Source organism: Leucopleurus acutus, assembly GCF_964270905.1.
Source record: "Leucopleurus acutus genome assembly, chromosome: 3".
Taxonomy (NCBI): domain Eukaryota; kingdom Metazoa; phylum Chordata; class Mammalia; order Artiodactyla; family Delphinidae; genus Leucopleurus; species Leucopleurus acutus.
The window spans coordinates 5824717-5885760 of NC_139145.1; the positions used below are offsets into that span (position 1 = coordinate 5824717).

A 61044-nucleotide genomic window follows, 5' to 3' on the forward strand; every position below is an offset into this window, starting at 1 on the left:
TCCTTGTCAGCTGATCCTTGGTTTCTGGCACTATGCATTTCTTTTTCTTATTTGGCTTCACCGCGCGGCTTGCGGGATCTTAGTTCCCGACCGGGGATCGAACACATGCCCTCTGCAGTGGAAGCATGGAGTCCTAATTACTGGACCGCCAGGGAAGTTCCATGCATGCCCTTTTCAATCTTATTTTCCCATTGAAATTCATTTTCATTGCATTTTAGGGATTGGGGAAAAAAAATTGGTCTGCACTGGCAAGAATTTGAGAAGCACTCCAAAACCTTCCAGCATCTTCCTCTAATGTCCTTCACTCACACCCAGCTACAGTGACCCATCCCGAGCACCAAGCTTCTGCCTGCCCCAGAGCCTTTGCCCTGGCAGCTCTCTCTGCCTGGAACGCTCTCCCTCCAACTGTTCCAGGTCATCATTCCTGTCTCTGCCCATCTCCCTCTCCTCAAAGAAGCCTCCCTATTCCAAACTAAAGCAGCCGCACCCTGGTTATCTCCAGTACACTCGCTTTGTTTTGTTACGATCCCAATAGTTTGTCCCTTTCTGAAATGATGTCTTTGATGTGTTTGTTTATTGCCTCTAAATGGGAGTGTCATGAGGACAGGCACAGCCCTGGGCATGCACAATAGTGTTTTGGTTTTAAAAACATTATTTTGAAATATTTTAGAAATGTTTCCCTGAGGTCCCTGGGGGTCTGATAATAATCTCCCTCTACTCTGGCCAACCTTCAGAGGGGCCACCATGCGGTACTGTCACGGTGAGGAGGACAGAAACAGTGGCCATACCTGAATCCCATCACCACAGCTTGCTTTGGGCTAGAGGCACAGAGAGGGGACCCCAACCCTCCTCCTCTGCTCTGAGATCCCCACAACTACAGGCCTCACCCAACCGCATTTGAAGGTCATAGATATTTAGAGAAGGTGGGCCAGCCTCGGGATGGAAGTTTCAGCAGGTGGAACTTGGATCCAGGTGACTTGGGCTCAAAGCTTCCTTCCATTCTCCTTGCCATGGGACTTCCGGGCTCTTGGCCTCAGTTCTTCTGTCTATAAGATGGGTATAATACTCACTATGCTGGGGTGGCGGTGAGGATTAGATGAGATTGTGCTGGGCATATAATACTCTCGAAAATTGTTACCTGTTAGCATGATCCCCGAAGTGCACACACGTGCAGAATTTTGCAGATGACTTTTTTTGGGTTCATACAGTTCCCTAAACCTAGTCCTGAACCCTTGACCTATACAGCCTCTAAGTCGTCCCCACCCCCAGCTTAATAAAACCAGGGCCCATCGAATGCCTTAGGAGGCTTGAGAGCCAGGCCCCGGGTGAGCGAGGATGCTGGAAGCAAAGATGCCGGGAGGACAGAAGGGGACGGCGGGGAGGGGGCCACCTGGTGCACACAGGGGAGCCAGTGTGTCCGGAGCTGCCTGGGCCCCAGGAACAGGCCCCGGGGAGAGGTAGGGCGTCGATTCCAGCAGGCGTAGGTGGGGCGGTCCAGCCCAGCAAGGCATTCCAGTCCGGCCGGTGTGGGGCTGGGCTCCAGGAGGCCCCCGGCTCCTGCTCTGACGCCGCCGGAAGCCCCCTGGCTCTCGCCTCCAAGGACGCCTGAGGGCCTGCGGGGCGCCTCCCAAGGCGGGAAAACCTTTGCCTGCGTGCTCACAGCGCATCCCCCGGCAGAGTGTACCAGCAAGCGGCAGGCACCGTCTTCACCCATGTTTACCCTTGGGGTCCACAAAGGTCACGAGAATCTCCCCAGGGAAAGCAAACACACGTGTGCGCCGGCAGGACACGCCACGCTCCCAGGAGGGGATGGGCACGAAGGCATGCGCTTCCCCGCCAGGTCGCCTCCCCATGCCCTGAGCCCCAGATCCCCCGACAGAGCCGCAGATGGGGACACAGAAGCCCAGTGCGAAAAGGACTTGTCCAGGTCTTTCGCGGGGGGGGGGCGCTGGGACACGGGCCAGGAGGGCACACGCACCACGCACATCCCACACGTGCGCTCAAACACATCTACACTGGCCCCGTGGTGCGTGCGCCCACACCTGCTACTGCACGGGCACAACCAGACAGGAGGGCCCATGCCCCAGCTCCCCTCCTTCAGGCACACCCACCCACTGCCCCATGACACCCACACCTCAAACACGCCTGTGCAATGCATGTTAAGGGGATGGGGAATTTCTACAAAGGCTGGGGCTCAGGGACCACCATGGGTGGGGGGGGGAGGGGTGGTTCTCAGGAGCCTGACTTGCTGTAGTGATTTCTCATCTCATAAAAAAAATTTTTTTCATTTACTTTCTTTTTAAAATTATTTATTTATTTATTTTTGGCTGCGTTGGGTCTTTGTTGCTGTGCGTGGGCTTTCTCTAGTTGCGGTGCGCAGGCTTCTCATTGCGGTGGCTTCTCTTGTTGCAGAGCACGGGCTCTAGGCGCGTGGGATTCAGTAGTTGTGGCACGCGGGCTTCAGTAGTTGTGGCTCGCAGGCTTGGTTACTTCATGGCATGTGGGATCTTCCCGGACGAGGGCTTGAACCCGTGTCCCCTGCATTGGCAAGCGGATTCTTAACTACTGTGCCACCAGGGAAGCCCTCATCTCATAGAATTTTATACAGTCAAGAAAACACTGTTCTGTGCGTGTGTGTGTATAGATTGAAACCCCCGCCGTAATTGTAAAAATTCACCCACCTGGTCTCACTTATATGTGACAAACAAGTGCATCTAGGTGCACACAAATACCCTTACACACCCACAAAACCATTCAAAACACAACTCCTTACACATGTACACCTACTCACACACTACAGCCATATGTTCACAACCAGGCACCCATAAATGCACTTACACATAAAGAGATACATTCAGATACTCAGTTTACATTCAGAAACCAGATACACACACTCATACATGTGCACCTTGTCAAACTCACACTCACAGATCCGTGCAAATATCCACAAATCCACACAGATGTAAACGCCAGCTTCACACACACAAATACACAAAATACACTCAGCGATACATGTCAACAAATAAACAGATAACATATAAACCCAAACACATACGTACACTTATTATACACATGAAACTACACCCAGGTATACACATCGGGACATACACAAAGACCTCACACTCACAAGTACAAACACTTGTGCATTCACAATTACACACAGTTAAGAGGCACACAGTAGATATCTTGACCAAAAAACACATGGGACACACAAGCAAATATTGACTATCCACAAATAGAGGCTCAGACATTTACAAGTACACCAGGCAACCTCCACACAGTTGCATCATGTATACAAATATCTGCGTTCACACACGCACAAATATATTCTCTCTCACACACACACCCCTTCATACTGCCGTACACAGTCAAGCTCATACCACACATAGATTTGCTCACACAAATATGCAGTTCCTAGATAAATAGGCACACTTGCAGTCTCATAGATGCATCCAGAAATGGACATTCTTCTACAGTTATACCCACTTCCACTGTTTACGCACCCTGTCTCACCACCTTATCTCACACCATATACCCAAACACAGTCACCCACAAATACACGCACATGTAAATACACATATATGAGCAAAACACATTCCACAATCGCTACCCCCATACACACACCCGTGTGCACACAATCATACTCATAGACTCATATACAAACGCACTTAGATACAAATACATCATCCTCATTTACACACAATTGGAGCCCAGCCCCCAACAAATTCTGTTGATACCACAAATGCACACACAGACATTTGCAAATATACCCAGTAACAGCCATTCAACCACACTCACAGATACAAGCTGTCACACTCCTGCATAATTACACACACTCTCAATTTGTCGCACATACTCCTTCATTGACATTCATCACACCCTGACACAAAAGAGATGTACATTTAGATGCTCACAAATAGGAAAACTCACAAATGCACTGACAAAACACAAATACACACACACTCCTGAATCCTCAGGACACCAACACCTACACAACACAGATCCTTGTACACACAACACACATGAAAAACAAGGGCGCGCGCGTTGTCACATTCGCACAGATACGGACACGCAGACACCCTCAAACACATTCCACACCCTCCTTTCACCACCCAAACACGTCCAGAGATGCACACACTGATGCGAATACAGACACACCTTCTTGGACGCTCACAAGACACAATGAGAAACAGGTGCACACACGCGCGCGCTGCCTCCAGGCCGGGAATGACAAGCTCACACTCACATCTAAGGAAACACAGTTGGGCAGGCACACACACCCGCAAGCAGAGAGGGTCCCTCACCCTCCCCAGCGCGCGCGCACACACAGGCGCGCGCGCGCACACACACTCCTCCGCAGCCTCCCCCGCCACCACCGCAGTCTGGGCCCGCCCCACCCTGCGGCGGCGAGGGGCCGGGAGAGGCGAGGGGACAGGGTCGGGGGCCAGGCCCGGGGGCGGGGCACACCTGGGCTCCGCCCCGGGGCGGGGCCGACGCAGCGTCGTGAGCGCGATCGGCCGCACCTGGCTCGCCTGCGGCCGCGGCGGTGACGGTGGTGGTGACGGCGGGCCCGGCCAGGGTGCTAGCGCGGCGCAGCCCAGCCCAGCTCAGCCGGAGCGAGCGCGGAGCCGGTGCCCGCAGCCCCGGCGCCGCCATGGTGGAGGCGGCGCCCCCCGGGCCCGGGCCGCTGCGGAGGACCTTCCTTGTGCCCGAGATCAAATCGCTGGACCAGTACGATTTCTCGCGGGCCAAGGCGGCGGCCAGCCTGGCGTGGGTGCTGCGGGCCGCGTTCGGGGGCGCAGGTACCAGGCCGGGGGAGAGGGGGCGGCAGGTGCGGGGGGCGGGGCGCCGCGCCGGGGAGGCCGGGGCCGTGGGAACAATAGCGCCGGTCGCCGGGGGTCCCCGGGCCCGGGCCCCTGCGCGCCGGGCCTCTGGGCTTCCTGCTCGGCTCAGGCGGTGGACTTTGCCCGGCCGGCTGCGGGAGCGCGGTGGGGGTGGGGCCGGCGGCCCAGCTCCGCGCCGGGACCCGGGCGTCCCGGACCCCAGGTGACCCGGGCAGGGTCTGCGGGCCGAGTGTTGTCTCCCACTGCGGGCCTCGCCTGGCTGCCCTCCCCCCCTTTACACACACATCGTGCGCCCGCGAGGACCCCCGCCCCCGTCCAGCCCGGACGCACACCCCGCGTCGGCCCTGCCTGCTCTAGGGGCGGTGAGGGGAGCGGGAAGCCCCTGTTTCGCCTCCACTGCCCCGGCCGGCGGCTGGCAGCTGTGACTTATTGCCCCATTTTGCTTAGGAGGCGGGCGAGCCCAGCAGAAGGGAAATGGCTTTTCCAAGATCGCCGGGGGTGGGGGCCCAGGTGCAGGGCCTTCTCCCACTTCCTCCCCCCGGTTCACGTGTGTGAAGAACTCAGGCCACCCCACCGGGGAGGATGCGAATGGGTCCCTAGGATTTGCGGCCCAGGGAAGGCTCAGTAATGGCCCCATGCCAGAGCTGAGAGACAGGGCCCGGCCATGGGGAAGACGAGTTAATTAAGGTCTGGGCCTTCTGGGGGGACGCCCTGCCCTCCCACTGGTCCTGCCCACTGGTCTTGGCACCAGCTGAGCACAGCCCATCATACCTTCAGTGGCCTTCCCAGAACAACCAGTTCTGGGTGTGGGTCTTGGTGACAGCTGTCCGGCTCCTGGTTCCGCCTGAGCCTGTCTTTCTCCCAGTCTCTTTCCCTGCACCCTCCCAAGCAGGGCCCACTCTGGGGCTCACCGCCCACAGGGATCTGCTTGAGAAAGGGGGTGGGGGGTGGGGGGATGGTTGGCGGGGAGAGACCCAGGTCTGCCCCAGCCCCTCGCATCCCAGGTTATGAGGCCACAGAGGACTCAACTTTGGGAATCAGAATTGGCTTTGAGTCCCACGCTCCACCAGAATGTGGACGAATTAACCCAATTCTCTAAGCTTCTGTTTAGTCCTCTATAAAAGAAGGCATTTGTGCACTTTGTTATCCATTTCACAAATGTCTGCGGGGCACCCACTAAGTACCAGGGCAGTGCTGGGGTGATTGGGGTCCCAGTTCCTCCTCTCACAAGGTGAGAGAGACTGACCACAGGATTATTCTGTTTCTGGCGCACAAGTACACACTAAGTGGATGTTGCTATTCCTGCTGCCGTGACCAGTGGTATTTTTATTAACGATAATATTATTCATCATCTGGTCAGGGGACAGAAGAGAAATTACTGTACCATTTCCCAGAAAGAAAAGTCAGGTCCCTGGGGGACGCCCTGACTCACCCGGTTCTGTTCTCACTGACCCAGCTCCCCTGCGTTGTGTGACATCCTTCCCGAAGGTCACGTTGAATCTGCCCCCCCACCCACATTCTCTAAACAGAGGGGGACTGAGGAACGTGGGACCCCAGGCTCTGAGCGGGAAGTGGGGAGCAGAGCCCTGCTTGGTTCATGGACTCTGGGACTCTTTACTGATGCCTGTTGGGTGCCAGTCCAGTGCTGGGTGCTCAGGATGGAGCGAGGGGGATGAGACTTGAAACCAGATCATTGCTGCTTCGAGTGATAAAGTCGGTGATGTCCAGTTAATGTCAAGGCGTGCTGAGGGCCTTCCAGCGAGCAGGCTGGGGGAGGAAAATCCCTGAAATCTTCCAGGGAGGGGAGGAGAAAGGAAGGCTCCCAAGAGGAGGGAGCATTTGAACCTTGAAGGGTGTGTAGGAGTTTGCCAGGGGGAGGAGACCAACAGCGAGTTCTCCAATCAGAGTGTACAGGTCCCAGTGGTGGCCAGGAGTGGCCAGGGAGATGAGGGAGTCTGGTGCAAGTGATGAGGGCCTCTCAGGCCATGGATGGGGAATCTGAGGGCCCTGGGGAGACATGGAAGGTGTTTGGGGACTGACCAGATGAGATCAGATATGCAGTTGCCCCGGGGGAATAACGGCTGGGGGAAGGGGTAGTTCTGATGGCCCCAGGGTACAGGCCTGAAGAGGCTGGGCAGGAATGCAGGCTAGTGGGCTCCACAGAACTCAAGCTCAGAGATAAGGAAGGATGGCATCTTTATGCAAGTCTGGGAAACACCACATGCAGTCCCTTAGGCCGCCAGAACCTCCAGGTGATGCTTAGGGAACTAGGGTCCCATCGGCTTTGCCCTTTACTATCTCTGTGATCTTGGCCAAGTCATCTTAGCTCTCTGGGCCTCGGTTTTCTTATCTGTACAACAGATAAGAATAAGTCTCGGAATAATTCAACGAGCAAATGCACACAAGGCGGCAGCGGCAGTGGTGGTCCAAGGGCTAGCTGCGCTTTAGCTGTGCTGTCCAGTGTGGTGGCCACAAGCAGCATCTGGCCAGTCTGAATTGTGAGGTGCTATACATGTAAAATACACAGTGGCTTTGGAAGCCTTTGTACCAAAAAAAAAAAAGTGAAATATCTCGTTAATAACGTTTTTATGTTGATGACATGTTGAAACGATAATATTTTGGGTATATATAGGGTGAAATATATTACTAAGTTAGTTACTTGTTGCTACTTTTTTAATGTAGTGACTATAAAATTTTAAACTTCCTGTGTGGCTCACATTCTATTCCTATCGGACAGGACTGCTCTACAGTAAATGGTCAATAGAACACTTTATAGTATAGAGCGGTGGATCTCAACCAAAGATGAGTTTGTCACTTAAGGGACATTTGGCAGTGTCTGGAAACATTTCTGGTTGTTGCTACTTGAAAGGACAGTGCTCTTGCCATCTAGTGAGGAGAGACCAGGGATTCTGCTAAATATCTTAACAATGCACAGGACAGCACCCGCCTGCCCCAATTCCCCACACCTCAGCCCCACTAAACACAAAATTATCCAGCCCCCAATGCCAAGTGTGCCGAGGTGGAGACAGACTGGTGTAAAGTAAGGACTTGATAAACATTAGCTATCGGTAGCTCTAGCTCAAGTTGTCATCTTCAAGGCCCTGACAAGCCCTGCAGGAAAGAAACTTTAATTTTGCTGATGGGACCAGGAAGCAACCGGGCGCTGGAGAGAGGGGGAGGAGGGGAGGAGGGTTTGGCTTCAGGGGATGCCAGGAGCTGAAACCAGATGACTGATTGGATGTTGGAGCCGGGAGAGAGAAGGAGAGATGGTGATCTGTCTCTTGCTGTGATGGGGACAGAGAGAAGGAGCACGTTTGGAGTAAGACGCTGAGCATGATGGGCGATGCCTGGGCTGTGGCAGGTGGCAGTGTTCAGATGGCCATGGAAGCCATCATAGTAGCGGGGGCAAGTCCATTGACAGGGCTGCTCAGACAGAGCTGTTGGGAGCCCAGCATCAAAGAGGCATGTCAGGAGGTGGCCTGGCTTGAGTGGTGGGAGAGAGAGAAAAAGATGCCAGGGGGAGGAAGTTTTCTGGAAGAAGGAGGTACTCGGCAGAGAGCCCAGGCAAGATAGTGGGCATTGGAAGGCCACTGCTGGCCTTGGGGAGGCCGGGAGCTAGGAGGGCAAGGGCAGATCAGGGAGGTTGGGACAGGGGAAGGGTGGAAGGAAAGAAAACCTGGAGAACTCTTTTTTTTTTTTAATTGAAGTGTAGTTAATTTACAATGTGTTAGTTTCAAGGGTACAGCAAAGTGATTCAGTTATACACACACATATATATATACTTTTTCAGATTCTTTTCCAGTATAGGTTATTACAAGATAATGAGTATAGTTCCCTGTGCTATACAGTAGGTCCTTGTTGCTTACCTGTTTTATACATGGTAGTGTATATATGTTAATCCCAAACTCCTAATTTATCTCCCCTGCCCATCATTTTTGTTTACCCTAAGTTTGTTTTCTATGTCTGTGGGTCTATTTCTGTTTTGTAAATAAGTTCATTTGTATCATCTCTTTTAGATTCCACATATAAGTGATATCATATGATATTTGTCCTTGACTGACTTCACATAATATGATAATCTCTAGGTCTGGAGAACTGTTCTTTCAAGGGGCAGAGAGATGGCCCAACTCTACATGGGGTTTGGGTATTAAGTAGGAAGGTCAAGTGTGAGTTTGGGGGTGGGGAAGGAGTGGGGGGGTGGGGCAGGGAGGGGCTGAAAGCCAGGGTGCCTGGGTCCTTGTAGGTGAGGGTAGGGGCCTCTGGAGAGCATCGCTGTGAATTCAGGCACCTGAGGAAGGCCTGGTACGACACATTCAAATGTTTTTAAGCAGTAGAATCCTGCCCCTTTCCATCCTTTCAAACACGCAGAAGCCCAGTATACAAAGCAGCAGCTCTGACTGGGATGAGTTGGGGCCTCCCTGGAAGACCCATGAGGGCACATCCAACCGCCTTGGCCTCGGCTGCCTCCTGTCTACCTCCCAGATCTTCCTGGCGGCTTATTCTGATCTTTCTCCTCCCCACCCTTGGGTCCCACTTGGTTGGGGCTCTGCCACCCCTCCTCCCTCCACATGCGGCTTCCTCAAGCCTCTTCCTACCCTGCCCCTCTCTTTCAGGGTTTTTGTGGCTGCCTCTAAGCTCCAGCCCCTCCTGTACCCCCATCTCAGCCACCACCCTCTTTCTCTTGCCTTCCGCCTCCCTCTGTCTCTCTTCCCCCTCACTCCCAATGGGGCCCTGGGTGCCACTCCCCCTTCCCCTTCAGTCACCAAGTTCAGGCCATTCACCCGCCCCCCACAAAGTATTTGCAGTCTGTCCCCCTCCCCCATTGCATGTCCTGTCATCCCACCCCCTGCTTAAGGCCTGGGTTTGAATCCCAGTCCAGAGCTGTGTGGCCTTCTTGGTGCCTAGGTTTCCTCATCTGTAAAGCGGAGTTACCACGTGTGCCCTGGCTGCTTCTTCCTAGGGTTGCCTTAAGGCAAAGCGAGTCCGCTGGGGTGGTGTAGGGCACCCAGGGAGATCGATTAAGTCACACTGCCGTGCAGTCCTTAGGTGAGGGCGAGAGGGGAGGCTACAAGACCCCGCCCATCTGGCCTCCGCCCCCTCTCCTCAGGGTCCAAGAGCCCGCCATCTCCCGAGGCACGTGCTCTCTCCCACCTCCTCGCCTTTGTATGCAGACCCCCTGCCTGGAACACCGTCACCCCTTCCTCTGGCAAACTCCCCCACACCTGCACCTCGTGTCTCAGGCCAGGTGCCCTATTTTCCCGTCCCGGTGCCATCCTCCCTGGTCCAGACCCGCAACGACCCCCCCCATAATTGGGTCCATGTAATTGTATGTATGCGGAGGGGTTATGTCCGGTGGCCCTGACCCGCCATGATCCACCCCCCCCTCGCCCCGGCAGAGCATGTGCCCTCGGAGCTGTGGGAGCCCTTCTACACCGACCAGTATGCACAGGAGCACGTGAAGCCCCCGGTGACGCGGCTGCTGCTCTCGGCTGAGCTCTACTGCCGGGCCTGGCGCCAGGCGCTGCCGCAGCTCGAGACGCCCCCCAGCCCCTCTGCGCTACTGGCCCTGCTGGCGCGGAGGGGCATGGTGCCCGCGCTGCCCGAGCGCCCGGTGCAGGAGGCCGACCTGAGGCACCAGCCTATCCTCATGGTAGGCCACGCCCCTACCTCGTTAGGTCCCGCCCACCAGGCCTGGCTCCTCCCCTCATGGCTGCTCCCACCAGGCCAGGCTCCGCCTGCCAAGCCAGGCGCCTCCTGCCAAGCCTGGCGCCTCCCAAAAGGCGCTAACTCTGGCTCCTGAGGACTTGCCTACCCGGCCCACCAGATCCCTAAGGCCTAGTTTGTGACCTCAAAGCTTGGACTGCCTCCCAAGCCCCTCCCACTTCGAGCCCCTCCCACCTCCAGGTTCTTCCTCTTTCTTCTCCCTGGGAGGCGCTCTGGTCTCACCCTGCAGCTCTTGCCTCCACAGGGAGCCCACCTAGCTGTCATTGATGCCCTCATGGTTGCCTTCGCCTTCGAGTGGACAAAGACACTGCCTGGTCCCTTGGCCCTGGCCAGCTTGGAGCACAAGCTCCTTTTCTGGGTGGACACGGTAGGTGGGGCTTGGGCCAAGGTGGGCTGGTGGGGGCCAGGATCACCCAGTGACTGGAGCACTGACCTCTCCCTGCTCCCCAGACCATCCGGCGGCTGCAGGAGAAGACAGAGCAGGAAGCTGCCCAGAGGGCATCTCCCGCGGCCCCTGCCGATGGCGTGGCCCCAGCGCAGGCTTCGGTGAGCCTGGGGCGATGGATGGAAGGAAGGGCGGCCCCTCGAGGGCTGGGTGGGCAGGTTGGAGCTGTGCCTCGAGGCCGTTCCTGCACTGGGGGGGCTGGAGGTGACTCTCTCTCTCTGCCCTCTCCCCTCTGCCGCCCCTGCCACTCTCCTCTCTGCCTCTCTGGCATCAGTGTCCCACACGCTGGTACTGGAAGCTGGTTCCTGTAAGTGGGGCTCTCTCTCTGCCCCGTCTGCCTGCCCTGCTTGTCGCTGTCTGTGTGTCTGTTTCTGCCTGCCTGTCCTGCTCCCTCTCCTGTCTCTCCCCAGATATGAGCAAAGGAAGTAGGACCCCAGCCCTGGGGGCACAGAGGGAAACCCTTTGGGAACCAAGGGAAGGGGGGAATCTCTGCTGTTCCTGAAAGGACAGACTTCTCCCCGGTACATGACTCACCTCCCAGTAATCAAGAGGCTTGTCCACTTGAGCCAAGGTGGGGAGAGGGAGGACCCCAGCCCATCAGACACATGGATCCTGACCCCAACAGGAAGGGCACATGGAGAAGACCCCTCTAGCCAAGAGAAAGATCCTCAAACCCAAAAGAGGGTAGAAGAACCTTCCCGAGACTCCAGCTTCCCTAAGGACAGCTCCCTGCTCTCAGTTTTGGGGGCAGTGGGGTGTCCATCCCTGAAGTACAAGGGGAAAGTGACCACTGCAGGTGTCGGGGGGAGGTTTTGGGCTGAAGTCCCTGCCTTTGCTCACTTCAGGGTCTCCTTCCCCCCACACTAGGGCCTGGGTTGGGGGTTCCTCTCCTGCCTTCCTGCTTCCTCTGCATCCCCTCCCCCAGCTGGGACCTGGGTCTTGTGTTAGGGGGAGAGGATTCCCTGCATGAGTGGCTGCTCTGTGGGGTCCCTCCTGGCTGGGAGGAGCTGGGGTCCCCAAAGCCGGCCAGGGCGCAGTCAGGGAGCTGGATGGCCAGGGCTCAGGACAGGGGTCAGGGCTGTCTCCTCCCCCGCCGGAGGTGTGCTTGGGGGCCCAGCAAGTCAGCACCCCTCCCGCCCCGCTGACAGCTGCTCCTCTCCCCCCAGCACGCAATTGCCTTCTGTTTGAAGGAGTCGGGGAGCAAACCCCCCATGGTAACGTATCCCCCACCCCAGGGTCCCAGGAGTCCCTGTCCCCAGCCCCCGCTGCTGGCCTGGCTGCTCGCAGACACCTCCTCTGCCTCTTGCTGCTGCCCTTCCCCTGCTCCAGGCTGGCCCCCCCCACTCTGGCTCTGGGACCCCCGGCTTCACGCCCCCTCGTGGCGGAAACCCCAGGCCTCCCCGCCCAGCCTGCATGACTGCTGACCTCGGAGGGGGCCAGCTTGACCTCTGACCTGACCCGGCTCCCACCCACAGATCCGATATCGCAAGGACCGCGCTGTGGCCCGACGCGCCCCCTGCTTTCCGACCGTGACCAGCCTCCAGGACCTGGCAAGTGGGGCTGCGCTGGCCGCCACGATCCACTGCTACTGTCCCCAGCTCTTGCGACTCGAGGGTGAGTGAATGTGCCTGAGCCAGACCCCGTCCTTGCAAGCCTGGCACCCAGGCATTGGCGTCTGTCCCCAGAGTAGTGCAGCGATTGTAAGTGCAGCTCCCAGAATTGGCAGACCTGGGTTTGAAGCCCTCTCTTCCCGTAATGAGCTGTGTGACCTTGCACAAGTGTCTAAACCTCTCTGTGCTTTCTATAATTCACTCCTGCAGCAGATACCGATAGAGTACAAACTGCCAGGTCCTGTTTTAGGTGCCAGAGCTCCAGCCAGAACGATACAGACCCGTTCCTGACCTCAGGCGGCTCACATCCTAGTTGGGAGAGAAAGACAATAAGTTCATCGAGAGGAATATTCCGGATGTTAGGTGCTCTGAAGGGCACTGGGTAGTCAGGATAAGCTTTCTGAGTTGAGTTCTTGGGGAACTAGCACTCCAGGTGGTGGGAACAGCAGATGCAAAGGCCTGAGGAACAGCTTGTCACGGTACACACCTTGTGAAGGGGGCCTAGCCTGGCTCGTCAGAGGTCCTCTGTGCATGTTGGCTGCTGGGTCCCCGCTTCCCCGGGGCCCCATCCTCCTTCCCTCAGAGCTGGGGACGCAGGCATCCTGTCCTTACAGAGGTGTGCCTCAAGGACCCCATGTCTGTGGCGGACAGCCTGTACAACCTCCAGCTGGTGCAGGATTTCTGCGCCTCCCGCCTTCCTCGGGGCTGCCCGCTCTCTCTCGAGGACCTGCTTTATGTCCCACCGCCCCTCAAGGTAAGGCCATCTCGGGGCCTTGTGGGCAGAGGGGGTGTGTCGGGGGCCGTGCGCCTGGTTGGCTGACCCTGCTTTCCACCTCCAGATCAACCTGATGGTGCTGCTAGCGGAGTTGTTCATGTGCTTCGAGGTGCTGAAACCCGACTTCGTGCAGGTCAAGGATCTGCCTGATGGTCACGGTGAGGCCCGACCCTGGGTCCGGGGGGCATGGGGGCAGGGGAGGCCAAGCCCTGCCTGACCCTCCGCTCTGTGCTGCAGCTGCCTCCCACAGGGCCACGGAGGCCTCCCCACCTCAGAACAACAGCGGCAGCAGGTACCACTCCCCTGCTGGGTTGAGACTACACAGCCACAATGGGCTCCTCCCCCTGCGGGGACGGGGAAGGGAGATGATCTGGTCTCCACTCCTAGGAGGGGCGAGGGAGGGGGAGAGGGGGCCCCTCGGCTGACGCGCATCTCTTGGCAGTTCTCCTGTCTTCAACTTCCGCCATCCACTCCTGTCATCTGGCGGCCCCCAGTCCCCACTCCGAGGATCCACAGGTGAGGGCAGGGAGATGGCTTGTCACTGGAGACCCCCATCCAAAGACCACCCCAGCTGACCTCATGTTGTCCCTCTAGACCCCTCCATTGGGTCTCTCTGGCACCCGAATGACTCCTTGGTGACACTCATTGTCCCCCCAGTGACCTCCCCAGTGGCTCAACAGGACCCCGTAGTGACACCACCCACAGTTATCCATCCGCATAATGACCCATCAGTGACTCACCCATTGACAACCCGTGGCTGACGCCACCCAGGGTCCCCATTGACCCCCCGAGTGAGCACTGAGTGACCACTCACTGCCCCTCCCCAGGCTCGCTGAAGTCCTCCCCGTCCATGTCCCACGTGGAGGCCCTCGGCAAAGCGTGGAACCGTCAGCTCAGGTGAGCGCATCGCAAGGGCCCGGGCAGTGGAGCGGGTGGGGCCCAGGCTTGTCCCAGGGGCTGACCCCTCCCTCCGGCCGCCCAGCCGTCCCCTTTCCCAGGCCGTGTCGTTCAGCACTCCCTTTGGCCTGGACAGCGACGTGGATGTTGTCATGGGAGACCCCGTCCTACTCCGCTCCGTCAGCTCAGACAGCCTGGGTCCCCCGCGCTCTGTGCCAGCCCGGACCCCCACCCAACCAGCCCCGGAGACTGGCGACCTGCCTACCATCGAGGAGGCCCTGCAGATCATCCACAGTGCCGAGCCCCGGCTGCTCCCAGATGGGGCTGCCGACGGCAGCTTCTACCTCCACTCTCCCGAGGGGTCCTCCAAACTGCCACTGGCTTCCCCCTACCCACCCGACGGGCCCACCAAAGCACCCACCTACTCGCCCCACCCCGAGGGCCTCTCGAAACCGTCTCCCTGCCCAGTGGGGGAGGTATCGAAACCGCCAGCCCTGTCTGAGGGCTCCCCGAAGGCGGCGGCTTCATCCCCAGTGGCCAGCAACTCTGAAGTGAAGATGACCAGCTTTGCTGAACGCAAGAAGCAGCTGGTGAAGGCCGAGGCTGAGGCAGGGTCCCCGGCAGCCACCCCAGTGGCACCAGAGGCCCTGAGCTCAGAGATGAGTGAGCTTGGAGCCCGGCTAGAGGAGAAACGCCGGGCCATAGAGGCTCAGAAGCGACGGATCGAGGCCATCTTTGCCAAGCACCGCCAGCGACTGGGCAAGAGCGCATTCCTGCAGGTGCAGCCGCGGGAGGCCGGCGGGGAAGCAGAGGTGGAGCCGGGCCTGGCCCCTGGTGGGGAGCGGCCGGCAGGCGAGGGCCAGGGTGAGCCGTCGCCACGGCCAAAGGCAGTGACCTTCTCGCCGGAACTGGGCCCGGTGCCCCCCGAAGGGCTGGGGGACTATAACCGGGCGGTCAGCAAGCTGAGTGCAGCGCTGAGCTCGCTGCAACGGGACATGCAGAGGCTCACGGACCAGCAGCAGCGCCTCCTGGCCCCGCCAGAGCCCTCTGGGCCTGCCCCGCCTCCCGCAGCATGGGTCATCCCTGGTCCCACGACGGGCCCCAAAGCCGCGTCCCCCAGCCCCGCCCGGCGTGCTCCAGCTGCCCGGCGCAGCCCCGGGCCTGGCCCCAGCCCCACCCCCCGGAGCCCGAAGCACGCGCGGCCGGCGGAGCTGCGGCTAGCACCCCTGACGAGGGTGCTCACGCCTCCCCACGATGTGGACAGCCTCCCCCACCTGCGCAAGTTCTCGCCGAGCCAGGTGCCCATGCAGACACGCTCCTCTATCCTTCTGGCGGAGGGGCCGCCTCCCGAGGAGCCTGCGGCCCGGCCTGCCCTCGTCGAGATCCCGCTGAGCAGCCTGGAAGAGCCCACGGCTGAGGATGACGGAGATGGGAGCCCCCCTGGTGCTGAGGATTCCTTAGAAGAAGAGGCATCTTCAGAGGGAGAGCCCCGGACCGGGCTGGGATTCTTCTATAAGGTGAGTCACCTGAGCAGGTGGGGGAGGGGCCAGGTGGGTAGATGGGTGGATGGTCAGGGATGGGTGGGCGGGTGGGTAGACAGGCAGTCGCATGGATAGGGCTTTCCCAATGGATGGACAAACAGATGGAACTGGGGGGGATGGGGAACAGAGGTGGACGGGTGGTTAGCCAGGTGGCAGCGGCAGACAGACAAGGTGTGTATGTCCAGATGGACACATAGATGGGGTGGGTGGACAGACAGAGGGAGAACAGGTAGTAGACAGTTGGACAGGGCTGGGCGGATGGATGGATGGGTGGGTGACGGACAGATGGACAGGAGTGGGTTTAGACAGATGGGGCTAGGGTCCTCTATGGTATCCCCTCCCTCCTGCTCCCTCCTTCATCCCCTACCGGCTCCCCTTCCTGACTCTTCCATATCCAATCACTCTTCTTCCTGTTGGCCTCCCCAGCCTGGGCCACCACCTCTTACCTGGACACCAGCAGTCATGTCCTGATTGGTCTCCACTGCCCACCCCTCACCACACACCAATCCCTGGCCATTTTCAACTGAGCGGTCAGCAAAATTTATTTAAAATGTAAATTGGACCTTGTCACCCCCTTATTTCAAACCCTTCTGTAGGTCCTCTTTGCTCTTAGAATAGGTCTTTCCCATGGCTGTAGGCTCTGCTTGCCCCTGACCTCATCCTATGGCATCCTCCCCAGCTCTGCATCCCAGCCACACTGGCCTCCCTGCTGTTCCACACCTGCTAGGCTTGTTCTGGCCTCAGGGCCTTTGCACTTGCTATTCCCGCTGCCCGGAATGCTCTCCTCACCGCTCACCCCCACCCACTTCAGTCCTCATCATCATTCTCCGAGGTTGCTTCCTCTGGGAGGCCCCTCTCGGTGTCCCCAGGCCAGGATAGGTCCCTCCCCACAGTGTAGACTGACAGCAGCCTCTGCTGGTGTTCACCAATGTTGGTGTGACACCTGATTGCCTTCCTCGCTGGGTTAAGCGCTTGGTGTGCCCAGAACCCAGCATGGGGCTGTGCTACAGCAGGTGCCCACCAAGTGCCTTCAGACCAATTACACACACTCAAGGACAGGCGAGCGGCTGGCAGGCTGGGTCGACACAAAGTCAGACTCCAGCCGAACCAGGGGAGGGACAGCCAGCTACACTTGGTGCCTGCCCCCAGGATGAAGACAAGCCCGAGGACGAGATGGCCCAGAAGAGGGCCAGCCTGCTGGAGCGTCAGCAGCGGCGGGTGGAGGACGCACGGCGGCGGAAACAGTGGCAGGAGGCCGAGAAGGAGCAGCGGAGGGAGGAGGCTGCGAGGTGAGGCTGGACCCAGCCTGGGGAGTCTCCCGCCACTGGCGTCCCCACAACCTGACTGCTTCGATCCCCTCAATCTGCAGGCTGGCCCAGGAGGAAGCAGCCCCCGGGCCCCCGGCCCCCGCAGCTCCTGCGGCTCCTGCCTCAACTGCAGCCCCTGCCACCCGGGCCCCAGCCGAGGAGGAGGTGGGCCCCCGGCGGGGGGAGTTCACGCGGCTCGAGTATGAACGCCGGGCCCAGCTGAAGCTGATGGATGACCTCGACAAGGTGCTGCGGCCCCGGGCGATGGGGAGCGGGGGGCCGGGCCGGGGCGGTCGGAGGGCCCCCCGGCCACGCTCCGGTTGCTGTGATGACTCGGCCCTGGCGCGAAGCACAGCCCGTGGCCTGCTGGGTGAGGCCCCCGTGGGTGTGTGGGGCGGGCGGTGCAGGGCACATCCGCAGGGCCGAAGCATGGGCTCCCAGGGGTCAAGGCTTCCACAAGGATGTGGGGCTGCAGCGGGGTAAGGGCCGTGGGCAGAGCTGGCCTGGGGTTCTCTCCACGGCTCAACAGGTGAAGGGCCGCTTCCCACAGCCTGGCATGGTGGGGTGAGGTGGGGAGGTCATTCTCCAGCGAGGCTGCGCAGGGCGAGGGTCTTGGACAGGGCTGACCGCACATTCCCTCACCAGCCGGCCAACTAAGGTCCCCTGGGCATATGTGGAGGTAAGGGGACTTCAGGTGGGGCCTGACCTGACACCCTCTGCTGCCAGGCTCTCGGCTCAGCAAAGTCTACTCCCAGTCCACCCTGTCTCTGTCCACTGTGGCCAACGAGGCGCCCAATAACCTCGGCGTGAAGAGGCCCACGTCTCGGTGAGTTTAGCCTGGGCGGGCAGGTGTTTGTGTTCCAGGTGGCCTCTCAGAGAGAAAGGAGAGGAGAGGAGAGAGGGAGGGAGGAGAGAGGGAGAGGGAGGGGGAGGGAGAGCGAGAGCGAGAGCGAGAGCGAGAGCGAGAGCGAGAGCGAGAGCGAGAGCGAGAGAGAGAGAGAGAGAGAGAGAGAGAGAGAGAGAGAGAGAGAGAGAGAGAGAGAGAGAGGACAGGGAGAGGGAGCCTTAGGAGGGTGATATGGCACGAGGGTGTGCATCTGCCACCAAAGATGCAAGGCTGCACACCTGAGACGGGTGGTTCAATGTGCCCGGGGCCGGAAGAGGGCCCTGTGTGGACTTGGGAGCCCAGATGATGTCAGTGGATGCGTCCTGCCTGCTGGGCTGTGTCCTGGGCTCGCCCTTCCCGGGTCCCACCGCACACTGATTGGGAGGCTCCGTCCACCGCTGACCCGACCCCACCCCTCCCCCGCAGGGCTCCATCTCCATCCAGCCTCATGTCCCCAAGCCGCCTGCCTGGCAGCCGAGAACGTGAGTGGGAGAACGGCAGCAACGCCTCCTCCCCGGCCTCAGTGCCTGAGTACACGGGTAGGTGGGACTTCCGGGGGTGAGCACCGGGCCCCACCGGCGCCCCCGGTCGTCCCTGCTGACCGCCCCGCCCCCTAGGTCCGCGGCTGTACAAGGAGCCGAGCGCCAAGTCCAACAAGTTCATCATCCACAACGCCCTGTCGCACTGCTGCCTGGCGGGCAAGGTGAACGAGCCGCAGAAGAACCGCATTCTTGAGGTGGGCCTGGGCCGGGGCTGGCGGACTGGCGGCGGGCGGGTCGCAGGGGCCCTGCTGGCCTGGCTAACTGCTTCCGCCCCCCACCCAGGAGATCGAGAAGAGCAAGGCCAACCACTTCCTGATCCTCTTCCGCGACTCAAGCTGCCAGTTCCGGGCCCTGTACACGCTGTCCGGGGAGACGGAGGAGCTGTCGCGGCTGACAGGCTACGGCCCCCGGACGGTCACGCCCGCCATGGTGGAGGGCATCTACAAGTACAACTCGGACCGAAAGCGCTTCACCCAGATCCCCGCCAAGACCATGTCCATGAGTGTGGATGCCTTCACCATCCAGGGGCATCTCTGGCAGAGCAAGAAGCCCACCACTCCCAAGAAGGGCAGCAGCACCCCCAAATAGCCCCGTCCCGGGTGGTCCGCAGGCCGGGCCCCATGTGCTCTGGCCACCGCCCTCCTGGGGGACAGCCCAGAGGACAGTCCATTGGTATGCCCGGGTCCTGTCTGTCCCCCCGTGACCTCGCCTGGGTGGGGCTGGAGTCCCCACCCCCTTACTTTGGTCCCATCCTGCTGTGGGGGCTGAGCTGGGAGGTTCAGGGACTCAGGGCTCAGCTCAGTCCCCCGTCTGTCCTCCCCACCTTCTCGAATAAAGTAATTTAAAGAGAGCTCGACTGAGGCTGGCTGGGGTGCCTGGGGACATCTCTGCCCGAGACGGTTTCCCATACTCGCCGGCTGTTCCCTGCCTCCCGTTCCCTCTTGAACTTGCTCCAGCCTCTCCTCTGCCCCCTTGACACGACCCGGCCCCCAGGGCCCCGTGGCCGCTTCCCAGCTGCCTCTTAACTGACTTCCTGGGCACCTGAGGCCTCTGGCCAGCCCTCCCCGCCCCCGCTCGCTTCAGTTTTCTCCTCAGTGTGGCTGTTATTATCGGCCCGTCCTGGCATTTGGTCCTTGGCCAACTGCTGAACGTGATCTCTCCTCCAGCTGCCTGCCTGCGTTTCTAGGCTCCGTGGCCGCCTCTGGGCCGGGGGTTCCTGTTTCTCTCCTCTGAGCTACACGTCCAGGGGTCTGGTTGCCGCCTTGGCACGGCCGCTGGACGTCTCAGGTGGACGAGCTACATCACAAGCTCGAGCGGGTGGAGCTCGGGTCTCCCTGCAGCTCAGCCCCTCCACCGCCACTGGATCCCACACATTCACCTCCCGAGGGCCTCTCTGGCTCGCTCGCCTCTCTCTGTCCCCGTGACTGCGCCCCCAGTCACCTCCTGCCACAAGCCGGTCCCCACAGCAGCCTGCCTGGCCCGTTCAGGGCACAAATCCGGTTAAGTCCCCGAATGCTTAAAATCCTTTACTAGCTTAGAGCCCGCTAATGGCTTCCGGGAGCTTAGGACTAAGGACCGCACCTAGGCCATGGCCCACGGCTGAGGTCTGGCTCCTGGCAGCTGTCCAGGGAGAGAAGCGCCTTGCTAAGATCACAGAGCTGGTTGGGGCCCGCCTGCCTCCAGAGCTCTCAGCCCAGTCTCTTCCCAAGGGGAGGGGGATGCCCTCATCCAAGGAAGAAGGGTTCGTGGTGGGGAGGCTGAGTATCTCTATCTGCTGAGAGGGAGGGGCACAGGGGCCCCCTCCAGGCTCAGGGCCTCAGGCGGCAGAGACTGGCCTCTCGGAGCCCAGAACTGGCTCTGCGGGGTTAGGGTGGAGCGTGTGCCCTGGCCTGGAGCCCAGCTGCCCCACCTCCCCACACCGGCCAATCTGGGGGGTGGGGTGGGGGGCAGGGCGGCACTGAGCTGGCAGTCCCCAGGGGCACCGAGGCAGTAGGAGAGGTCGGGGAGGAAGGAGGCTCAGACCAGAACGTACAAACACAAGCTTCACTGGGGGAGCGGTGGAGGGGGTAGGGGATGGGAGTCAGTCTTCCTTCAGGCTCCCGAACACGGCGGCCGGCACGCTCTGCTGCTCCAGGCGCACCTCTGGGGGTGAGGCGAGGAGGACTCAGTCACCTTCCAGGAGGGGGTCCCGCCCCCGCCTCCGCCCACCAGCCCGCCTGGCCAGCCGGCCTCTTACCGTTGGGCTCCAGGTCCATCTCGTCCTCGTCCTCGCCCAGCTCGATCTCCTCCGGGTTGGCCTGCTGGGCCAGCTGGGCCAGCTCCTCCCGGGAGGCGTCACTCCTGGGGAAGGCAGGCGGCCGGGGGAGGGGGCCACACTGCTCAGCTGGGCCCGGCAGCCCCCCAACCTCCCGGCCCCTCCCCCCCTGCAGAGCTGGCCCGCTCCCAGCTCAGCTCCACCGCCCCGCCCTCACCTCACAAACAGGATCTTGCTCTGGGCCCGCGAGGGCTGGTCCTGCTCGGCCTCAGCCGCCAGCTGCTCGGCCCGCTGTTCCAGCAGCTTCATGTCGTCCATGCCGCTCTGCCCGGGGGCCAGGTCGGACACTGCGGGGGGAAGCGGGGGGGTCAGACGCCGTGGGCAAGCTGTCCTCAACCACGGCCTTAGGTGCCTGCCTCGGTCTGAGTGCTGCTGGGCGCCCCCCGACCTGGGCCTGAGGCCCTGGCCCTCGAGGAGCTCCCAGCCTGAGGCAGGGGAGGCAGAGGAGACCCTGATGCTCCCAGACCCGGGAGACCACCACTGGGCCACAGCTGCTCACCAGTGCCTGTGGCGCTGCCCGTCACCTTGAGCATCTGGGAGGCCATGAAGTTGACCTGAGTGTTGTACGTGGCCTGCACGCTGCGGCGGATCCGCAGCATCTCCCGGATGGTGTCCTCGTTGCCGTGCCGGACCTCGAAGTCCTTCCACGTCTGCCAGAAGGCCCCGGTCGTCTGCAGAGGGGTGGGGCCGGGGGACGTGAACCGGCTGGCTCAGCCGCAGACTCCCACACCCACGGGCCCGGGACCCGTCCCTACCCGGGGGTCACAGATCTGCGAGCAGAAGCTGTAGATGGCCCGGGCGCGGTCGATCTCCCCGAGCTTGCACTCCATGTCCGCGAACCGCAGGCACATCTCCCGGGCGTGCTCGTCTGACAGCACCTGGGCGGGGTCAGGAGGGATCAGGGAGGGTGGGATGTGAGGCGGAGGGGGCCGCCCCTCTTGGGGAGCCCCGGTGGTTCCCAGCACACCAGGCCGGCCCCTGGGAGGGCAGGCCTCCCCACAGACGCCGCACACCGGCTCGCTCGGATATCCTGCCTACAGGACCCCTTGTTCCCCCTCTCTAGCCCCAGCTCCCCACCCCACCCCCTGCGGCGGGCACCTCGATGGCCTTCTGATAGATGCTGCGGGTGTGGGTGACCCCGTAGATCTCGGCCGCACGCTTGATGTAGATGTTGAACATGTCGTATTGCTGGGCGGGCTCCACGGCCCTGGTGGCGCGTTCATACACGGCCATGGCGTGCCGGGCCAAGCCCCACTCCTCCTCCAGCTGTGCGTACAGCAGGTACAGGGCTGTGACAGGATGCAGCGGGGGGGGGGGTCAGAGGTCAGTGGCTGGGCCCGTGATGCCCCCTCCAACCCCCCCCCACCGAGCCCACCTGGCCCTCCTCACTCTTTGCGTATTTGGGAGGGCAGCCATCCAGCGCCTGCTCAAACAGGTCCCGTGCCCGCTCCAGCTTCTGGCCCCCGTAGCGGGCGATGAACTTGGTCAGGTAGGTACTCCAGATGTCGGACACGTTGGGCCACTTGAACAGCGAGATGCCACGCTCGTATGCCTGCCCCGAGGGAGAGTCGTGTGAGTCCGCAGGGGGAGACTCCTTAGGGCTCAGCAAGTAGGCCCCTTGTCTGCCCACCTCTCCCCTCCCACTTCTCCCTGTGATCACGCAATCAAAGCCCAGCCGAGAGTGTCTGTGCACTGCCTGTCTCCCTGGACAGGCTGCAAGGACCCCAAAGACAGAGCTGGACTAGGGCTTACTAGGATCAGTCAGTGACTTTATGGCTGAAGAGGAGGGTGGAACCTCAGCTTGCAAAGACTGGAGCCCGGTGTCCCGGAAGAAGGTTCACCACCCAGGCAGAGGGGCGGGGCCTGCCACTCAGGCAGAGGGGGCACTCGCGCACATGTATGACTTCCCCGTCCATGTATGTGCACAGTCTCCACTTGTACACGACAAAACCTCAGACAATGGGGCAAAGCCCCGCCACACGTACACATGCACATGGAAAACACCCCACGTGCCTACAACCCATCGCCTGAGCAGCAAGGCAGGGGCACCCCCGCACACACAGGCAGAACTCCGTGCCTGTGACAGGCTGACCTGTGTCTCCCCCAAATTCAAGTTGAAATCCTAACTCCCCGTACCTCAGAATGAGACTGTGTTCTGAGATAAGATCTTTAAAGAAGCAACTAAGTTAAACAGAAAGGACTTCCCTGGTGGCACAGTGGTTAAGAATCCGCCTGCCAATGCAGGGGACACGGGTTTGAGCCCTGGTCCAGGAAGATCCCACGTGCCGCAGATCAGCTAAGCCCGTGTGCCATGACTACTGAGCCCACGAGCCACAGCTACTGAAGCCCGTGCACCTAGAGTCCGTGCTCCGCAACGAGAAGCCACCTCAATGAGAAGCCCGCGCACCACAACAAAGAGCAGCCCCTGCTCACCGCAACTACAGAAAGCCTGCATGCAGCAACGAAGACCCAATGCAGCCAAAAATAAGTAAATTAAAAAAAAAAAAAGAGATTAGGCTAAATTTCATTCCAATACAACTGACAGCCTCACAAAAGCAGAGCTGGGCACAGGAGGAACACCAAAAACACACAAAAAGGTGTCCACGTGAAGACACAGTGAGAAAACAGCCTCTACAAGCCAAGGAGAGGGGCCTCAGAGGAAACCAGCCCTGCCAACGCCTTGATCTCAGGCTTCCGACCTTCAGGACTGAGAAAACACATCTCTGTTGTTTAAGCCTCCCAGTCGGCGGTGATGGCAGCCCGGGTAGGGGACAATGCCGTCCGGGGCCCCCTCACCTTGAAGCTCTCTTCAAAGTACTTGTGCTCCTCCAGGAACATGGCGTAGTTGATGACGATTTGGGGCGTGGCGATGCGCAGGTCCAGGATGCGGTCATAGACGGCTTTGGTGGACTGTGGGGCAGGGGGCTGGTCAGAGCGTGTCCCGGGGGTGGAGTCAGCTGCCCTCCGCGGGGCGTGCCCCATCCCACGCCCCCATCCCATCCTGGCGGCTCACCTGGAAGGTGCCGAGGCTCTCCTCCAGGTCGGCCAGCATTGACCACACCTTCAGAGACTTGTATACGCGGTTCTGCACGGGCTCGGAGCCATCGAAGTACTCAGCGCGGCGGGCGGGCAGCGCCGTCGCCTTCTGAACGGGCAGCGCCAGCAGGGGGAAAGCCGCGGGGGTGTCCAGGACCAGATCACACACCCTGAGGCTCCCCCACCCCCTCCCAACCCGGGCTTGTGTTTACTCGCAGCAGCCGCAAGGCCTGGTCGTAGTTCTCGTGCCGGAGCTCCAGCTCGCCACACTCGCACCACACGCTGGCCAGGTCGTCCACCTGCTTGAAGCTCACCTTGGTGGCTTTCTCCAGGATGATGCGGGCCTGTGGGGCGGGCAGAGGCCAAGCTGAGACCCCACCCGCCCGCCCGGCTGTGGGCGCTGGGCGGCGGACCTGTAAGTACTCGTACATGCAACGCGAACTGGCAACACGGCACTCACATCATCCAGCTGCCCGTTGTCCTCGTAAAACTTGGCGAACGCAACCCACAGGGTGTGGGGCTTGCCGGTGGCCTTGAAGGGGTCCACAGTCTGCACGGCCTCCGTGTACGTGTTGATGATCTGGGCAGGAGGGGTTGGGTCAGGCTGGGCAGGGCCCTGGTTGGGGAGGGCGGGGCCTGGGGACGGGGGGCAGGGCCGCCACGTACCTCCCTCGGGCGGCCCTCGTGCAGGGCCACGCGCTTGTGCCACTCGTGCACGTGGTGCGGGTTCTGGCGCAGCAGGACGCTGTTGAGGAGCAGGGGCCGCCGGCTGATGAGCTGCTCAAAGCGAGCCAGGCGCAGCTCCAGGTCCACGTCGTCTGGGACCCGTGGGAAAAGCCAGGAGCAGGGGGGGAGGCCTCAGCACGCGGCCCCCGGCCACCTCCATCTCTCAGGTCTCTCTCCCTTCAGCCCCCAGCTCCTCCCCACTGTCCATCCAGGCACTCCCTCCCTGAGCTGCCCCAGGGCCACCCTGACCTCACACTTGCCCTGGGGCCAGGCTACTCTGGAACCCCCTCCAATCCCCACCATTCCCCCCAGCCCTTCTTCCCTGCCAAGCTCTGGCCCAGGCCCCCCCACCATGCCTGCTGTCCAGCCAGCTCTCCCTTCCCACCAGTGGCCGGCCCAAGCCCCACTGAGATGTGTTCCCAGTCCTGGCTACCCGCCGAGATCCCACCCGCAGTGCCCATTCAGACTCCCTCCCTGCTGGCCTCTGACCCCAAGCCCCACACCTCCCCTGACCCAGCCACTCGGGACCCCTCCGAGCCCTGTGGCCCACCCCTGCTGCTCACCCTCCTCCTCCCGCCCCAGCTCCGAGGCCGTCTCCATCTTCGCCGCGATCATGCTCTCCTCGAACTGGGCATAGCTGTCGAACACCTGGGTGAAGTCCCGCACGGTCATCACGGTCCGGATGGCCTCCTCATACACGTCCCGAGCCTGTGGGGATGGGGAAAGTGCTGGCAGAGGAGAGGCACGTGTGCCCACCGCATGCACACAGGGCATCCGGCAGCACCGCCCTTGGCACCAGTCCCAAATCGGAACCCCCGGAGGGCCTTTCCCGGGCCTGCCCAGCTCCGTCAGCGCACGGCCGTGGTCGGAGCTCCCCTCCCGTCCTCTGCCAGAGTGAGCTGGAGGCTTCAGCTCCTCAGCAGTAAACTGACAGTGACAGCCCCTCACGCAGAGTCACTGCGGGGCTTGAGTGAGACGCATAAAGGGTCTGGCCCCAGTGAGACCCAATAGGTGACCAGCCACCCTGCAGGGACCCTAACCTCAGCCTGCCACGGAGTGCTCAATCGTTGCTACAAAGTACCCCTCACGCCTGCCCGATCCCCCTTCTGCAGCTCACATTCTCCCCGTCACCTCCCACACCAACCCCCGAGGGCAGCATGAAAGGAAAGTGCTGGCGTGGGCGAGGCACATCCCCACCAAGGGCGGGCCCGTTGCTCTACCCCTGGCCCTGGCTGATCCTGCCCCTCTGCCTCTGCCTGGCCGCTGGCTCCAGCAGCCGCCTGGCCGGTCTCCTGCTGCCGGCCTCGGCCTGTGCGCTCCACTCAAAGTGTCAGCCTGAAGGGTCTTTGTAAGACACACACCTGGTCAGGCCTATGTCCTGCTCACGGCTGGCTGGCTGGCTGGCGGCTCCCCGCAGCAGGACACAGCCGGCCCCCCCTCAGCCTGCAGGGCCCCCCTTCCCTAGTCCTTCACCACCCCCTCTGAGCCCCCTCCAGCTCCTCCTTCCCACTCTGCTCCCCCCGGCACCCCCCTCCCCAGCCAGTCCCAAGCCAGCCCCTCTGGGGACCTCTCAGAGCTCCACACCCCGCCCCCCACCCCGGCCCCAAGCTCGCCACTCCATGGCCCGATGAGGAGAACAGCTGACGTGGACACTGACAGAAACACCAACACCTCGGGAGGGACCCTCACACCGGACACCCACTCGGTGCCTGAGTCCCAGTAGGCAAGGAAGTGACTGTCACTCTCATTTGCAAATGAGGACACCCAAGCTGAAGCAGGTCCAAGGCCAGAGCAGAGAGATCCAGGTCTGGCTGGCCTGAGGTGGGTGCACTCGCCGGCAGGGCCATGATGCCTGCCTCTCCCCACCTTCAGAAAGGCAAAAGCGGTCCACGTGCACGTCTTCTGCTCACACGCGTGTCCTCAGGCATCCCCCAATACTATGTGCTGGAGGGAGACCCCACCCCACTCCCGGAGCCCCACGTGCTCAAGCACCTTCTCGAAGTGACCGCTGCGGATGTAGTAGTCGGCCAGCGAGCACCAGAGCTTGCCCAGTTGGTCGGTGAAGCGGGTGAGGCCCCCGCGGATGATGGCGTCCACACTGAGAGACTGCACCTTGTCTGGGTTCTGGGAGATGAGGTCGCAGAGCTCGTGCCACAGCTGCAAGGCATGGGAAGGAGCGTCAGCCTTGTCCCTGAGAGGGCGAGCCCTCCCGCCCAGCCGTCACCCCGGGGCCCACCTGGTAGTTGGACTTGCCGGCCTTGGACACGAAGCGCTCGTCGTTCACCACGGTGGCCAGGCGCTGTGCGGCCTCGTCCAGCCGGTCGCTCGACTTGAGGTACTCGATGTACTCCTCGGCACTCTCGGGGCTCAGCTGGGCACCCATCCACCCGCCAGCTGTCAGTGGGGCCACAGGGCCATGCCACCGTGCCCCCTCCCACTCTGGGCTTTCTGTCAGCCACCCACCACTGTCCCAGACAAGAGCTCGCCCCACACACCCAGTCATAGCCACACCTGTCCAGCCTGGGCCTCACTGGTCCAGCTCCAGCCCTGACTGGGCCCTGACTGGTCCAGCCTCAGCCCTCACTAGTCCAGCCTGGGCTGTGACTGTTCCAGCCTGAGCCTCACTGTTCCAGCCTGGGCCTCACTGGTCCACCCCAGCCCTGACTGGTCCAGCCTGGGCCCTGACTGGTCCAGTCTCAGTCCTGACTGGTCCAGCCTGTGCCCCAGTGGTCCAGTCTCAGTCCTGACTGGTCCAGCCTGCGCCCCAGTGGTCCAGTCTCAGTCCTGAGTGGTCCAGCCTGGGCCCCAGTGGTCCAGTCTCAGTCCTGACTGGTCCAGCCTGGGCCCCAGTGGTCCAGTCTCAGTCCTGAGTGGTCCAGCCTGGGCCCCAGTGGTCCAGTCTCAGTCCTGACTGGTCCAGCCTGGGCCTCAGTGGTCCAGTCTCAGTCCTGAGTGGTCCAGCCTGGGCCCCAGTGGTCCAGTCTCAGTCCTGAGTGGTCCAGCCTGGGCCCCAGTGGTCCAGTCTCAGTCCTGACTGGTCCAGCCTGGGCCCCAGTGGTCCAGTCTCAGTCCTGACTGAGCTTAGGCATCAGTGGTCCAGCCTGCACAGCCCCTAAACAGCACCATGCTAAGCATTTCAGGACGCGTAAGAGACATTATAAGTTCAGGGAAACTACACAGTGCCTCCCCACTATTTGCACCTCGACTGTCAGCCCTGCCTGTTATTTGTTTCCCTAGTCGTTTATTTCCTATTCCCTGCTCTCCCGCGGCTGCAGTTTTACTCTGATTTATGGGGTCAGGTAATATGTATCTGTCTGCAAAGTCAGACTGAAAGCTCCATGGAGGCAGCAACTGTCTTAACCACACTGTCCCCGGCACCTGTCTTAATACCTGACATGGTTACTAGCAAACTGTCTGGAGATTAAACACAGAACTCACAAACAAAACCCTGTCTTAAGAAGCCTTGTTCCCATATTCTGTCTGTTAGGGCAGGCAGTGTCCCAACGAGCCGGTTTCCGGAAAGTCTTGACCTGGGGGAACCGGCCCACCTGCCTGAGCCTGGCCCCATCTCACCCTCTGAGGGGCTTACCTTGAGGAAGCGCCGGTAGCCCCGCACAGCGGTCTCAGGCAGGGGGTGTGAGCGCAGGAAGCGCAGGTACAAGGGCCAAATACGAGAGTGCTGTGTGATGGGCAACGCTCGGAGGGCACGGTCGAAAGTGCGGCGCGTGTGTGTGACGCGTCCCTGGTCCATCAGGAACTGGCAGTAATCTAGCCACAGCCGGGGCATCTGGAGGTGCGGGGAGAGGCAGGGTCTGAGCTGCCAGCACCACCACCAGGCCATAAAGACACCAGATGCCCATTGCAGCAGGACCCGGAAGTCCCGTTCCCCTGGAACCAAGTCTCGCTCAACCCTGAGTGCACAGAGGCCACGGGACTCCAACCCCCTGCTCTGTCCACCTCCGTGGACTCTGAGCCCCACCTCCCCACTCATCCCCTGGCCCAGCCAGGCCCCCTCCCCACCTTGTGCATGAACACAAAGGCCCTCTCGTGGCAGTTGTTGACATCTTCGTAGGCAGGGTCGGTCACACAGCGATGCTTCACCTGTGCCCGGCGCGCCTTCAGGTAGCGGTACCAGAGTTTGTAGCTGGGGGGGTGGGGGGAGAGGGGAGGGGCAGACAGTGGTTGGTCAGCTTTATGGACCTCGGGACCCTTCACTCTGCCCCACGAGACAAGTGCTGGGAGAAGGGGCCCAGGGAGGGGTGACAAGTCTCTGCGACAGGGGAATGGCCGGGACGTCAGGGAAGGTGTGCTCACAGATCAGGGGATGTATATTCGGCGACACAACACATAGCAGTCACGTGGGATGTACTAGCAAGTTCTGGGGTGATTGGATAAGGTGGGGTGGGTGTGGGGCTGGGGCAGGCAGGGCAGCTGCAACCAATCTCACCTGCAGGGCAGCAGCTTCAGTGCCCGCTCATAGAGCTGATTGAGTCTGGGCTTCGGGGCACCCTGCTTAAACTCAATGTAGCGGAGCCAGCATTTGACGGAGAACTGGTTCCGCATGATTTCCTCCTCATAGGGGAGGTCCTCCTCCTCCTGCCAGGGCCGGGGTACAGGGAGAAGACAGACCTGTTCTCAGAGCCTGCGCGCAGCACCACTCCACTCCAAACTCCAGACCCCTCCCCAGGTCCCAGATCCCACACTCCTCACCATCGGGAGCCCGGTCACCAGACACCCAGATACCAGGAATCTGGTCCAGACCCTTCAGAATACCACTGCCTACAATCTGACCCAGACCATCAGACTCCTTGGTCACAGCGTTCTAGGCCAGATATGAGACCGTCACCCAGACATCACTCTTTTGGCCTTCCTAATCAAGCTATCCACTCTGGCCCAGATCACCAGACTCTTTTGTCACCAAGACCCTGGTCCGACGCCAGGCCTCTGCCCTAGACGTCAAGTGTCACCTCCTCACAACATGGCTCTTCCCAGACACGAGACGTTTGGCACCTCAGGACCCCACTAGCCAGAGTCTAGCTCAACTCTGCCCCAGAACTTGGAAGCTAGACCCTTATCTCAGAAAAAAAGGTATGTACAAGATGCCTAGCCTTTAACTCGAGACACCAAGAATCTAGTGAAGATGCCAGGCTTCTACTTCAAACACCAAGCCTTTGACTCTTCAGGAGTCCACGGGCCATCGCCTGATCAGCTCCACATCACCCGGTCTTTACTTCTGATTCCAGGGTTCTCCCGGTCCAGACACCATGCCCTTATCCCAGAAACTATAACGCTCAGGACCAAACGTAGACCGTTACCCAAGACACCAAGATTTTACCACTGAAACCAGAGACCTGGACTGGTCGTCCTGCCTTTACTTCAAACACCAGGCCTCTCAAGATTGAGCTACGCGAGTCTCCCTTCTCGCCCACTCCCATTTCCGCCCCAGGCCCGGGACGCCAGGCCCTTAACTTCAACCACCTGCTTTTTGCTCAGGTCACCTGGGCTCTAGCACCAGACCTCTGCTCCTGACCAGCCTGGTCCGTACATCATGATCCGGTCTCTGGCCCGTAAGGGTCCTCCTGCCCTCAGACCGGCATAACTTTGGCCTAGATCCCCCGGGCTGCCATGCCCGAATCTCCTGAGGCATCTAAGCCCCAGTGCCCCCAGGCAGGCCATCCCCGGGCCCGCCGCGGACTCACGAAGACAAGGTCCGGCCGCTCGGGCCTCGAGAGGCGCGCCATCACCACCATTTTTCTGGCACTCCAGGTACGCGCAGGAGTCGCGTTATAATGACGTCTCCGGCTGAAGGCCCGCCCCCTCGAACCAGGCCCATTTCCTATTGGTTGAACCCTTCCCGATTGCGCGCCCTGCGTTGTTGACTTTTACGTAGACGTCCAGCTACCGGAAGCAGAGAAGAAGCGCCCGAATATGACGTCATCACGAAGCACATCGGACCAATCAGGTTCAGCAGTGGAACCCTCGGACTCCCAATGGGCTGCTGTCTTGCTGGATGGTTGGCTTTGGGCGGAAGCGGCTTTGAAGCCTGAGAAGAGCGAGATGGGGGTGAAGCTGGAGGTGTTTCGGGTTAGTGAGCAATGGAGCGGTTGCAGGCCTGGGCGCGCGGTCTTCCTGGTTGAGGAGGAGGCTCTGAAAAGGGGGACCTCTGAGAGAGGGCGCTCTGGAGCGAAAGCTCCTGAGATTTGATAGGGACCTTTACGGTTGGAACCCCAGAGAAGGGGGCACAGGGTTCGGGGCTCTGGGAGGGCTGGTGTGAGGAAAGCCTTCTGAGAAGGGTGATCTGGGGAGGGGGTGGGATAATGAGATCTCAGAGAGATGCCTTTACTGTAGTACGAGCTTTTCTGTTCCTGGGGCGACTGTGTGTGTGTGTGTGTGTGTGTGTGTGTGTGTGTGTGTGTGAGAGAGAGAGAGAGAGAGAGAGTGTGTTTCTTTGAGAGGGAGTCTCCCGGACTCGGAGGGGGCTTTTGGAGGGGGCTCTTGGATTATGGAGGCTAGACTTTAAGGTGTATGGCTTCTGTACCCTTGATGGGAGTTTTGGGGTTCTGGGGGCGCTGGGGAAGCACCACTGGTCTCAGGGGATGTTCCTCCAGGCTCTAAGCAGCCTCTGCACAGTTTGGGGGTGGTGGGGGGGACTCCTGGCTCTTCTTATCTCGCCCCTGCCCTTCCAGATGACCATCTACCTCACCTTTCCTGTGGCTATGTTCTGGATTGCCAATCAGGCCGGGTGGTTTGAGGACTATGTCATACAGCGCAAGGTGGGCACAGGTTCATTCCGGGGGTGGGGGAGGTTATGGGGCACCAACCTGATGGGGACCAGTGTCTGCCTCCCCTGAGCCAACCCTGCCCTGGGTGTGGGGCTCTGGAGGCTCCTGGCTTGTGTATCCAGCTGTGACTTTGTCCCTACAGAGGGAGCTGTGGCCCCCTGAGAATGAAGACAAGGTAAGCAACCTCCTTTTCCTCCCACCGGAGGAGGGAGGAACGTGGGTTCCTGTGGCCATCATGGGACCCTCAGTCATGGACAGGGAACCGAGAGTGGAAGGACACGTGATTTCCTTATTGCCCTCTCCCTGAAGGTTGAAGCTAATCCCACTTGGACCTGGGTTATAATTGGCATAGGCTTCCAGTGTAATCACTGAACTGTGAAGTGGTGGTCTGGGGGATTAAAGGGAGGGGTGCTGAGAAAGAGGTCCAGGCCCTGAGGTGTGTACGCCCCTCCTTCCTTCCCATCCCACTCCCTTACCCAGCGCCAAGAGCTAGAAGAATTCAAAGAAAGGATACGGAAGCAGCGGGAGGAAAAGCTCCTTCGTGCTGCCCAGCAGAGGTCCTGAGGCCTCCAAGTGCCTGAATCCCTGCCTCTCCACCCACAGAATGACACACATACACGGTTCTTCGTTGCTCGTGGAAGTGGTTTATTGTTTGCTTTGGGGGGCCAAGTGGGGCCCAGGACGCCTCAGGCCCTCACGGGGCTTGTGTCTGGGGCTGGGGGCTGCTGTTTCGACGGAAGCTGAGTGCAGTCGGGTCCTGAGGGGTGAGGAGGGGTTGGGGGCTGAGGGTCCCGGCTCGTTTCTGTACTCCATCCTGTAGATGCAGAGGGGTCAGCCAGAGGGCCAAGGGCAGTGCTGGCAGGTGCAGGTGGCAACCGGAGTCCCACCTCCCCCCATCTGCCCCACCATCCCTGAGCTTCTCCACTCCTCAGTTACTCAGCATTTAGGGTGGTATTTGGGAGCTGGTGGGTCTTGGGGATGTCCCTGGGATCTTGATCAGAAGCCAAGCTGTGGGTGAGTACGTGTGACATGGACACATGGGTGTCTGGAAGTGTCCTGGGCATGAGCTCGCATGCTCTCCACCCTCAAGGTGTCTTCCCAGGAGTGGGTCTATTCTCTCTCGCCTCCTTGAAGTTCTCAGACTTGGGAGCGGGAGCCACAAGTTCTGGCCACAGCTCTGACTTTAACACGCCCCCTGCATGACCTGGATCTCTTCCCAGCTCTGTCTGGGCCTTTGTCCTACCTCTGAACTGGGTATTGGATGGGCCGGGGTCTTGTGCCTGGCAAGTACGCAGGGTGGGCACTCCTACCATGTGCTCATCCCCAGGGGCAGATGATGGACAGGGGTGGGGGTGGGAGGCAGGGTTAGAGGGATCAGTGTGGCTGGTCTCTCCTCAGCCCTGGCAGAACATCACCTACCTTGGGGCCCAGGGGCTGGAAGCCAGGCAAGGCGCTGACTGTCACACGCTGGTCATCCATGCGGCGGCCCTGGGTACTGGCCAGCATGTCCATGAGACTGTCCATCTCGGGTGCAGGGCCGCTCTCTGCATGAAGCAGAGGCCATGGGGAAGAACTCAGCCCGGCCGGAGGCCCCAACCCATCCCTCCACCCCCACTCACATTCTCCAGGAAGCATGCTCACATCTGCCCCCAACCCGCAGACATCTCTGTCCCCACTTGCCTGCTCACTTTCTCAGACCCTTGCCCACTGGTCCCCCAGATGGGCACTTGCCCCATTCACACCCCCCCATCACGCCCACTTCCGCACACCTCCCTGCCCGCTCTCACGGCCCTGGGAGGCTGGGCCCGGCCCCGCCTGCAGTGAGCAGCGCTGCTCCTCCATCCGGCCGCCCTGCACGTGGCTCAGCAGGTTGAAGAAGCCGTCCTGGTCTGGGGAGCCCGCCTGGGGGGCACACACACTCAGTCCGGCCGGCCTCTCAGCTGGAGGAGCCCTCAACTCCCCTCCTGGCCGGCCAGCTTCCCCCCGACCCCCGGGCCTGCCCTGCCCCTTCTGTGGCTCTCACCATGGTGCCCGCCGATGTGCTGCTCTGCAGAGCTGCTCCAAATGAGACATGAGTCTCCTTCTCAATCCCGGCCCCCGCCCCAGGGGCCACACCAGCAGTGCCATGTCACGTGGTGCTGCCCCAAGGGAGAGGGCCACCGTCCTAGATTGGGGCCTGACTGCGGGGTGGCCCGGGGGCTGGGACACGAGCCAGGGGAACGTCCCCCTGACAGCTCCTGAGTCCCAGCATCCCTCACCTCACAGGGGGTCAGCACTAAGAGCCCTGACCTCTGCCCTGGGGCTGGGTTAGGCACTCGGACCCTCCCGCCCACCAGCACCTTCTTGGTTAGCAACTGGGTCGGGGGTCCCAGGAGACTCACTTGCTAATTAGGTGCCCTACAAACTCATTAGCCTTGTCATTCACGGGTCCTTGAGTTGGTGGGGGGGGCGGGGCCTGCTCACCTTGTCGCAGGAGGCCGAGCCCCCATCCTCCTCTTCCTGGTCCATCATTGTCCCTGCTCCCCTCCCCTGGGTCCTGTCCACCTCTCCACTGGCCTCTGCCCTGGCCCCGTGCCAGAGAAGGCTTTTTAAGAGACTGGGACGTGGCGGGGAGTGGATACCCAGCCCCAAATCCCCAGCTCACGCCCCATCTGCTCCCACCCAAGCTTAAGCCCCATAAAGATGATCCAGATAATCGTTTTTGCAGCGTGAGGCGGGGGCTGCCGTGGGGGGCAGGAGGCAGGGTGACCTGGGCTCGGACATTGTTGGCCCAGCAGGACTCGCTGGGCCCCAGGGACTCTCAGGTGGGGTGCGGCAGTCGGCCAAAGCAGCGCCCCCACAGTGGGGAGCTTGGGCGGGCTTGGTCCCATAGGGAGAGGACAGGGCCCTAGGGCAGCCGAGGTGAGGTCTGAAGCTACCCAGCTTGCCCACCGATATCTGCCAGAAAGGCAGTTGCCGTCCGCAGGTGGTGGGAAGAGGGGAAGCTGGGCCCGAGGACCCCTGAGGCACCACCGGCTGGCCTCTGTCTCCTGGCCACCCTTCCTCTCTGCTCACTGTCCCCTGGTCTGGTTGCCCACCCCCTACTCCCAAAACAGGAAGGTGTGGTAGCTCCTGTCTCCCCACCGCCAATGCCAGGTTGGTCTGTCTCCTCTGATCTTTACCCCCAGCCCCGCCTAGGAACTGGAGGCTAGACTCCTGGGGAGGAAGGTGCCTGCCCCCTCCGCTGAGCAGCTATGGCTCTCCCTCAGTGCCCCGGGAGAGGAGGATGCTGGGAGGATCCCACCTGCACCCCACCCCATCCCCAGGATGCCTTTCTGGAAACCAGTTAAAGTTTCTTCTCGGAATACACGGGCCACGCTCTCATCACCTCTGCTCAATTGAAAAGCTTGGTCCTCCTCTCCAGGCAGCCCTCCACCATCCGGAGCCCCCATTCACACCCTCTCCATGGCCCCAAGACCCGGATGCCAACGTGATGTCCTGCTCCTCCCCGGACATATTAGTTTCCCAGGCTGCCTTAACAAAGTGTCCCAAACTGGGTAGCTTAGAGCAACAGACGTTTATTGTCATACAGTTCTGGGGGCCGGCAGTACAGAATCGAGGCGTTGGCAGGGCTATACTCCTGTAGCATGGAAGAGAGGGTCTTTCCTTGCCTCTCCCTGGGTTCTTGTGGCTGCCGGCAGTCCTTGGTGTCCCTTGGCTTGTGGCAGCAGGACTTCAGTCTCTGCCTCTGTTGTCACAGATGTCCCCCTTGTGTCCTTCACATGGCTGTCATAAGACGTGGACACCAGTCACGTTGCTTTAGGGATTCACCTTCCTGCAGCACGACCTCATCTTTACTAATTGCACCTGCAGAAACCCTATTTCCAAATAAGGGCACGTTCTAAGGTTCTGGGAGTTAGGACTTCAACACACTTTTCTGTTCTGTGGGCAGCCTTGTGCCCATAACAGCAGAACACCTTGGTCACCCTCACTGAGTAAAATGAGAGGCGGCAGACCCTACAGAGCCTCACCACCAGGGGACAGGCTGAGAAGCTAGAGGTGGTCCCAGCTTCCTCAGGATCTCCCAGCTCCCTCCTTTGCCCCTGCAATCCATCTTTCCTCCCAGGAGCTGCAAGGGTCCCTTCCTTCCCCTGCTCAGAACTCTCTCTTGGCCCCCACTGTCCTCAGGAGAAAACCCGAGCACCTTGGGATCATGGGAATGTTCTAAACTTGACTGGTTATGCCGGCCATCGTTTAAAAATCTACAAATAACAAATGCTAATGAGGGTGTGGAGAAAAGGGAACCCTCCTACACCATTGATGGGGATGTAAATTGGTGCAGCCACTATGGAAAACAGTGTGGAGGTTCCTCAAAAAACTAAAAATAGAACTACATTATGATCCAGCAATCCCACTCCTGGGCATATACCCAGACAAAACTATAATTTGAAAAGATACATGAAAAGATATACCCAGTGTTCATTGCAGCATTGTTTACAATAGTCAAGACATGGAAGCAATCTAAATATCCATTGACAGAGAAATGAATAAAGAAGATGTGGTAAATATATACAGTGGAACATTACTTAGTCATGAAAAAGAATGAAATAATGCCGTTTGCAGCAACATGGATGGACCTAGAGATTACCATACTAAGTGAAGTAAGTCAGAAAGAGAAAGACAAATACCATATGATATCATTTATATGTGGAATCTAAAATATGACACAAATGAACTTATCTACAAAACAAAAACAGACTCACAGACATAGAGAACAGACTTGTGGTTGCCAAGGGGGGGAGAATGGGGGATGGATTGGGAGATTGGGATTAGCAGATGCAAACTATTATACATAGAATGGATAAACAACAAAGTCCTACTGTATAGCACAGGGAACTGTATTCAATATTCTGTGATAAACCATAATGGAAAAGAATACATACATAGGGACTCCCCTGGTAGTGCAGTGGTTAAGAATCTGCCTGCCAATGCAGGGGACACGGGTTTGAGCCCTGCTCCAGGAAGATCCCACATGCCATGGGGCAACTAAGCCCGTGAGCCACAGCTACTGAGCCTGCGCTCTAGAGCCTGCGAGCCACAACTACTGAGCCCATGAGCCACAACTACTGAGCCCATGTGCCACAACTACTGAAGCCAGCACGCCCAGAGCCCTGCTCTGCAACAACAGGCCACCGCAATGAGAAGCCCGTGCACGGCAATGAAGAGTAGCCCCCACTCACCGCAATGAGAGAAAGCCTGCGTGCAGCAAGGAAGACCCAACGCAGCCAAAAATAAATAATTAATTAAATAAATATATATATATACACATATATGTATATTCTCAGAATCACTTTGCTGTACAGCAGAAATTAACATTGTATATCAACTATACGTCAATAAAGTAAATTTTAAAAAAAATTGGTGATGGATACACAACTGTGAATATGCTAAAAGCCATTAAATTGTATGCTCTCAGTGATCAAATTGTATGGTATGTGAATTTTATTGCAATAAAACTATGAAAGAAAGAGAGAAAAGGAGAGGATGGGAGGGAGGGGGAGAGAGAAAGAGAAGGTGAGCAAGAAAGAGAAAGAGAAAGAAATAAAAGGAAAAAGGAAAGAAAACCCCAAACTCCTACATACAGAGAACAGCCATCCTGGTTTGCCCAGGACTGTCCCAGTTTTAGCACTGAAAGTCCTGGGTCCTGTGAACCCCTCAATCCAAGGCAAATCGGGTTAGTCCTACTACGTCCCACAGAGGTCTGGCCTCCGTAGACCCTCCATCCTCACCTCACTCCAGCCACTCCTCTGAGCTCATCCCTCCCTTCTCTCTGCATGGTTGCTCCCTGATGTCATTCAGGGTTAAGCCTAAAGGCCACACCCATAGGGTACCCCTCTGGCACCACCCTCAATAAAGCGCCCCCCACCGTGGCACTTGTTATCAGGTCACTGTTTATTTCCTTAAGGCATAACCGATTATTTTCTATCCCCTCCTCCTCCATTCAACTTTAAGTGCTGCCTGGCAGGCTTTCTTGTCTTATTCACTGTGGTCAGTCCCATGCCTGTCCCATGAAAGTGGCAGAGGACCTGGCACCTGGCCGACTCTTAAGAAACATGGTCAAATAAAAGCATGGGTTCGGGAATGAACGAGCTTAGGACTCTGCATTCACACACGTGTGTCACACTTTAAATCCTCATTTAAAGGATGAGGTGCTGCTGGACTGGGCCCTTTGCATGACAAGGTGTCAGCCCTTTGCTGGTGCACAGCAGGGGCAGGCCCTGAAATTTCTAGTCCAGCGTGAATTGAGGTGTGTGTGTGTGTGTGTGAGAGAGAGAGAGAGAGAGAGTATGCAAGCCGTTGAGCATGCCACTGAATCCACGTGCGTATCAGCAAGGCCATGACCAGCATACCTCCCGGGGACAGACTCGTGTTTCAGATTGCAATAGGCCTACTCATCACGTGGCCTTGGACAAGGGTCCGGCCTAGCCCCTGTTTCATTGTCTATCCCGCATCTCCCGTCAGGGTCTCTGGCAGGATCGACTGAGAACCTGGCACGGGTCCCTAGCACACAGTAGGTACAGGCTTAGCTTCAACCATCCCTCCAGGCCTCCTCCCCAGTTTATCAAGTGTTGCCTAAGCCCACTGCTGCTGCTAAACTCGGGTACGTTAGATAAGTGGGGCACGGGTTTGTGGCCCCGCGGCTCCGGGTGGGCACACAGTATCTTTCAGACAAAGAGAAACTTCGGGCAGGGTGGAGCTGTGCCTGGGGAAGATGAAGAGGTTATTATTGCCTTGCGATCCCACTTTCTCGCTGCACACAAGCTAGGGAAGTGTGTCTGAGCTCACGTCTGTGAGTGCGTCGTCCGGCGACTTGGTGCGCGTCTGCGTGGACTCATTCGAGGGTCGTCTCCACACGGAACCCAGCAACCTCTCTGAAAACCGACGGCGGGGCGGGGCCAGGTGCGCAGGGGGCGGGAGCCAGGCCCCGCGGGGCGGAGTCCACGTGGATGACGTTCAGGGCCACGCCCCCACCTTGGGACAGACCCGGAAGCGGCGGCGCCCCTAGGGGAAGATGGCGCCCTCGGGGCTGAAGGCGGTGGTGGGGGAGAGTGAGTGCCGCCTCCTGGGGGCGGGGGGCCGGGTGCGCACGGACTCTGGGACCCAAGTGGCGGGGAGTTGGGGGCCTGGCTGGGCATCGAGCACCTGACGCTCGAGGGGGCGGACGGGGACTTGGCCTCAGCTGGATGTCCCGTCGCTCCCTTGAGAGAGCGGAACAAAGTTGGGAGACAGAACTCCGGGGACCTAAAGGAATCAGACTAAGGGTGGCGTAGACAGGCGCTGGGCAGGGACTCCTGGGCCCCCTAGGGTGCCAGCGGGGGGAGGGCACACCTGGACATCCAGACTCCCGGATCTCAGCCGGGCGAAGTCCGGCGAGCTGGACTCTTGGGGCCCCTGGTGCGGACGGGGTCCGGGCCTGGGTGCGCTGGTCAGCGACCCCAGGTGGTGAGAGTGCTCAGGCGACGCGTTCGGACCCCTATCCAGGTCCATGGGTGGGGGACGCCTTCCTCCTTGCCCGGTCGCTAAGAACCCCATGCAGCTAGAGGACCCAGGCATCCAGGTCCCGCAGGCTGGGTTCTTGGGGGAGGGGTGGAGGTCGCCCCCTCCCCCACCTCCGGTAGTTCCGGCCTCAGCGGCTCCTTCCGCCCTGGCCGTCGTGATAACCGTGGACACGACACTCTTGCCGGGCGGGGCTGCCTATCCACTCCCTCCACTAGGCAGGGGCCAGTGTGGCTCAAACCCCCAAAACCCCAACTGAAAAAGGAGTCGCCTACATAGGAGTTAATGGGGAGATAGGAGAATCGCTGATTCCATTATACAGATGAGGAAACTGAGGCTGGATGTTGGGTAATGGGATGACCACAGCCAGGCATGCCTCAGACCAGGGATCCAGGAGTCCTGTGTTCTGGTCCAGGGGAAACTGATGGAGGTCGAATGAGGGTGTGGCTGAAATATACAGGCCAGGAGTACTTGAGTAGCAGATAGGGAGGCTGAGAGCCCAGCTCTGGAGGCAGGTAGACCTGTTATGTGAGTCTTGGCTTTCCAGTTACTCGTTTATCTAAAGCTGCTTATGCCTCAGTGGCTGCTTATGCCTCAGGCACTCGCCACTTAAGTGCTGAGGGTACTTTTGCAACTTACTTCTCTTCTCTGAACCTCCGTGGCCCTGTCTATAAATTGGGGGTGACTAGGAGCTACCTCACAGGACTGGGGGGAGGAATAAATGTGAGTTCAGATGGAGGTCCAGCCCGGGACCCAGAAGGTTTGGGGGCACGGTGGGACCAGAGGACCTGGCATCCTGAGCCTGCCCCTCACTTCCCCGCAGAAATTTTGAGCGGAGTCATTCGGAGCGTCAAGAAGGATGGGGAGTGGAAGGTAGGGGTGAGACAGAATGCCTTGTCCAAACCCATGTGGGGGGCCCTGAACGTGGGACCCCCTCCAACTCCTTAAGGAGGTTGCTGGTCCAGAGGTGGGGTCAGGTGGGCCAGTCTGGGATGCGGTGGGTTGGGGATGGTGTCCTGGGTCCTCGTGTTCAACCAGCTCTTGAAGCTGTCAGGCCTGCCCACTGCCCCAGCCCCTCCTCAGGGACAGGTTCAGCCTCTCCCACCCTCTTGTCTGTCCACCGGTCCATCTGTCCATCCATCTGGACAGGTGCTCATCATGGACCACCCGAGTATGCGCATCTTGTCGTCCTGCTGCAAGATGTCAGACATCCTGGCTGAGGGCATCACCAGTGAGTGGACACTCCCACCCCATGCTGCCCAGATGGGACCTGAGTGTGGGATCCCCTCAAATTCTCCAGAACTCCCAAATATGCAGCTTACCGCACAGACAGCCCTGATTTGGGAGCCCATGGCTGTGCAGCCCCTGTATGTGGAACCCCATGTAGAACTCTCAGTGCGTGACGTCCAGAATGGATAACTTTCTATGGGCGATCCCCAAGGGGTATGACTATGTGACCCCCGAATGTGCAGGACCCTGCCCATGTAGCTCTTAGCTGTGTGACCCGTGGGTGTGCACCTCCTGCTTTGGACCCTTAGGGAGTGCAGTCCCCCTGCTTCACTCCAGGATCTGACCCTCCTTCCCAAGTGTCCAGCTCCCTGAGTCAGAGACTCCCCATGTGCCCTGGCCCCACTGCCATCATGTGCCCCTTCCTCTGTTCCTACTAGTTGTGGAGGACATCAACAAACGGCGAGAACCCATCCCCAGTCTGGAGGCCATTTATCTGCTGAGCCCCACGGAGAAGGTGCCTATGTGAGCGGGTGTGTGCGTGCATGTCTGCAGTGTATGGGGGACAGGCAGCTGGCTGGAGGCTGGGGCAGGGGATGGTCAGTCTAGGGGCCAGGCCTGGAGAGTGATCCGCATTCCTCAGTCGGTGCAGGCCCTGATCGCAGACTTCCAGGGGACCCCGACCTTCACCTACAAAGCGGCACACATCTTCTTCACCGATAGTGAGTGAGGAGAGCCAGTGGGGTGGGGGTCAGGGCGAGGGGGTGTGTGGGCTGCCCTGGCCTGATGCCCCCTCTTGCCCACCCCAGCCTGCCCCGAGCCCCTGTTCTGTGAGCTGGGCCGCTCCCGGCTGGCGAAGGTGGTGAAGACGCTGAAAGAGATCCACCTTGCCTTCCTCCCGTACGAGGCTCAGGTACAGCCCAGCCTAGTCCTGGGAAGGGGTGGGGGTCTGTCACCAAACGTCCCAGGTTCCCTCAGAAACAGGCACCGAGACAAGTAAAGGGGACACTGAATCAGAAAGCAAAGGAGCCAACACCGGGCGGAATGAGCTCCTAGCGCTGTGGCACCCGGAGTACTGTCCCACTGGGTAACGGCAGGGGGCAGCATAGAGCTCACCTCAGCGTCGTCCCAAGTTGGAGGGGACTGAGGCATTTCTCCGCCTCCTTCTCTAGACAGGAGTTGGGGGCTGCCCCAGGCCTGCCTCCTGGATGGCAGAGCAGGCTCCAGAGACCAGAGGAAGTCCCAGGGAGTGGCACACGGCGGCTGCTGGAGTTGGGCAAGGCTACACCTCCAGCGGCGGCTCTGTGCCCTCCCAGGTGTTCTCCTTGGATGCCCCGCACAGCACCTACAATCTCTACTGCCCCTTCCGTGCCAGCGAGCGGGCACGGCAGCTCGAAGCGTTGGCCCAGCAGATCGCCACCCTGTGCGCCACACTGCAAGAGTACCCGGCCATCCGCTACCATAAGTGGGAACCCCACCTGGATGCCACCCTCTGACCTTGACCCCATCCTGTTTCCAACCCCAGCCCCAGTCCTCACCCTGGTCCCTAACCCCATCCCCGACCCCCAGTCTGCGCCTGGCCCTCCCCAAGCCCACGCCCTGAGCCCCCCCCACATCTGCCCACCCCACCCCCAGGGGCCCAGAGGACACGGCCCAGCTGGCCCACGCAGTCCTAGCCAAGCTGAACGCCTTCAAGGCAGACACTCCCAGTCTGGGCGAGGTGAGGGGGCTTTCTGGGGAGGTGGGGGGAGGGCCCAGCCAGGGTCAGGGTCAATGTCCTCATCCCTGCCCACCCCCTCCACCCCAGGGCCCTGAGAAAAGTCGCTCACAGCTCCTCATCATGGACCGGGCGGCCGACCCCGTGTCCCCACTGTTGCACGAGCTCACCTTCCAGGCCATGGCCTATGACCTGCTGGACATCGAGCAGGACACGTACAGGTGGGTGGACCCCGGAACTCACCATCTGCCATCACTGCGGCCTGGGTCCTCAGCCAGTGCGCCCGACGCTCATGTCTCCCGCTCCCCCAGGTATGAGACCACGGGGCTCAGCGAGGCCCGGGAGAAGGCTGTGCTGCTGGACGAGGACGATGACCTGTGGGTGGACCTGCGGCACATGCACATCGCAGATGTGTCCAAGTACGGGCACGTGGTGGGCGCCGGGGGTATGAGCCCTTCCGCACGCGGTCCCCACCCCCTCCCACCCCTCTGTGGACCGGGTACATGGCCTCCCGCTGTGGGTGAGCGCCCCTCCACGAGCCACACCCCTCCGCTGGCCTCCCCGGTGCGTCCCCAGTGTGAGCTCGCACGTGGCCTGTGTCTCCTGGCTCCCATCCCCTGGCCGTGCAATGCCCCCCAACTCTGCCATCAAACTACGGTCTTGGCACCCGTCCCCATCCTGCCCCCTGCCCACTCTCACTGCCAGGAAGGTCACGGAGCTCCTGAAGACATTCTGTGAGAGCAAGAGGCTGACCACAGACAAGGTAGGGTGTGGGCCTGTGTCAGGGTGGGCAGCTTGGGAGGAACGCCCCTCCCCCCCAAAGATGGGGGCGGGGCCTCAGTCTGGATCCCTAGCCTGCAGCAGGGGCCTCCGGTAGGCAGGGCCTGGCTCACGCTCCTTTCTGTCCCCAGGCCAACATCAAAGACCTGTCCCACATCCTGAAAAAGATGCCACAGTACCAGAAGGAGCTGAACAAGGTGAGCGGGGGCGGGGAACCTGCCCCCCTCCAACTGCCACCCCGTCTCCACCCTGGCTCACCTCTGTTACCCCAATTCCCACCTCTGCTCCTCAGTATTCTACGCACCTGCATTTAGCTGATGACTGCATGAAGCACTTCAAGGGCTCTGTGGAGAAACTGTGCAGTGTGGAGCAGGTGGGGTGACCCCAGGGCAGGGGTGGGGTCTGTGGAGGGGAGGCTGGGCGTGGGGGGCGGGGTCTGTGGAGGAGGCGGGGTCTGTGGGGAGGCAGGGCCCGTGAGGGAGGCGGGGCCTGTGAAGGGGCGTTTTCTGGGGTAGAGTATGGCTTGTGGGGGTGCCAGGCCCGTGGAAAGGTAGGACCAGGGTAAGGGGCGGGGCCTATGGAGAGGTGTGGCCTGTGTGAGGGGTGGGGCCCGTGGGGGAGGGGGTGGAGCCTATGGAGAGGACGGGCGTGTGCGAGGGGTGGGGCCTCTCTGCGAACACGTGTAGAACCTTCAGAGACCTGGTGGTCAGATGAAATGAAGCCCAAAGGTCTTGCCGAGCCCCCTGGGATGGTCCTGCCCCGCCCCGTCCCCCCACATAGTGGCTGACCCCCATGCCCCACAGGACTTAGCCATGGGCTCTGACGCAGAGGGCGAGAAGATCAAGGACGCCATGAAGCTGATCGTGCCGGTGCTTCTGGACGCCGCAGTACCAGCCTACGACAAGATCCGGGTTCTGTTGCTCTACATTCTTCTACGGAATGGTGGGTAGGGGGCAAGGGGGGGCCTTGGTATACCGCCACTCACCGCGGTCTCCAGTGATCCTGGGACTCTCTAAACCCCACAGTTGCCCTGCCCTCAGGATGCCCCCAAACCCCACAGATACCCCTGTGGACCCTGGGCCTCCTTCCATTGGCCTCCGTTGGCATGGAGAGCCTGCAAATCTATGACGTCTCCAAATTTGGCCCCCTCAACTGATTCCAGAGGGTCCCCCAGTCTACTACCCCCTCTGGGATTCGCATCCAGAATTCTAACATCAGGAACGCCCCCGCGCCAGCCTGGTGGCTCCCCTGGTCCCGAGGGTCTCTGAACTGTAGGCTGCTCCTGTCATGGCTCTGGCGCCTCCTCACCCCACCGCAAGCCCCTCAACCCAGAAGTGTGCATGGCCACCTCTCTCCCCCCACCCTCCCCTCCCCCGCAACCCCGTGAGCATCCCATCCACGTCAGCCCGCCCATCGGCCTCCTCCAGGTGTGAGCGAGGAGAACCTGGCCAAGCTGATCCAGCACGCCAACGTGCAGGCACACAGCAGCCTCATCCAGAACCTGGAGCAGCTGGGCGGCACTGTCACCAACCCCGGGGTATGCTTGGGCAAAGACTGGGGGGGAGGCAGATATGGGGGCAGCCTCATCCAGAACCTGGAGCAGCTGGGTGGCACTGTCACCAACCCCGGGGTATGCTGGGGCAGAGACTGGGGGGGAGGCGGATATGGGGGCAGCCTCATCCAGAACCTGGAGCAGCTGGGTGGCACTGTCACCAACCCCGGGGTATGCTGGGGCAGAGACTGGGGGGGAGGCGGATATGGGGGCAGCCTCATCCAGAACCTGGAGCAGCTGGGCGGCACTGTCACCAACCCCGGGGTATGCTGGGGCAGAGACTGGGGGGGAGGCGGATATGGGGGTGGGGCCGCCTGGGGAGCGGGCACTGAGTCAGAGGGCAGTGACTGGGGGTGGAGGGCACGTCACCAGGGCAGGGGTACGCAGGGCACGATGTGGTTCTTGGAGGACAGGAGGCTTGAGTGGGGTCTGGGGACCGGGGGGCACCAGGGCTGTCCCCAGCCTCGGCGGTCATAGGAGAAACAGGGCGGGCAAGGCATAGTCAGAGCCCCAGTCCATGTGGTCTGAGTCCCGGGGGCGGATAGCCGGGTCACCAGCGTGGGGCACACAGTTGACCCTGGGATCCCAGAGGTCTGAGGGCCACCGACCTGGGTGGGACACACATGGCAGCTTCCTGTGCTCCGATCTCCACACATTCCGCTTCCCCTGACCCTGCCTCCGCCTCTGGCCACGCGCATCTCTCATGTTCTCCCCTTGCCGGTTGGTCCTCCGTCTCTCTCCCAGGCGCCCGTCTGTCGCCCTGTCCGCCACTTCTCAGTTCCCTTGCTTCTGTGTCCTCCCACATCTGTCTCCATCTTTCTCTCTTAGTCCTGATCTTTCTGTTTGTCGCATCTTTGTCTCACTGCCTCTGTATTTCTTCCTCCCTCTCTCTCATTTTCCCTTCCTCGCTCTCTCTGCGTCTGTCTCTCTCTCTGTCTCCCTCCTTCCTTCTATCTTTCTCTCTGGTTCTCTGTCCCCTTTCTCCATCTTTGTCTGCAATCTTCCCAAGTCCGACAAGCCCCCAGCCCCATTTATGACCCGCCTCCTTCTCCCTGATTCCCCCACTGACCCCGGCCCGCCCCGCCTGTAGGGCTGTGGGACCACAAGCCGGCTGGAGCGGAGAGAGCGCTCAGAGCCCACCTATCAGCTGTCCCGCTGGACCCCGATCATCAAGGATGTGATGGAGGTACCGCTGCTGGGGGGTTGGGGCCTGACCCCCCCCCCCCGCCCCTATCCAGGCAACGCTCAGCCCTCTTCCTGATCACCGTCCTAAGCCCCCAGGCTTAAGGGGAAATCCTTCATTATGGGCATCCCTGTGGCATCCGATTTGCGCTGTCATGGGGGCAATCCCAAGCCCACACTGGAGGAAGTGGGGTGTCAGAGGGGTCCCTCATAGGGGAGCTTCATTTCCTCTCCACCTGCTGGTCCCCTCCTCTGTCCCCCTCTATTCGCTCCTGCCCCCCAGAAAGCCCCCTGGGTCCCCCTTTGTCCTCCCCATGCCAGTCCCTGCCCATTCTGGGAACCAAAAGTAGCAGCAACACAAAGGACCAGGCCAGGGACCTGGCTTCCTGGCTTCCTGCCGTCTGTGTGGAGTCCGGGCACCCCTGCCTGCTTGGAGACCGGTGACCTTGGCCCCCGTGTCCCCATGGACTCTGCATGCTAAGACTCCTGGGTACCTGAGGGGCAGGGAGCTCAGAATCCTGGGTTCCCAAGGGTCTGTGGGCCCACACTTCTGGGTCCCTGCGGAGCTGAGGAGGAGCAGGGTCCTTAAGAAGTTAGGGGCCCAGAGTCCTGGGTCGCCAAGGGGCCGGAGACACAGATGGTGGCCCCCATCTGCCAGGATCGTGGCCCATGAACACACCCTATGGAGGGGGCTCCAGGCCGTGCACCCCGTCGCCCGGGCCCCTCTCTTCAGCCTCCTCCTCTGGCCCCAGGATGCTGTGGAGGACCGGCTGGACCGGAAGCTGTGGCCCTTCGTGTCTGACCCTGCACCCACGCCCAGCTCCCAGGCTGCTGTCAGGTGAGGCCCAGGGATGCCCCCACCCCAGCTGTGCCCAGGCCTGTGGGAGGTGAGGCTTGGGTATGGGGGTGGTGGTCTGCTGTTGAGACTGACCTTTCCCTGTCTCCCCCCGACAGCGCCCGCTTCGGCCACTGGCACAAGAACAAGACGGGCGTGGAGGCACGGGCAGGGCCCCGGCTTATCGTCTACATCGTGGGCGGTGTGGCCATGTCAGAGATGCGGGCCGCCTATGAGGTGACCAGGGCCACTGATGGCAAGTGGGAGGTGCTTATCGGTGAGTGGCCAGGACCGGGGCCCCTGGGCTGGGGTGGGGCCGGGAGCCTGCCCCTGTGTGTGGGTCCCTGGGGGACTGACAGCTGCGTGCCTTCTGGGTGCCCAAAGCCTAGAGCCTCCACAGGGCCTGGGTGAGAGGATACCGGATACCTGAGGGGCTAGGGCTTGGCTTCCCAGGGAAGGGGTCACCTAGGAGTGGACCCCTCTCTCTCCGAGGGGTGAGCCTTCTGAGGCCTTAGGGTCAGGGCCTGGTTTCCCGAGCACCCCACCTGGGGGTGTCAGGGGCCGAGGCCACTCCCCCAACCCCATCCTCCTGCCCAGGCTCCTCACACATCCTCACCCCGACCCGCTTCCTGGATGACCTCAAGACGCTGGACCAGAAGCTGGAGGACATTTCCCTGCCCTGACCCTCCCGCCCCCGCCTGACCTGCCCCCTGCCCTTTTCAGAGAAATAAACTCCCATGTTTCTGCCAGCTGGCACCCACCTCACTTTCTTTCCATGGGAGCTAGACGAGGACTGCCACCCTTGGGTCCCATTCCCTGACCTGTGCCTCAGGCCCCACCCCATCCTGTTGTCCTTCCAGAGGGCATCCCAAGCTCTAATTTGAATATTGGCTCCAAGATCTACTAGCTGCTAGGTTTTGGCCAACTTCTTGGGTCCCCCTTCCAAAAACATGGGGGCCAATGACGGCAGTGGCTTTGCAGAGGAGGTGAAATGGCGCCGAAAGCTGACGGCACCGGAAAATGACAGCAGCTGCTCCTCTACTGGTACTAGGGTTATCTCGGCTGCTCCGATGGGACCATCAGTAGTAGTGTTAACAAGCAGAACATGCCCTGTATCCCAGCACCCCCAGCCTTTCAGGAACTGTCTCAGTGGGGCCTGGGGCCACACGAGGCCAGGGGTCTTCTCAGGCTCCTAGGATCAGAATCTGCATTTGTGTGAGGAACACAGCAAACGATGCCCATTTCCCACCCCAGAGAGTTAGAACTCTCCCTGCTTATCCTCCTCCCCGCCCCCACTTTGTCCAGGCTGTTCACAGGGGCTCCTAACTGCAGGACTTATCAGACCCTTCACTGGGTGTGTTAGTTTGCTAAGGCTGCCATAACAAAGTGCCACATTCCGGGTGACCTACACAACAGAGATTATTCTCTCACAGTTCTGGAAACCGGGAGTCCAAGATCAAGGTGTCGGTGGGGTTGATTTCTTCTAAAGCCTCTCTCCTTGGCTTATAGATGGCCATCTTCTCCCTGTGTCCTCACATGCTCTTCGCTCTGTGTGTGTCTGTGTCCTAATCTCTTCTTCTTCTTCTTCTTTTAAATTTATTTATTTTAATTTATTTTATTTTTGGCTGTATTGGGTCTTCATTGCTGCACACGTGCTTTCTCTAGTTGCAGCGAGCGGGGGCTACCCGTCGTTGAGGTGCGCGGGCTTCTCATTGCAGTGGCTTCTCTTGTTGTGGAGCATGGGCTCTAGGCGTGCGGGCTTCAGTAGTTGTGGCACGTGGGCTTCAGTAGTTGTGGTGCGCGGGCTTCAGTAGTTGTGGCTCACAGGCTCTAGGGCGCAGGCTCAGTAGTTGTGGCGCATGGGCTTAGTTGCTCCGTGGCATGTGGAATCTTCCCGGACCAGGGCTCAAACCCGTGTCCCCTGCATTGGCAGGTGGATTCTTAACCACTGTGCCACCAGGGAAGCCCCTAATCTCCTCTTCTTATAAGGATACCAGTCATATTGGCTTAAAGTCTACACTAATGACCTTATTTTGACTTAATTATCTTTTAAAAATCTTGTCTCCAAATACAGTCACATTCTGAGGCATGGGGGTTAGGATTTCAGCATATGAATTTTCTGGGGACACAGTTCAGCCCATAACACTCAGCTAAAGTGAGATGTGAATCTCACAGCCTGAATAAGATAGATGAAGGCCCTTCTCTCTGGGGCACAGACACACAGCCAGGCTGGCAGTCTGTGGCACAGATGGCTGTGGGAGCCCCAAGAACATGGTAATCCACTCAGGGGCAGCCTGGTAAGGCTTCCTGGAGGAGGTGGCACTTAAGAGAATGAAAGTGAAGAGGAGTCTGGGAAGGGAGGGGAGGGCACAGTGGAGGCAAAGGCAAGAGAGCAGAATGGAGCCAGAGGGAAAGGTCTTGAGGGACGACAAGGTCTGAGAGCCACCTGAGGCCTGAGTGAGGATTTGGCCCCTGCTGGGATGATGGGAAACTACAGAAAAGATCTGAGCAGGGTCAGGTGGGGGCCCCAAGTCTAATGTTGGTGATGGGGCTCAGCTGGGATGAGTGCCTTGGGAGGGGGCCCTGGTGGGCGGGTAAATTGGGTATAGCGCCCCCCAGTGGAGCGCTACCCATTTCCATCCTGTCATCTCTGGAGTTGTGGCCCCTCCAAGACTGGGACCAGGGAGTGGGCGGACACAGGACACTTGAGGCCCTCCTTCCCTGCCCACGGAAGACTTGGCCCTGATTTTGAGGTCACCTATCCTTTTGAGAATTCAGAGAAATCTAAAGACACTCTTCCCAGAAAAATTGCACGGACAGTTTTGCAGGTAGGGCCTTGGAGAAGCAAAAACCCCTTCGATTCAGCAATTCTACTAAGATTTATGCGAAACGCGTAATAGGGCAGAAAGATGGACGTGCAAGGCTGTCGAGTAGATGAGGTGCAGGGGAGAAAGTGAGTCATCTCAGACCACTGAGACGGCTGGCCCTGGATGCCCCGCCCCCCGCCACGGCTTTGGCAGAGAAGCCTTTCTACTGGGAGACGGAGTGGGAGGGAGATGGATTTAAAAGTTTAACTTTTAGGGACTTCCCTGGTGGCGCAGTGGTTAAGAATCGGCCTGTCAGTGCAGGGGAGACGGGTTCGATCCGTGGTGGGGGAAGATCCCACATGCCATGGAGCAGTTAAGCCCGCGAGCCACAACTGCTGAGCCTGCGCTCTAGAGGCCGCGAGCCACAACTACTGAGCCCACACACCTAGAGCCGGTGCTCCGCAACAAGAGAAGCCACCGCAATGAGAAGCCCGCGCATCGCAACGAAGAGTAGCTGCCACGCCCCCACGCGCAGCAAGGAAGACCCAACACAGCCCAAAATCAATTAATTAGTTAATTTTTTTTAAAGTTTAACTTTTTTTTAAAAAAATATTTTATTGGAATAATTATTCAATTGTTAGCATGATATTCACGATAACATTATTCATAGGGTGATTCTTTCCACTTTAAGGAGATCTATTTTTATTTTATTTATTTATTTTTGGCTGTGTTGGGTCTTCGTTTCTGTGCGAGGGCTTTCTCTAGTTGTGGCAAGCGGGGGCCACTCTTCATCGCGGTGCGCCGGCCTCTCACTATCGCGGCCTCTCTTGTTGTGGAGCACAAGCTCCAGACGCGCAGGCTCAGTGGTTGTGGCTCACGGGCCTAGTTGCTCCGCGGCATGTGGGATTTTCCCAAACCAGGGCTCGAACCCGTGTCCCCTGCATTGGCAGGCAGATTCTCAACCACTGCGCCACCAGGGAAGCCCTAAAGTTTAGCTTTTAAACTCTCCTCCTTGGAAAGCCGCGGTTTTCTTCCGGGACCCGCCTAGGTAGGTAAGCGCTCCGAGCGCCAGAGGGCGCTATGGCTCAATTTGCTGGCTGCTTTGATCTTTAGCGTCTGTAACCCGAGCTTGGGTGACCCTATTAGGGACGGCGGGGGTGGGGGAGGGGGAGTAGGTCATGAGTTACTCAATAGTTCTCAGCGCCAGCGAAACTCTGTTGCTTAAATCGCCTCGGCCTCTGGCCCTTATTTGTACGTAGATGATGTTGTAAAGGCTCCCACCTCAGGGCATTTTGATTCTACAAATATTCACGGACCACACCCATCCCCGCCCCCCGAAAATGGGCCAGAGCAGCCGGTAGTGTCAGGCCCTGACCACACCCCAGGCATCCTGCCAAGCCCTCCACATGCATTACACAGAATTCTCAAAACCCTCGTGTGAGGGTAAAATCGACCCTCTCTCTGCGTCCTGTGAGGCCTCACGTCAGGAGCTCCATGATGTCATGTCCCTACGATTGGTCGGTGGGTTGGGGGCGGGCGGGAGGTGTCCCTGGTTTCCAACAATTCTCCACATAAAGGTTTTAGCAGCCATGGATTCCTTCCGATCTCTCCCTTTTTTTTTTTAATTTAATTTTATTATTTTTTTCCCCGACGCTGCGAGGCTTGTGGCATCTTAGTCCCCCAACGAGGGATCGAACCCAGGTCACCGCAGTGAAAGCGCGGATTCCTAACCACTGGACTGCCAGGGAATTCCCCAATTTTTTTTTTCTGTACTTTAAAATTTTATCTATTTATTAATTGCCAATATCTCTTGAAGATTATTTTCAAACTTGTCATTCCTCCCACTGGAATCAGCTGGGATCCTTCTTGAAAGGACTCCCAGCAACTACTGAAGTTGGTTCGTATGGAAAGTTACAACCTAGCGCGTTTTGTTACGTGTTATTGTGGGTGTGGATTAGGTCGCTGAATCCCCGGGAGGCAGCTGGACACATGAGCTCATCGGGGAGGCCTGGGGTGGGAACAGACTCCAGAGTCACCGGTGGTCATGGTATAAGCTTAGAGGCAACATCCAAGAACCACCGACTGCCACAATAATAATATATTAATATATACCACGATCATATAGTATTAATATAATAATACATCATTATTATTTAATGCTGTAAGATGGTCTGGCCCCGGCTGGGCGGTAGTTCTCAGGATGTGCCAAGAAGGAGGACTCCACAAAGTGAGAAAAAAGGATTCCTCAGGTCAGCATCAGGGCTTCAGAAGGTCAGGAGGGCACCCCTGGGGTGGTGAGCACTGATGCTCTTGGTTGTGGGGACATGGGGACACATCATAGCAGGGAGGCTTCTCAGCCCATGCTGTGCAGGGCAGGGGGCTCTGCTAGAGCAATATCTCATCCAAGTTAACAGGAGGGAAAAGTTTGTGGTCTTGAATTTGCTCTACTTAAAAATAAAAGTGAGCGGGGGAGATAAATTAGGAGTTTGGATTTCTGGGGTTTTTTTGTTTTTGTTTTTGTTTTTTGCTGCACTGTGCAGATCTTAGTTCTCCTACCAGAGATGGAACCCCGGGCCCACGGCAATGAAAGTGCTGAGCCCTAACCACTGAACCACCAGGGAATTCCCAGGAGTTTGGAATTAACATAGACACACGACTATATATAAAATAGGTAAAAAACAAGGACCTACTGTCTAGCACAGGGAACTATACTCAGTATCTTGTAATAACCTATAATGGAAAAGAATCTGAAAAAGAATATATATATATATGTGTGTGTATAACTGAATCACTTTGCTGTACAGTTGAAACTAACACAGCATTGTAAATCAACTCTACTTCAGTTTTTTTAAAAAACTAAAAAAATAAAAGTTTAAATACTTTACGGTACATTTAGACAATGGAAACTGACCCTGCATTAAAAAGAATTCACCCAAGAGAAAGGAAAATATACATCCACACAAAGACATGTCCAGGAACGTTCATGGCATTACTCATAATAGCCAAAAGGTGGAAACAATCCAAATGCCCATCAGCTGGTGAATGGAAATCAATGTGGTACATCCAGGCGATGGAACGCAGCTCAGTCAAGGACCAAAATACATGTTATGACATTAATGAACCTCAAAACACTATGCTAAGTAAATAAGCTTGATGCAAAAGACCACATAGTGTACGATTCCATTTATATGAAATGTCCAGAATAAGCAAATTCACAGACAGAAAGTGGTTGCCTAGGGGTGGGGGTGGGAATAGAGAGTGACTGCAAAGGAGCACAAGATTCCTTTTAGGGGTGATAGAAACTTTCCAGAATTGGATTGTGGTAATGGCTGTGCAACCCTGTGAAACTTACTACAGATCACTGAGTTGTACAATTGAAATGGATGAATGTAGTATGTAAATTATACTTCAATAAAGCTGCTTTAAAAAAGAATGAAAAAGTGAGGATCCCAGACATGGTGGAGCTGCCGGCTGGGCGGAGAGGGGTGGAGGTGGGATGGTGAAACCCCCAGGACCCTAGCAAAGCAAGAATTGCCTGAGGCCTCTGGGGAGGGGCTGAGTGGCCCCGGGGAACCCAGCAGATGTCAAGGAAGCAAGGCAAGCTTCCCCTTTTTTTTTTTTTTTTCTGTAAAGTTGCTCAAAATCTGAAAACACAAGTTAACCAACAGCTACTGCCAAAAATATTGTGAAAAGACTCCTGGAGGTGAGGACATAGCCCTGAAAGTGGGAAAGTTCTGTTCCTGTTGGGCTGAGATGGGGTCCCCAGGGCTGAGGTATTAAGGGGACAGGACAGGAAGAGGAAGTTCTGGCTGGTGGCCCCTCCACATTGAGTGGCCACCCAGAGCCTTGATCCCTGTTTGTGGCTGGGGAAATTCTGGGAAAATATTGATCCCCCCTCCTGAAAAAAAGCTACGTTTGAAGCATCCACTACATACCGTGCCTCATTCTGTAACGCCTACATAGATTTACATAAAGTATTTGCTAGATGAAATAAGTCAGATGGAGACAGACAAATACTTAAATGTGGAATCTGGTTTTCCCCCAGCTTCGTTGACATAAGCTTAAGGTGTACAACGTAGTGATTTAATACATATATACTGATCAAAGAAATGTTCACATATTGAGATACAGGGAAAGTCATTCTGGCTTATACATGAGTTAACTTGAATTTTATGCCAACAGCCTGTTTGTGGCCTATGCTAACAGCCTGTTTTATGCTAACAGCCTGTTTGTCGCCTATGAAAACTACATTGTGCATCTGCTTTAATTATTAAAGAAAAGGGCACATTGACCAGAAATAAAGAATGTCCATGTTCAAAATAAAGATTAAATGCCTCCCTTCCTGGGATGCCAGGGCTGGTCCTCCTTTGATGATAAGACTCCCTTCCCAGGCGCCGAGGTCATACCGACTCGCTGTGTACATGATGATCTGTTTTTTTTTTTTTGAAACCTTGAAGGAGCGTCTCCCTGACTTGTTTGATGTCCTTTGTTCTGACAAGATATAAAACTGCGCTGAAAACCATGCATCTCTGAGGCAGTTCCTCAGAGTTATCAGAGAGGCCGTCTTCCAGGCTATAGTCCTCAGTTTGGCTCAAATAAAACTCTTTCCTGGGACTTCCCTAGTAGTCCAGTGGTTAAGACTCGGCGCTTTCACTGCTGGGGGCGCAGGATCAATCCCTGGTCCGGGAAGTAAGATCCTACAAGCCAAGAGCTGCGGCCAAATAAATAAATAAATAAGGACTCCGGCATCCAACAAATCTGGATCTGAAATCTCCCCTTCGGGAGTGACTCAGCCTCACCCAACATCAGTTTTCCCATCTGTGAAATGGGGCACAAGGTGGAGGCTGTCAGGAAGCTGTGGTCAGAGTCTCCCTCCCATCTCCACACCATTCCCCTTTTCTTTAAATTTTTTTTAAACATCCTTATTGGAGTATAATTGCTTTACAATGGTGTGTTAGTTTCTGCTTTATAGCAAAGTGAATCAGCTATACATATACATATATCCCCATATCTCCTCCCTCTTGCATGTCCCTCGCATCCTCCCTATCCCACCCCTCTAGGTGGTCACAAAGCACCGAGCTGATCTCCCTGTGCTATGTGGCTCCTTCCCACCAGCTATCCAGTTTACATTTGGTAGTGTATATATGTCCATGCCACTCTCTCATTTCGTCCCAGCTTACCCTTCCCACTCCCCGTGTCCTCAAGTCCATTCTCTATGTCTGCATCTTTATTTCTGTCCTGCCCCTAGGTTCTTGAGAACCTTTTTTTTTTTTTTTTTTAGATTCCATATATATGTGTTAGCATACGGTACTTGTTTTTCTGTTTCTGACTTACTTCACTCTGTATGACAAACTCTAGGTCCATCCACCTCACTACAAATAACTCAATTTCATTTCTTTTTATGGCTGAGTAATATTCCATTGTATATATGTGCCACATCTTCTGTATCCATTCGTCTGTCGATGGGTACTTAGGTTGCTTCCATGTCCTGGCTACTGTAAATAGAGCTGCAGTGAACATTGTGGTACATGACTCTTTTTGAATTATGGTTTTCTCAGGGTATATGCCCAGTAGTGGGATTGCTGGGTCGTATGGTAGTTCTATTTTTAGTTTTTTAAGGAACCTCCATACTGTTCTCCATAGTGGCTGTACCAATTTACATTCCCACCAACAGTTTTTTTAATTTTTTAAATTTTATTATGTTTTTTATTATTGAAGTACAGTTGATTTACAATGTCATGTTAGCTTCAGGTGTACAACACAGTGATACAGTGTTGATATATATATATGATATTTATTGTTTGTACTTTTGGATGATGGCCATTCTGACCAGTGTGAGGTGGTACCTCATTGTGGCTTTGATTAGCATTTCTCTAATAATTATCAAGGCTTTTACTTTTATTTTCTTTCATCCTTGTGGGACAGCAAGCAGGTGTCAATGATTCTCTTCTGATTGGCAGAGGTACCTGTCATTGCCACATCATCACTAGGCCAAGTTATGTAGCAAGGCAACCAGTCAGAAGCGTAGGTTGCCTCTGGAAGTCAGTTTCACAACAAGTGGCAACAGTTTCCAGTCCTCTGAGTGATACAGGCCTCTTTGTTCAAAATTACTTCAAGGACAGATGTATATTAACAGAGGTGAGAACAAACTGGTAACACAATATTCACAAGATCTGCAGCGCACAGGAAAACCAGTTGTATGGGTAGAAAAATCTCCTTCTCTGTTACTTCAGGACAGTTTTCCTTCAGATCTTTGGGAAACTTCCTTTTTTTTTCCAATTATAATTTAAATTATAAGTATTTGGTGGCAGTGGTTACACAACTGTATGCATTTGTCAAAACTCAGAACTCAGTAAAAAGGGCGAATTTTGCCGTATGTAAATTACACCTGATTTTTTAAAAAAGCAATACTTGGGAAAAACAAAACATTCATGCAGTATGCAGGTATATAGACTTGTCAAAATGTATGTAACTGAACACTTAAGATAGATGCATTTTATTATATGGAAATTATACCTCAATAAGATTGATTTTTAAAAATTGTAGTTATGTGATTGCCCTATTGTACTTTTTAAAGACCTGGTTCTAGAATTGTATTAAGTAGTATTAGATGTAAAAGGTCACTAGAGCTCAGTTTTGCTGGTAGAAATCAGGGAGAATAAAGGGATTTTTTTAAAAGAGAATTAAGGGGCTATCGATGACAATAATCAATAAACAATCAATAATAGCAATAGAAAGAGTTTTATTTTAGCCAAACTGAGGACTATAGCCCAGAAGACAGCTTCCCAGAGGAAAACTCTGAGAAACTGCTTGGGAGAAGCAGGGTTTTCAGCACAGTTTTATATCTTGTAAGAACAGAGAACATCAAAGATGTCAGGGAGACACTCCTTCAAGGTTTCATAAAAACAGATCAGCATGTACACAGTGAGTCGGTAGGACCTTGGCGCCTGGGAAGGGAGTCTTATCATCAAAGGAGGACCAGCCCTGGCATCCCAGGAAGAGGGGCTTTAATCTTTATTTTGAACACGGATATTCTTTACTTCTGGTCAATGTGCCCTTTTCTTTAATAATTAAAGCAGATGCACAATGTAGTTTTCATAGGCCACAAGCAGGCTGTTTTACCTAGCACAAAATTCACATTAACTCATGTATAAGCCAGAATGACTTCCCCAGACCTCAATATGTGAACATTTCTTTATCAGGGCATATAGAACTCTTTCCTGCTACTGAAGTAAGGGTTTTCAAACTGAGTCCCTGGGGAGCCCCAGGGGGTTCCACACATTCTCTCTGCTTCTCACCCTGCCTGTAGTTAGAGCTGCCCACTTCTTTTGCATCCTTCAAAAGTTATTTTTTTTAATTTTTTAAACATATTTATTGGAGTATAATTGCTTTACAATGTTGTGTTAGTTTCTGCTGTATAACAAAGTGAATCAGCTATATGCATATGTATATCCCCATATCCCCTCCCTCTTACGTCTCCCTCCCACCCTCCTTATCCCACCCCTCTAGGTGGTCGCAAAGCACTGAGCGATCTCCCTGTGCTATGCAGCTGCTTCCCACTAGCTAGCTATTTTACAGTTGGTAGTGAATATATATGTCAATGTTACTCTCTCACTTCACCCCAGCTTACTCTTCCCCCTCTCCGTGTCCTCAAGTCCATCTCTACATCTGTGTCTTTATCCTGTCCTGCCCCTAGGTTCATAGCAGCATCCTTCACAATAGCCAAAAGGTGGGAACAACCCAACTGTCCATCAACAGATGATACACGAAATGCGGTATGGACATAAAATTGAATATTAGCCTTAAAAAGGAATGAGGTTCTGATCCATGCTACAACATGGATGAACCTTAAAATGTTATGCTTGGTGAAATCAGGCAGGCACAAAAGGATAAATATTGTATGATTCCACTTATTTGCTATATGAATAGGCAAATTCATAGAAATAGAAAGTAGATGAGAGATTACCAGGGGCTTCAAGAGGAAGTGGGACTTAGTGTTTAATAGGTAAGGTTTCAGTTTAGGATGGTAAAAAGAAAGTTCTGGAAATGGACAAGGCTGGTGATTACACAACACTGTATGGCTGAAATCAAGCCATACTCCCTCTGAAGACTAGGGAAAAGTTGGTTCTTTGCTTCTTCCAGCTTCTGGTGGCTTCTGGCATTCCTTGGCTTGTGGCCACAGCATTCCAGTGTCTGCCTCGGTGGTCACACTGCCTCAATGCTGCTGAAATTACACTTGAAAATGGTTAAAATGGTACATTTTATGTTACGGGTGTTTTATCACAATTTTTTAAAAATCCATCCATATTGGAAACAAAACAAACCCAAACAATGTGAAAACCATTCTTAGCTCATGAGTCGTACAAAAAGAGATGGTAGGCGGGACTTCCCTGGTGGTCCAGTGGTTAAGACTCCGTGCTTCCATTGCAGGGGGATGGGTGTTCGATCCCTGGTTGGGGAACTAAGATCCCGCATGATGCTCAGTGTGGCCAAAAAAAAGAAAAAAGAAAGATGGTGGGCTAGATCTGGCCCATGGGCCGTAGTTTGCACACTTCAACTGTCGATTATTCTATCGAAGGAATAAACCATGATTTTATCTATCTCTTCTATGGTGATGGCTTTTTGGGAATGAACATGGCATGCACTTCTCAAACAAGGACATTATTTTGTGTGTGTGCCCCCTCCCCTCCGTGCAAGCTCCTGTATCTCTCCCTGCCCCGTCGACTATGGTTCCTGGAATTATCCCCCAGGTTCTACCCTCTGGACCAGTCCCAGCCTGGATGTGGGAAGGGAAGGCTCTTGAAGGAGAGGCTGTGGCACCACTAGGTCCCTGGACTCTACCCTGGGGGCTTCCTCTTAGCCCCGGATGTGGGAAGGGAGTCCCAGGATGCCAGGGGTCTTAGCCAAGACAGGAAGCCCCACACTCGGAGGCCTTAAAGAGAGAGCTGAGGCAGAGGCACGTCATTCGTGTCCAAAACTGGGCCTGCTGAGTCCACGGAGAGGGTAAGTGACAGTTGCTCCCGCCTTTAGGGGCAAAGCTGGGCCTCCAGCCCCGTCCCCCGTGGGGACCCAGGGTTCCCGATCCCACACATTCTGTGGGCCTGACCCCTCCTAGGTTGGAGAGGGGCTGATGCAGCTGGGGTCTCTCGGTTCCCTCTTGCAGCACCTACAGGATGAAGGCTCTCTCCTTCCTCCTCCTCCCAGTCCTGGGGCTGCTGGTGTGTGGCAAGTTGACATGTCCCATGGATAAAGCCATCAGCGAGAAGATCCAGGAACTCACCAGCTCCCTAAGTGAGCACCCTCGCATCCAACCTCGGCAGGGGCCTCAGGGGCCCCTCTGATTCCTGACATGGAGCGAACGTCAAGCCAACCCCAACTCCAACCCCAACCAAATCTGAACCTCAAACCCAACCCAACCCCATTTCCCCCCAGCTCCACCTTTAGCAACAGATCCAAACCCTCCTCCCTCCAAAACACCCACCTCAAAGCAGAATCTTGAGAGGTGATGAGCTCCCGACCCCCTGGGCCTTCCCCAAGGGCGGTTTTCTTGAGCCCCCTGCCCATCTCCAAACCACCAGGACCTGGGCAGCATGAGATTGGGGGAGGGGCAGCTCGGTTTCACAGTTACCTCGGTCACTCCTTCCATAGATCCTGCGGCAATAAGGAACATTGGCCTGGACTGCCGGAGTGTCACCTCCAGGGGGCACCTGGTCACTTGCCCCGCAGGTGAGTACAGAACCCGTGGTCCAGGCTCTCAGTTCTGTTCTCAGTACCCCATAACCCCCTCCCCTAGGTCCAGCCTCTATTTCTCTAGGACCACAGAGTCTCAGCCTCTACTTCTGTAATGTCCTGGTCTGCACTCCCAGCCTTGTCCCTTCCCCCAACTCCCGGACCCCATTTCCTCAGGACACTGGTGTCCAGGCCCCCGGCCTCCCCGCCGCCCACGCTGCCAGCCCCCTGGAACCCCAGGCCCTCAGCCTCTGGCTCAGAGTCCAAGCTCTCTCCTCCTCGCTCCGCCTCGCAGGTTTCGCCGTCACCAGCTGCACCTGTGGCTCTGCCTGTGGCTCGTGGGACGTGCGCGCCGAGACCACGTGCCACTGTCAGTGCGCCGGCATGGACTGGACCGGAGCTCGCTGCTGTCGCCTGCGGGCCGAATAGCCTAAGGTTGCGCTTGGGGGGCGGTGGCGCGGGCCTGGGTGCCTGGCCAGGCCTCGGAGGGGCGGGTTCCTGTCTCAGAGGGGCAGGGCTGGAAATAAACCTCCGAGAAGATGATGGAGAAAGCCCGGGACGTGTGCTGTTGTCTTCTGTGGGGTGTGGGTGACTGAGCCGGCATCTTCAAAAAGAGCAAGGCGCCAGAGGGAGGGGGGTGGGGGACAGCCGTGACTTTCTTTCGCCCCATTCCCCCCTCCTCCCTTGTCTGCCACTTCCACTTCTGAAAATGGGGCCTTAACTTCCTGTAATGACAACCACACCCAAGGCTCATGACCTAAGGGAGTGTAACCTTTATTTATTTATTTTTGGCCACACCGGGTGGGCATGTGGGATCTTAGTTCCCTGACCAGGGATCGAACCCGCGCCCCCTGCATTGGAAGTGTGGAGTCTTAACCACTGGACCAGTAGGGAGGTCCCGAGAGTGTTACCTTTGAGGCCACCTTGACGGTCACCCTAAGGTCTCGGGCCTCCTGGGAAGTTGCTGGGCCATTCTCCCCTACTGCTCACAACGAAGCCTCATCGGGATCTGGGTCTGGACAGGACAGGAAGCCCCAACCCCCTACCCCACATACACTCCAGGGCCTCAAGCCACCAGCAGCCCCAGCGTCAGGGTGCATCCCTGAATCCATTGCTGAGTCCAGAGTCCTGAGCACCGTCCCTCACTCCCCACCTGCATCAAGGGACATTCGTACCCCTCATGAACACTCAAATATGAAAACACAGGGCAGGGGACTTGTTTGCTCTTTGGTGTATCCTGGCGCTTAGAAGAGAGCATGGCACATAGTAGGTGCTCAGGAAAATGTCTTGAATAAATAACACACACACAGGTCAATACACCACCTAGGTACACACACTACACGTATGTACACAGTTCACACAGCCATGTGCACACACAGTGCACAACCCAGTTACCACTGTCACACAAAGACACCATGCCCACAGACACACACATGCCCACTGTGGAGAGGGACCTAGGGACACATAGACACATGTATGCCTTGGACAGACACTCGTACTTCCAACATCAAGTCCCCACCTCAGCTTGGATGACGTTGGTCTCAGTCTGGAGTCAAAGCCCTAGAAGGCAAATCCTCAGCATTGCTGCGGGCACAAATCCAGGTGATTCAAGATCCGGTTTCCTGAGAATCTTAACCCAGGAGTCTCAGAATCCAGCCCCTGAGAGATGTAGACAGAGACTTCAGAACACTTAGCACCCAGTCTTTTTTTAATTATTCTTTTTTAAATTAATTAGTTAATTCATTTATTTATGGCTGTGTTGGGCGCGGGCTTTCTCTAGTTGTGGCGAGCGGGGGCTACTATTCGTTGCGGCGCGTGGGCTTCTCACTGTCCTGGCTTCTCTTGTTATGGAGCACGGGCTCTAGGTGCACAGGCTTCAGTAGTTGTGGCATGTGGGCTCAGTAGTTGTGGCTCGCGGGCTCTAGAGCTCAGGCTCAGTAGTTGTGGCACACGGGCTTAGTTGCTCCGCGGCATGTGGGATCTTCCCGGGCCAGGGCTCGAGCCCGTGTCCCCTGCATTGGCAGGCGGATTCTTAACCACTGCACCACCAGGGAAGCCCCAGTGCCCAGTCTTAAGAGGGACCCAAGACTTAAATGTCACAGACCCCAGCAGCACACTCCAGAGGCTGGAGAATGGGTGACAGGGTGGGTTTGTGGTTTTCAGGATGTCTTGGACTCTCTTCCCACGGACAGCCACCCCCTATGATGGTACACCCACCTGTCTGATCATGGTAGTCGTGAACTGAGATCA

At 57.6% G+C, this 61044-nt stretch overlaps 6 protein-coding genes across 6 annotated transcripts; 4 read left to right on the forward strand and 2 right to left on the reverse strand.

Moving 5' to 3' along the window:
- Nucleotides 1-4556: 4556 nt before the first annotated feature.
- Nucleotides 4557-19384, forward strand: CAMSAP3 (calmodulin regulated spectrin associated protein family member 3). Its single transcript, XM_082837461.1, has 17 exons — nucleotides 4557-4802; nucleotides 10241-10494; nucleotides 10813-10935; nucleotides 11019-11114; nucleotides 12489-12627; nucleotides 13238-13377; nucleotides 13463-13556; nucleotides 13636-13690; nucleotides 13841-13914; nucleotides 14226-14295; nucleotides 14381-15812; nucleotides 16986-17125; nucleotides 17206-17513; nucleotides 17870-17969; nucleotides 18456-18568; nucleotides 18647-18765; nucleotides 18854-19384. Exons 1-17 carry the CDS (start codon nucleotides 4655-4657, stop codon nucleotides 19157-19159), a joined length of 3711 nt encoding a protein of 1236 aa, XP_082693587.1. The 5' UTR covers nucleotides 4557-4654; the 3' UTR covers nucleotides 19160-19384.
- Nucleotides 19385-20600: 1216 nt separating this feature from the next.
- XAB2 (XPA binding protein 2) lies at nucleotides 20601-30407 on the reverse strand. Its single transcript, XM_082835093.1, has 19 exons — nucleotides 30347-30407; nucleotides 29095-29243; nucleotides 28668-28791; nucleotides 28237-28434; nucleotides 26884-27018; nucleotides 26640-26804; nucleotides 25211-25355; nucleotides 24588-24739; nucleotides 24382-24501; nucleotides 24134-24265; nucleotides 23899-24030; nucleotides 23682-23795; nucleotides 22275-22437; nucleotides 21984-22174; nucleotides 21641-21763; nucleotides 21385-21556; nucleotides 21043-21172; nucleotides 20808-20911; nucleotides 20601-20713 (listed from the first exon to the last, which is right to left on the reverse strand). The coding sequence occupies exons 1-19, from the start codon at nucleotides 30395-30397 to the stop codon at nucleotides 20652-20654; spliced, it is 2562 nt and encodes an 853-aa protein (XP_082691219.1). The 5' UTR covers nucleotides 30398-30407; the 3' UTR covers nucleotides 20601-20651.
- A 268-nt stretch (nucleotides 30408-30675) lies between these two features.
- PET100 (PET100 cytochrome c oxidase chaperone) lies at nucleotides 30676-32061 on the forward strand. The gene is made up of 4 exons (XM_082835166.1): nucleotides 30676-30731; nucleotides 31334-31420; nucleotides 31572-31604; nucleotides 31910-32061. Exons 1-4 carry the CDS (start codon nucleotides 30705-30707, stop codon nucleotides 31991-31993), a joined length of 231 nt encoding a protein of 76 aa, XP_082691292.1. The 5' UTR covers nucleotides 30676-30704; the 3' UTR covers nucleotides 31994-32061.
- A 62-nt stretch (nucleotides 32062-32123) lies between these two features.
- PCP2 (Purkinje cell protein 2) lies at nucleotides 32124-33937 on the reverse strand (the record flags this gene model as incomplete). Its single annotated transcript, XM_082835272.1, has 4 exons — nucleotides 32124-32243; nucleotides 32849-32973; nucleotides 33217-33331; nucleotides 33893-33937. The coding sequence occupies 4 exons, from the start codon at nucleotides 33935-33937 to the stop codon at nucleotides 32124-32126; spliced, it is 405 nt and encodes a 134-aa protein (XP_082691398.1).
- A 4515-nt stretch (nucleotides 33938-38452) lies between these two features.
- STXBP2 (syntaxin binding protein 2) lies at nucleotides 38453-47000 on the forward strand. The gene is made up of 19 exons (XM_082835378.1): nucleotides 38453-38517; nucleotides 39789-39838; nucleotides 40115-40196; nucleotides 40633-40709; nucleotides 40836-40914; nucleotides 41002-41105; nucleotides 41509-41657; nucleotides 41828-41912; nucleotides 42000-42130; nucleotides 42221-42328; nucleotides 42615-42672; nucleotides 42821-42886; nucleotides 42982-43062; nucleotides 43493-43631; nucleotides 44117-44226; nucleotides 45332-45427; nucleotides 46176-46261; nucleotides 46378-46535; nucleotides 46856-47000. The coding sequence occupies exons 1-19, from the start codon at nucleotides 38481-38483 to the stop codon at nucleotides 46939-46941; spliced, it is 1782 nt and encodes a 593-aa protein (XP_082691504.1). The 5' UTR covers nucleotides 38453-38480; the 3' UTR covers nucleotides 46942-47000.
- Nucleotides 47001-57986: 10986 nt separating this feature from the next.
- RETN (resistin) lies at nucleotides 57987-59251 on the forward strand. The gene is made up of 4 exons (XM_082834855.1): nucleotides 57987-58068; nucleotides 58229-58356; nucleotides 58714-58791; nucleotides 59090-59251. The coding sequence occupies exons 2-4, from the start codon at nucleotides 58239-58241 to the stop codon at nucleotides 59221-59223; spliced, it is 330 nt and encodes a 109-aa protein (XP_082690981.1). The 5' UTR covers nucleotides 57987-58068; nucleotides 58229-58238; the 3' UTR covers nucleotides 59224-59251.
- Nucleotides 59252-61044: the final 1793 nt, after the last annotated feature.

Coding starts and splice junctions, on each gene's coding strand:
- CAMSAP3 (XM_082837461.1), top strand. CDS start 4,655: ATGGTGGAGGCGGCGCCCCCCGGGCCCGGGCCGCTGCGGAGGACCTTC. Junction 4,803..10,240: donor GGCCGCGTTCGGGGGCGCAG/GTACCAGGCCGG, acceptor TCGCCCCGGCAG/AGCATGTGCCCTCGGAGCTG. Junction 10,936..11,018: donor TCCTTTTCTGGGTGGACACG/GTAGGTGGGGCT, acceptor CCTGCTCCCCAG/ACCATCCGGCGGCTGCAGGA.
- XAB2 (XM_082835093.1), bottom strand. CDS start 30,397: ATGGTGGTGATGGCGCGCCTCTCGAGGCCCGAGCGGCCGGACCTTGTC. Junction 24,740..25,210: donor GCTGGGGCGGGAGGAGGAGG/GTGAGCAGCAGG, acceptor CACGGGTCCCAG/ACGACGTGGACCTGGAGCTG. Junction 21,557..21,640: donor CGCAGATCTGTGACCCCCGG/GTAGGGACGGGT, acceptor ACCCCTCTGCAG/ACGACCGGGGCCTTCTGGCA.
- PET100 (XM_082835166.1), top strand. CDS start 30,705: ATGGGGGTGAAGCTGGAGGTGTTTCGG. Junction 30,732..31,333: donor TGAAGCTGGAGGTGTTTCGG/GTTAGTGAGCAA, acceptor CTGCCCTTCCAG/ATGACCATCTACCTCACCTT. Junction 31,421..31,571: donor ACTATGTCATACAGCGCAAG/GTGGGCACAGGT, acceptor TTGTCCCTACAG/AGGGAGCTGTGGCCCCCTGA.
- STXBP2 (XM_082835378.1), top strand. CDS start 38,481: ATGGCGCCCTCGGGGCTGAAGGCGGTGGTGGGGGAGA. Junction 38,518..39,788: donor GAAGGCGGTGGTGGGGGAGA/GTGAGTGCCGCC, acceptor ACTTCCCCGCAG/AAATTTTGAGCGGAGTCATT. Junction 41,913..41,999: donor ACACTCCCAGTCTGGGCGAG/GTGAGGGGGCTT, acceptor CCTCCACCCCAG/GGCCCTGAGAAAAGTCGCTC.
- RETN (XM_082834855.1), top strand. CDS start 58,239: ATGAAGGCTCTCTCCTTCCTCCTCCTCCCAGTCCTGGGGCTGCTGGTG. Junction 58,357..58,713: donor GGAACTCACCAGCTCCCTAA/GTGAGCACCCTC, acceptor CTCCTTCCATAG/ATCCTGCGGCAATAAGGAAC. Junction 58,792..59,089: donor CCTGGTCACTTGCCCCGCAG/GTGAGTACAGAA, acceptor TCCGCCTCGCAG/GTTTCGCCGTCACCAGCTGC.